This window comes from Streptopelia decaocto (genome assembly GCF_964273445.1).
Source record: "Streptopelia decaocto genome assembly, chromosome: 1".
NCBI classification, from domain to species: domain Eukaryota; kingdom Metazoa; phylum Chordata; class Aves; order Columbiformes; family Columbidae; genus Streptopelia; species Streptopelia decaocto.
In genome coordinates this window covers 49,744,681-49,816,769 of record NC_138663.1, presented here as the reverse complement: position 1 = coordinate 49,816,769, position 72,089 = coordinate 49,744,681, and the positions used below count along the sequence as shown (strand labels likewise).

The 72,089-nt window shown below is 36.5% G+C and overlaps 1 protein-coding gene across 2 annotated transcripts; it reads right to left on the bottom strand.

Moving 5' to 3' along the window:
• Positions 1-41,572: 41,572 nt before the first annotated feature.
• Positions 41,573-70,555, bottom strand: RASSF9 (Ras association domain family member 9). 2 transcript variants are annotated; one of them, XM_082051875.1, is made up of 2 exons: positions 70,392-70,555; positions 41,573-45,866 (listed from the first exon to the last, which is right to left on the bottom strand). In XM_082051875.1, exons 1-2 carry the CDS (start codon positions 70,436-70,438, stop codon positions 44,591-44,593), a joined length of 1,323 nt encoding a protein of 440 aa, XP_081908001.1. In that variant the 5' UTR covers positions 70,439-70,555; the 3' UTR covers positions 41,573-44,590. The 2 variants fall into 2 exon arrangements, with proteins under 2 accessions (XP_081908001.1, XP_081908002.1); XM_082051876.1 differs by lacking the exon at positions 70,392-70,555 and adding an exon at positions 70,030-70,196.
• Between the last annotated feature and the right edge of the window lie 1,534 nt (positions 70,556-72,089).

The window sequence follows — 72,089 nt, the reverse complement described above, 5'->3', positions numbered from 1 at the left end:
CTAATTCTGTTGTTGCCTGTATTCCAAGAGAAAATATCCAGATACGTAGAAATATAGGTGCTAGTACCAAACTAGTCGAGTAGAATGTACCATCTGAAGTCTCTTACTCAGTACAATCTATTAGGATATTCAGGATAAAAGATTTAATTTTAACTTATGTTAAATGCTTGGATTTTCTTAGAAATGTAATAGCACATAACACCACCAACCATTAACCTTTGTACATTTTAATCAAGACTAATCTCATATATATATATATATATATATATGTCTTGTCCTTCTATATATTTGCAGTGTACTAACATGAGCAGGCACATACAAGTTGCTGAAAGAGCACAGAATTCAAATGCAGTCTAACTATGGAGCACAAGTGAGATATGACCTGATAGTATGTGTAATTGTCTTTAAGAGAATTGTGAGGTTTTATTCACATAAGTGCAGAAAATAAGAAAAAGGGAAAGCTGTGCACCTCTGTTGAAAAATAAGGAGATTTTAAGAGTCCTGCCTGTTTTTCTATAGTACATTGATTGTCCTTGAAAGGAAGATACATGGTAGACCCATTCAGTGCCAAGTATTACATCAACAAGCATTTAGCAGTTTTCCCATCTCACAGTTTTATTACACTTTGATTATTAGAGTGATGTATTTTTTTCCATTTGTGTCACTTTTCTTGTAAGGAAAATAATTCATAGGTTGACCAGTTCTGGGGCACAAAGATCTGTGAGGCAGGACAGGCAATCATATTCTGCCTACTCAAATTTCCACACTGGCTTTTAGTCACTGTTTTTTTGTAACCATGTTATTTGTAATAACGAGTAAAAACATTTATAGGCATTAACCTGGGCAGTCCACAAACAGTCTTGGTTTGAAAACATAATGTAGAAAAGAAATGGGAAAAGAAACATTGGTATTCCAGTTGCCTTCTTCAGAGTACTGCAATAGGCTAGTTGAAGATCTAACAGTAATCCCAGTCCAAAACCCTGTATCTATCAGACCAGAACCACACAGTCACAGAATGGTCGAGGTTGGAAGCGACCTCTGGAAGTCACCTGGTCCTATCTCCCTGCTCAAGCAGGGCCACTTAGAGTCAGTTGCCCAGACACTTGAATATATCCAAGGAGAGAGATTCTACAACCTCCCTGCACAGCCTGTGTCAGTGCTCCATCACACCCACAGTAAAAAAATGTTTCCTAATTTTCAGATGGAACCTCGTGTGTTTCAGTTTGGGCCCATTGCCTCTCATCCTGTCACTGGGCACTACTGAAAAGAGTCTGGCTCTGTCTTCTCTGTGCTGTTCACTCAGGTATTTGTACACATTGTGAGATCATTCTTATCCTTCTCTTATCCAGGCTGGATAGTCCCAGCTCTCAGCCTTTCCTCATAGGAGGGATACTTCACTCCCCTAATCATCTTAGTGGCTCTTCACAGGACTCTTTCTAGTATGTCCGTGTCTCTCTTGTACTGGGGAGCCCAGAACTGAACACAGCACTCCAGATGTGGCCTCATCAGTACTGAATAAAGGAAAGGGATGACCTCCTTGGACATACTGACAATGCTTTGCTTAATGGAGCCTGGAATACCACTAGCCTGTGTACTGGCTCGTGTTCAACTGGATGTCCACCATGACCCCCAAGTTGTTTTCTACAAAGCTGTTTTCCTGTTGGGTAATCCCCAGCATCTTCTGGTGCATGGTGGTGTTCTTCCCAAGGTGCGAGACTTTGCAATTCACCTTGTTGAAATTCATGAGTTTCCTGTCAGCTCATTTCTCCAGCCTGTCAAGGTCCCTCTGAATGGCAGCATAACCTTCTGGTGCATCATCCCTCTGAACAGGACTTGACTCAGCATTGTCCCCTGGGGTACAGTGCTAGCTACTGGCCTCCTTCTAACCTTTGCACTACTGATCACCACCCTCTGGACCTCATAATTCAGCCAGTTTTCAGTCTACCTCACTGTCTGCTCATTCAGCCCATGCTTCATCAGCCTCTCTACGAGAATCTTATGGAAGACAGTGTTGAAAGCCTTACCGAAGTCAAGATAGACAATATCCATCACTCTCTCCCCATCTATCAAGCCAATCATTTCATTATAGGATGTAGTCAAGTTGGTCAAACATGATCTAATAATATTTCTTAATAAGTCAATCACAATTCTCTTTTAATTTATAGTGTTTAGCTCAAGTCTCAGAAGCTAAAAATTAAAATAAGAATAAAAAAGAATATACCACATAAGTTTTAAGGATAGCAATTAAGCATCCCTGCAATATAGAAAAAAAAGAAAAAACTTTTTTCTCGTTAATTACTGAAAATGAGAGAAAAGGCTTTATTAAGAAAGTACCACGACTGGAACTGGATTCTGATGTACATAAAACAGAGTTTTGATTTGTGAATTCTATCAGTACATCGGTAACCTCAAGACATAATGTCTCAAGTATTACAAGACTGGGATTTCTTTTATTGCTTTCTTGATTCCCCACAAATGATTCACCAATTGGTTCCCAGTGTTCAGCAACAGACATATTCTTAAGCTTAGATGACACTTGATATGAATGTATTATTCTTCTCTGTGCTTTCATGTCTACAGTTAAAGCAAACCTCTTTTTTTTTTTCCTATATACCATTTCAAGCCTGAGCAATCCTTTGATCAATAGTACTGCCATCTGCAGCACTATGAGTTCAAAGTATAAATTCAGTAATGGAGAAATGAAGTACAGTTGTCCTGGTAAGATTACAGACAATGAGATGGAAATGGAGAAAGGGAGATGGGTGAAAAAAAAATCTCATAGCTGTACTTAATGTTTGTGTGCTATACAGTTTTTTCCCTCTTAGTTCCTTATAAAGTATGACAGGACACTAGTCTAGTAATTAATTGTTGGATTTAGCTTGTGATGGAGAAATATACATGAATATCTTATTTCTGTTATCTGAAAAGTTTTAGATAAGAAGCAGTGAAAGCAGCATTTTATTTACAATCATTCTAACTGGTGATTTATCTACTGGGTTTTGCCACATATCATGCACATATTTTTGGAAAATGAGTCAGTCCTTGCAATTGCCCAAAATTCACTCTTTTGTTCATTCATTTCCTTCTTGTGCACTCTATGTTATTGTAACCATTTCTTTTTCAGTGTACTGTATGTTCCCTTCACCATAATTAAATCAGGAAAGTGATGATCAAGATGACTCCTACTTAGGAGAGTTGCTTTCATTTCTCAAAAACATAAAAGTAGTAGCTGTAAATGTCAGGCTACACGTATTGGAACTTATTCTGTATTTTTTATATATATTTTAAGTTGTGATAGATTTTTTTCCATAATTTCCAGAACTGTTCTGCTTGTCTTCATTACTGTACTTGACTTTGTAGCTGTTTTATACACAGGGAAGAAGCATGAGGAAAACAATTTTACCAGGAGCTTTCAAGAAAGCAAGAAATCAAGTCTGTGCCTCCAGGGTCTTGGGCCATAGTCCTTGCAACTTGCAGCACTTTCCCTCCATAATTGTTGTTCCCATTTATATATATAAAAAAATGCATTTGTCAAGATTTTTGTCTTTATGGTGAGCTTGTTATGTTATCCATTCCGAAATAGCATTATAAAAAACCACATAGTTAGCATTATTATGTATGTTCACATTAGATCATAAAAATACTCCTCAAGCAACTTTACAAGAGGTGAAGCACATATGGTATAGCTGTCCCCACACTGACATACTGTTTCAACCATTCTCTCTACTAAAAATGGAGCAGTCTTTTCCTGAGACTTCCTTCTATATCCATAAGTAAATCTTTCCAGAGTGGAACATGTTGCATTCCATAAGACTGCAAAGCAATGTTAGTTGTTTCTAACATATTTCATCTCACCTTGTAATTTAGAGGTTTCATTTCATCTCTTCTAGAAACTCTTGAAACCCTTTCATTACATAGCTGACGTTTTGAGGTCAACAGTATTCCTTTAATTTGCACAGCAGGATTGCTACTAATGGTGACCAATAAAGTCAACAGCAGTAAAAACATTTTACACCATTTTTTCAACTCAATTCAATGCCTTTTTTTTCTATTTTTTTCCATTTGAGAAGTTTTTAAAACAGTCACAGCTTATAGCAAACCTCTGTTTCCATTTATCTGCAAATAATGAAAACCTCCTCCAGCCACATCCAGCAAGGGACTTCATAATCTATTAGAATTTTGTATTTTGACCAATTAAGTCACCTCAAAGTGCTTTCTTTACCTGAAGCAAGTGCTTCAGGTATTCCCACCAGGTATTCTTAGTAGTTATTCCCTTTCAAGAAAGTTTGAAAGAAAAATAAAAACTAAATTGGTAGCAACTGCACAGGAAGATAAAATCAGCTCCAAATGCTATTGAAAGGTTCAGAGTGATAAGGGCTGGAGGCCACAAAATGGCAGATTCTCTACTAACAAGCTAAGTCCTACATATGAGGAAAGGATATTTCAAACAAACAAACAAACAAACCAACCAACCACCACCAAAAACCTAAGGGACAAACAACCAGTTGTAACTATTAGATCATAAATTAAAGTTTTCTTTTTTTTTTAATCATTTAATCTCTTTCACACTGAACTCTTCATTATTATTTTTTTCCTGAAATAAAATCTCACTTTTCTTATCTGTTACAACTATTGCAGCAGTCTTTCTCTTGAGTTTAAATTGGTCAGAGCTGAAGTTCACCAACTTCCATGGACTCAGATTTGCAATCAAGTCATGGCTGACTTGCTCTCTCTGTCTGCATAGATCTTCTTAAGACATAAAATAAGAGAAAGTTCAGCAAAATTGTGTTATCCTCTGATTGCCACAGACTAAAAGGATAACTAGAATCAGATACTGTGACTTAATTGACGTGTGATAACTTGTGCATTATTCCCACTGAGTTAGTAAAAATAAAGTTTCACTTGATGGGTCTGCAAAATCCTTTAGGTACCTTTAGGTATTTAGACTCCATTGAAACAATTTGTTTACAATACCAGCTGAGCACTTTGCTTCTGGCACTCTTTAGATTCAAAAGCTGAAGCAAAATTGTGAATTTTCAATTTTTCTTACACTAAGTGAAAAATCATGTGGTTTAGAATGAAATATGAAATACTCAGAACACAAGGCATGGGAATACAAGTTAGCACCTATCAGCTGGGATCAATAAAAACCCTCATGTGCCTTAAATCTAGAACAGTGTACAAGAGTGGTGGAGGTGTTTGAGATCTCTCTTTGTTCTCAAGAACCTCAGGCTGAAAGTTTGTCTTTCAGAACATAGTCCTTTATTACTCTTTCAAAAACTACACTGGTCATTCCTGCTTAATTCAAGGCACCTCAGCACTGTGTTTCAAGGCACGGTGTGCTGAGGTAGTGGGAGATCCAGATTCAGCAGGTATTTTTCTTATGAATGTTTCTGGCAGAAAGAAATAATGTTACATAGAATAGTCACAGCCTTTCCACTCAATGTCCCCAGCAGACAAACATATGGCCTTGTGCTTAAACTATTATTGAAAAATGGAGAGATAAATCTTTAAAATACCTCAGGCCAAAAAAATATGTTGAATTTAGCTGGTGGATACCTTCAGCACCAGTTGTTATCCTCCAATACTACAAAGATATTACGATGTTACGACATATAATATCCTCTGGCTAATGTGGATAGTCTAACTAGGCCAGTCTTTCTTCTTGTGTGGTCTAAAACCATACTGAATAAGGCACAACAAAATCCATGGATAGTTAAGATACAGGCACCCCAAGGTCAGTAATTAGATAGCTGGTGGACCGCAAAGTTCTTTGTGCTTTGTGTAGTTCTTTGTTCTAGTTTCCACCGAACAGTGACCTACTTAAATAACAAGAAAAGAATATTAGTGCAATGCAATACTTAATATGTTAAACATAAAAGATATTACAAAGGTCTTTCAATAATATATGAGACACCACCCAGCACTACCCACCTCGTAACTAGTTTACAAGCATCTTGTTCCAGAAAACACAAGCAACTCTTCCTCTTTTAACTGTCAATCAAGCAATGTTAACATATGGTCTTCTTTCATACTTAGATAATTCTGCCAACATTATCATGGACATTAGAAACCATTATTTTGGAGAAAATTCCCCTTTGCTGCTTCTATTCAATTCAAATATCTTCCACAGCATATTCATCTATCCCAGTTTCTGGCATTAGTTTGGTTGCAGCATAGCAATCATACACAACTGTACCAGTTTTTCAGCATGACTAATTATCTCGAGCAGGCAAAGACAGCCATACCAACAACACGCCCACTATTTTTTGCATAATGTGTACTTTACACTCACCAATCTGTTCACGTATAGGAGGATATTTTTTCAGCCGTTGTAACCAAGAATTTTAAAGAGGTAACAAGTAGCAAAAAAGACAGACAGTAAAAAAACAAAACAAACCAACCAACCAAAAAAAACCCCACGCTGGACAAAACTTAATTCAGCAAATGTAGTGAGTGCATCCATACAGTAATCCAGAAAGGGTAAAGACAATTTTCATGTTAATACAGTTGCGCACATCCTGACCACATCCACTTTAAGAGACACCAGCTCATGTACCACAAAACAGTATATTCCACTCCATCTACTTTAGGATGAACTAGAATTTTCACAGGTAATTTTTATAATATATGATATATAATAAAATTATAAGATATAAGATACACTACATACTACATATTATATATATAATAGATGCATATGTAAAATATACATTTTTATATATATATATAAAATATAGTTTTGATAGACTGAATAAGCACTTGGACCTCATGGAACTCATCAGAAGACATTTTCTGCCCCATGCTTGTAAATCAGCACCAAGCGATAAAAATTTCATTCAGCAGTTATACATATCCTTCTCTGGAGTAGGAACTGCACAGAAATCTGGGGAAATACAATCAGAGAGGAGTTGCTCTGTACAATGTGCCAAGGGGGAGGCCAGCATGCACCGATTGCCGCTACTCGTGACCCCAAAAGGACAGTACTTGTGTACTGATTTACAGCATATGGCTCTGCAAAAAGAAATCGGAGTCTCACAAAAGGTTTCTGAAAATCTCAGAACTTCTTTGAACTTTCCTCTTTAGATACAACTACTTTTATTTCCTCATTAAAGAAGAGGATCAGAGGGAACCTGTTCAGTGATATAATTGAATGTATATGGTGTCAATCCATGTTTAATTTGGGCAGCATTTACTCTCCTTATTGTTTTTCCTGGAATAACAGGAAGATAATTTTACCCACTCATTTACCACAATGACATTGTACCTCTTGCTTCACGTTCATCAAATTCAATCACAGAACGACAACATATTTTTAACATTTATCTCACGGTGAGGAATTTGAAATTTTGTTTGAAACATATCCTTACTTTAGCCAGCCAGCATTGCAATATGTACATAAGAAAGTGGTGATGAAAGAATAACAAATAAATAAATAAATAAATAAAATATATATATATATACTGCAGTCATCAAATATATACTGTAATTGTCTGTCTGTGGTCTGATTCTTGGAGAGGAGAGAGCAAGCTGTGCCAAGGGTGTTAGTGAGAGTCCTTATAACTCAAACCCAGGGTAGATTCACTTTTGGGAGTACAGAAACCTGTGTTTCAGCCAGGTGAGGTCAGCTTTCATTTACTGCTTGGTCAGTGCTGATGGCAACTGAGGTTACCTTTCTGGATGTGCAGATTGCGTGCAACTGGAAAACTGTAAGAGACATATTGTTTGAAAGTTGGCACAGGAAACTTACTGAGGGAGGTGACTGAGGTCTCTGTTTAAGTGTCTATTCCCTTCTGAGCTTTTGTGCTGAACAGAGATAACCATCTGTGCTCAATTGCTAGTTACGGTTTTGTAACATCAGCATCTGCTGATATAGAAAATAAGGGAATATGTGCCCGCAATAGCTGAAGCCTCATTTACCACATCAAAATTCACTTTCTAATTGTTCAGTTTTATTTTTGTCAGAGTACAGGTGTTGTCACTCCTCCTGCCACTGGAAATTATTTAGAGCAAGATTCATCTTTAGAATATTGTAATCGTTAGGTTTTTGTGCTTTAAAAAAAATATACTCTGGATTTTTATATGTAAATAAAAAGTAGAAATTCTTTCCTGCCTATCTCAAATAAATTAAAAGAAAAAAAATGCTTTATAAAGGTTGTTCTTCTGTGTAACCACATGCTCTCAATCTAAAATGATAGTTTTTAGACAAGGGAGAGATGAAAGCGAAATCTCCTGGAAGATCACAGAACATATGTCTCTCTTGTGCCAGCTGTAAAATATTAGCCCAGAATGTCTGCCTGGCTGCTACTGACAATTCTTGACAAATTTTAATGTTGCAGCATGTGAGCTATTAAGTCATAAAGAATCAGCCTCACTCGAGACTGGCACATAGCCACACACCTGCACTAAGCACAGTGTGCACACATACCATTTTGATATGACGTAGCAATTTGATATGAAGTGTTGTATTTCAGCTTGTCAAAATCCTTCTTAAACTTGAAGACAGCAGTCTGAGAGTAGTGAATGATTTGACAGAGGATCCTGGGATATATTCTCAGTGTCTGAAGTACTGAGAGCTTCTGTATTTTCTCTCGAGGGAACTTCTGTGCCACTGGAACTGCCATCAGAGCACTTGCCCGGCTGGGAAGAGTCAGCTGGAGTCTTGTGGGCTTGCTAGCTGTGGCTCATATCCAGTCATGCTGGACTAGAGATGGTTACATGAAGCATGACTCAGTTGCTTCCAGGAGCCAGAGTAATTGAAACACTATGTGAAAAAAACCTAAACTGGCTTCCATCAGACTTCTTAGCTAGAGCTTCACATGGTGGGAGAGCATATACTTTTCTTCAGGGTCCAAGCAGTCATCCAAATGTTGAACCCACACTTGTGCAATGCTGTCCATAAGCACCTGTATCCCAGTAGGCAGCGTACAGAGATATCTCCAGTGTCTCTGCACACATAGCACAGCTAATTTGAAACTGAATAAACCCTCAACTGGTAACTGAGTTTCTTTAATGAACATTCTAAAAAAAATAGAGATCAATTTTACATGAACAAGAAGCTGAAATTCAAGAAGGAATCCTAATATGACCATCTCTACAGCAAAATCACTTCCCATCATTTTTATTAGACCAAATAAACATAAAGAAAAAAATGAATAACTTTTTGTATGGAGATGCAGTTTCAGTAAAAAGACTAGAAATCAGCACAACTCCAAAAAAACAAAAAACAAACCTCCCTTCCAAAACAACATAGTTGTCTGAAATAATATCCATAAAAATGGAATTTTTTAGTAGGGGCTCAAATAGAGGACAGAATTGAAGTCCAGTTTCTTACAGTATGGCGATGGACATTCTGTTTACAGGACTATTAAATCAAAGAGTTAATACGACCACCATATGACTGGACTTAAAAGTTTCAGTGCCTAGTTTGCAGACAGTGTCCTGGGATGTCTGAGTTTCACAGATCAGTTCCTGTAGTTGTGAGGTAGGGATCTGGTCTCCACTTCCAAGTGCATACCAGGCTACTTCTGCCTCAGCAAGTAAGTCCTTGCGAAGGTGTTGATTCATTTTGGCCATGGTCCTTTCCTCAAAAAGTGCTAGAGTTAGGTTAGGTTATGGCTGGACTTGATAATTCTGATGGTCTCTTCCAACTGAAATGATTCTATGATTCTACGATTCAGAAGCTGGGTGTCTAAGCTGACAGGTATTGTGACACTCAGTACCCTAGACGGTCTGAGTCCTGCCCTACTTCAAGACATACTAGGTTGGAGACATGTGCAAAAACCTTTCCTTGCAAGTCAATAAAGAGATTCATGGAACCACAAAGTAAATAGTGGTTTTACTGTTGCTGGAAGCAAAAAGGTGGCTTTCTCTCTACTTTAAGCAAAGAGCTATTTATGGTTTGAATCTTTTGGCTAGTACATATCTCTATTGGTTAATTTACACACAATCTGCAGCCCTTGTATATTCTTGTTTAACAAAAATGCCAACATTTTATATGCCATTGAAGTGGTAAATTTGCATTGTAGGTATTATGTAAACAATCTTATCACTGGTTGAAGTATGAAAATATGACAATTGTGAAAATAATTCTTGAACATGATCTCTAGTAAAATTTAATTTTGTATAGCTTAATCCCCTTCAAATGTCCATTTGATTACCTGGCAAGGCTCAGGGATGACACCACATAATGACACCTGTCAATACATTCACTGACTTACACACAGACGCAGACCTAACTCTGACTGTCTGGAAAATTTACATTTTAATTTTTCATGTCTTATTACTCTATATCTGCCTCAAAAAAAAATCACAGTGTTTTGGTATAAACAAATTATTTTCACTAGACAAAACAAGAGAGAAATGCCAGTCAACTTACCTGGAAAAACAAGAATGAACTTTCTTAATTATATATAACAGGTCATTAAGGTACAGGTCAGGTCAGATTCTAAGCTTAATTTAAGTTCTATGTATACATGTATTTATTTATATATACATATATAAAAATAACTTTACAATTAATGAAATACTTAATGAAAAACTCTACAAATAATGAAATACTTAATGAAAAACTCTACAAATAATGAAATAGGTTGGGGTGGGTATTTCCCCAAATATTTAAAGATTATAAGAAATAGGTGTGATAATAATGAAGAAGAAGATAAATAGCAAGTGAAAATCTTTGGTAAGGTGTCAGAAAAGGAAGAAACTACTGTCTAGGAAATTGGAGTAGTAACCTAAACCATAATTTCATGAGAAGGAAGATTAATGTAAACATTAAAAAAATGACAAAATAACTGAGAATATAACAAGGAAATTAATTTTTTTTTGCATGATGGCATCAACACAGTCATGAGACACTCACTGATTAAATTAAATATTTAAATAAATTATTTAGTCAGTGTTAGAAATGCAAGAATATGGGCACTTTAAAACTTCAGTCCCAAAACAAGAGTTCAAAGAGAAGATTCGAAGTGAAAGAGCTGAATAAATTAGGTAATTGTAGCAGACTTTTCACCTTCAGATCTCTGTTTCAAATTACAACCAAAAAAGTCATTACAATCTGAAGGCTGAAATAAATTTGCTTTTCTTAGTCCATTTGTTCCAAGTGATCATTTGTTAACATCACACTTATTATTATTCTGAACACAAAGGATCAAACTGGCTTTATTCCTGGATTACTTTTTAACTGCAAGAAAATGTTTTCTCTATGACATGATATTCTTTAGCTATATGAATAGAATTCTTCACTTGAGAGTTATCATTAAATACAATCTTATGAAAAAGACTGGAGGGTTGTAATGAAAGTTCAAAAAGAATAGGACTCAATGTAGTTCAGTTTAACAAAGATAAAGATAAGACTTTCAGAGAGGAATACAATTGGTTTCAGGAGCATCTGTACAAATGATAGGATTTGGATAGCTGAAAATAATGACAAAGAAGATCATAGACACCTCAGGGAAATTTTCTGCTTTCAAAAATGCTGCAGAGAAAGGAACTGCCTATGCAATGAAAAAGAAGAATTGCCAAAGTAGTTTGGAATGTTATAGTGGTTTCCATCTCCTCTCTATCCTCAGTTTGGTTTTAGCTGGAGGTCAGCAATATTTTAAATGAAAAAAAAAAAAAGTATAGCAAAAGTGCAACAAAAGTAAACTTAAACGAAATAAAGTGTGGCATTGCTTCTTGTATATGCACAGACAGTTAAAAAAAAAAAAAAAAGAAGTTAAATTGAAGTATTTCACTCACTAAAGCAACAGGTGAAAACTATATGCAACCTTTAACTTCTTTTTGCCAGTATTCTCATTTTAGTCCCACATATTTCTGCGAAAGTTTAATGTTGTAACTTCAAGTATCATCTTAATCACCAGAAAGGTTTGGTAGTCTGAAAGTATGACTGTATTCAGTCACAGAAATTATGTATCTAGCTTTAGTGTCACATAAGAGTGCCAAAGGAACACATTTAAATTTGAGTAAGCAGAGAGTTAAGCTATGAAATCCAGAAAAATTTAAATGCATGTGAAAGGGTACTCCTGACACACAAATAGGAATTTGAATAGGAGTTAAAACAATATGGTAAGAGCATCAGACACTTCCCAATGACACTGGAAGGTCATTGAAGAACAATGGAAGGTCTGGCTGCCATATACAGACACAAAATACATAGAATTTTCAAAATATGGCACAAGAATCTTTATATATTGTTATTTACAAGATCACTACACTAAGCCTTTCCCACATGCACACTGTATTTCATGGTAAATCACCCCTAGCTTGTATATCTTTGACAAATATTATCGCAGCACATATATTTGCTGGCTTAGATCAAATGATCTGCTTATCTCCTGTGACAAACAAATGCTTCCAAATGCCTTAAACTGGGCCTCTGACAAAAGCATGCTACTCTTTGTATTTCAGGACATACATATTCTTATCCCAGCACTGGACTGTCCTTCCATGTCAGGTCTAAATATCTACACAACAGGCAACTGCAGTGCCTTTTTCTGAGAATGTGACCTCCCACAAGTCTCCCCGCTATGCCTCCTCTTGGAAGTGCAAATATAACTGTTACTCCACCAACATGTGGCTGAGTTTGTGATAAACACACCTGAGAACAACCATAAACAGAACATACAAAGTTAAGGTCAAAAGTTTTACTTTAGTTTGTGAGACAGAGACAAATGAAAAGTTTTGACTGACCTTACAGAAGAAACCATACCAAGAATCAAATGTCAAACTTCTGTTTGACAAGACGTTCAACTACACCTACAACCTAATAATAATTAGTGTATATCATTATATCTGCAGGAATTAAAGATGCTTCCAAGAATATGCTGTCTTCCTGGGGGATCAGGGGATGCTGGTTGACAGCCATCTGAATATGAGCCAGCAGCATACCTGGGTGGTCAAAAAGGTCAACAACATCCTGGCTTGTATCAGAAACAGTGGGATCAGCAGGACTAGGGAAGTAATCATCCCCCTCTACTTGGCACTGGTGCGGCTGCACCTGGAATCCTGTGTTGAGTTTTGGGCCCCCCACTACAAGAAAGACATTGAGGTGCTGGAGAGAGTTCAGAGAAGGGTGACGAAGCTGGTGAGGGGTTTGGAGCACAAGTCTGATGAGGAGCAGCTGAGTGCTGTTTAGCCTGGAGAAAAGGAGGCTGAGGGGAGAACCTATCGCTCATTAAAACTACCTGAAAGGAGGTTGTAGCGAGCTGGGTGTCAGTCTCTTCTCCCAGGTAACTAGTGATAGAATGAGAGGAAATGACCACAAGTTGTGCCAGGGGGAGACTTACGTGGCATGTTAGGAAAAGGTTTTTCACAGAAAGGGTTGGCAGGCATTGGAACAGGCTGCCCAGGAAAGTGGTTGAGTCACCATCCCTGGAGGTGTTTGAAAGGCATGTAGACGAGGTTCTTAGGGACATGGTTTAGCGACAGTTAATGGCTGGACTCAATCTTGAGGGTCTCTTCCAGCCAAAATGATTCTGTGGTTCCTTAAAGCATGGAATAGCAATAATTAGAAATATGTACCCAGCTACATGTACATTACAAGCTAAGTCTTTTATCCAAGGGATCCCAGTGCTGCAGCTGCTCGACTCAACCACATTTAAAGGACTTGCAACACCACACACAAACACACATAATCCTAGAAAAGCATGTTGAGGAAGTGGAGAAGAGATTCTTAGTATGGAGAGAAGGTTCAAACGTATACTGAGAATGCTTCAAAATCAAAGAAACCAACTTCATAAGGTTTAGGTATATCCTGAGATTAAGACCTCTTGTCTCAGATGAGAGGAAGGGCAGAAAAATTAGAGCCCCAAACAGGAAAAGAATAATTTAAAGAAATGGATCTGGGATTGTGTTCCAAATCTGAAAATGAGAAACTTTGTGAGAATACAGAAATGCTAATAGTCACCTCTGCTCCCCAGTCTAACAGAGATACCCATTTGTTATTATCAACTCCTTAAAACAGTCTGTAAATAAGAGGTTCCGAGATGTAAGGGGCCTGTGCGGTTGTAAAATCTGAGCACAGGCTGTTGAATTGGTGTTAGCATATGGACATGTACACTTGGCAGAAAATTTGTACTACTGCAAAATATGTTTTCTGACGATAATTTAGATGCCTGAAACGTGTTGAAGAATGGAGTGCAGTGCCCTTCTGTCTCATTTACCATAACCTAAAGCCTAAATCTCACCTCAGTTTTGGACTACATGCTATTTTATATTGTTCAGCAGTCCCTGGAAAGGTTGAGACTGTTATTCTACCCAATCCTTACCATACAGGTCACAGGTCCTCAGATAAAATTTTCTTTTTTTTTTTGTTTTTCCCCCTGTCTCTCAGGAAACTGAAAAAATCAAGTTTGCTGAACAGATGATGAGGTTTGCTGAGTGTTTAATATTTGGGTCTTATTTTCTAAGAATATGAACTATGGTTCTTATTTTAGGCCAGTATAAATGTTGCTTTCATTCCTTCACCTTAGGCATATTTGAACTACTACTACTGGCTAAAATAATTTAAATCGAACATTTCAAACAAAATGTAGAACTCTGGCAAAAACCCTTTTGTACTGATTTGGCTTTTCATCAAACAAAAATTAAACATTTGCAAAGACAATTACAGTGAAGCAGGAAATATTATTTTCCACTTTTTTTTTACAGGGAAACATATTTTCCCAGTCCCATTATAAATTAAAAGTTTGTAAATTCTTACAGAAGCCACAACAGCCCCAAAGTTGTCTTTCCTCCCTTAGCTGCAGTAATAAACTTAAAAGACAAGCTTAATTCAATGCTCTCCCAGAAACACTTTGGTTACTTTTGGCAAAAGAAGACAGCTTTATAAATAAGGGCTTGTAAGGAATTCTTTTTTGCTTGTAGATTTTAGTCTCGTCATTCATGACTAGTTATTGCTGTGCAAGTTTTAGTGAAGGTTAAAATTTTAACTAATTTAAATAGAAATTATTATGCTAATTTTTTATTTAGCAGTTTCCTATTCAAAAAATTACAAATGCAAATCTATGAATAGGAACAATAATTAATGATGTACATGAGCTATTATGCAAAATCACTTGCCAAACGTTTGAGCTGATCAGTTTTGGAACTTACAAGGATTCTAAAAAGTATTTGAGAAATATTTTCTTATAATTTAGTGAATATATGGAATTAAAATTGATGACCAAATGACTATAAGGACAAAGACAGTCATAATAACAGTGATACGTAATTAATTATTTGCCTTTTTTTGTTTTATTTTTGGTCAGGAGTCAGATTCCTATTTCTAGGAACAAAACCAAATCCTTCCACAAATGTATTTAAAAAGAAATCAGGAGATTTTAGCATTGCTGTGACGGAAAGTATGGTAATTTTACTGGGAAAAATTTGCATGACAAAAATACATCGTATGTTATTAACTGGTCTAAATGTTACCAGGTCTTCACAGCACCTTAGCTTTGGGGTAAAAAAGAGGGAAAAACAAAACAAAACAGTCCCTTAGTGACTTCTCTGGTATTAAAGAGAAAACACTGATAACAGAGCTGGAACAGAATTGCAACTTCTTCCTCAAAATCTTACAGTGGTCACTATATTTCCTACCCTAAATTTGTGAAAAATTCCTGTGAGGACTGGAAATGTATTTGCATCTGCCAGCAATATTTGTTAAATCATTTTTCTCACTTTTCTCGCTTTGCTTTCCACAGCCAAAGAGCAAGCTATGATAATTGTGCAACAGCTATGAACATTGAGCAACAGATGCTCAGTGCTTTGAAACAGCTTTGTGATTGGATGAGATCAAAAGGGGGACACATAATTAGTGGAACAAACATAACTTATGGAACAGAGAGAGGGAATAGATCAGGAAACAGCATGTGCAACTGATACATCCAAAAGCAAAAGGGATCAGGGAGTGATGGAGTTCCCAAAGTTTTGCCAGATATGGTAGCAGGTAAAGTTAATTATTTGTAAATAGTTAACCATATGCTGACTATATATGACATACATATGCTGAAAAAAAATGAGTAATCCAGACACCTCAGATTTCAGTTTAGTAATTCTCAATAAGAGTCTGAACCTATTTTAATCTCATTTTGTTAGTTAAATGCCTCAGGCTTTCACTCCAAATTTCCAATTAATCTAAAATACCACAAGATAGCATCAGGGTGGAAAAAGCTTGGCAGGGATCTGGTTTAACATGATATGAGCTGCACACATTAATGAGTCAGTGGCAAACATACCAGCTAGATAAAACATGCAATACTGACAGGCAGAAAAATGGAAAATAAGTAAATGAGTTGTGGATCTCCTCCTTAGTACATGATTACAAATTACTGATTTAGCTCAGAAAATGGCCAAAACAGTTTGCAAAACAGAGGAAGACAGTAGCTTTCTTGAAAATCTTATAGTCAAAGAGAGATTATGAGAAAACAAACCAACAAAGAAACAAACAAAAAAAAGCCCAAAACTCTATACATTTGACAGTTGTTTATGCAGATATAGGGTAGAGTGTAATTAATGGAAAGAAAATAAAGCTAAGAAAGGATTCAGAACAGTTGCCTTAAGAGAGTTCTAAAGGCAGAAAGAAGATGGGGGCTGAACTAGACTATACTATGCATATGGTCCATGATGAAAGAACGTGTAAAAATGAGTGTGAGAGAAGAGGAATAGAGGAGCAATAAATTTTGCAGGACAACCTCAGCATAACAATAAAAGAATATACTACATACTGTTGCAACAAACAAATAAGATGTACATAAGAACATACTGAAACCAAAACTTCAATATAATCATATGTCTCCCAATCCACTCCTTGAAACTTCCTATATGGAGCAAAACCTGTGAGTGCCTTCATTTCCCCTTTCCTCCATAACCCTCCTCCTTGCACTTCCTAGCAAATGTGGAAGATGGAGGCCACGATGGCACTGAGTGGGCCTCTCCAGAGTGAAGGCTAATACAGAGTCTGGAATGCCAAGCCCTGAAGCTTATGGTCATGGGCATCTGCAACCAATGAGAGGACAAGAAAGCCTCCTTCTGTACTTCTGGTTTAATTAGGGTAACCACAATTGCTTCTGAAATGGACAGAAGCCTGCTTCTCATAGTTGTCAGTCCTGCTTTCATGTGTGCAGTTTTTGCCCCCTGGACTGAATTAGGGACCTACATTATGGATCACTGTCCTTTTTCACAGTTTCATACTGCTCCTAGGGACATTTCTGGTTGAGATGCACCAGCTCCTCATACTTTGTGGGCTTGCTTATGTTGTCTTCAGAACCACTTCTGTTGCAGTTGAAGCTGCTTCTCCAGCAGTTTCATATAACATACATCTGGGACAGAATGCTTTCTAAAAATTACTATTTATGCATTTTTTCACAGTCCTACTTGTTGTGCAGGGAAGATGATGGGTTGCAAGGGGGGCCAGAAACTCTCCATCCAGTCAATCTCTGGATTCAAATATAGTAAACAGTATTCTTTGAAGAGCTGTGGATGGCTCCAGAAAAGCATGTCTGTAGCCATCCTTACTCTGAAATCAACAACCCACATTTTCCACTGCAGAACAGCATGCCTGGGCTGGAAGAACTCCCTTGCAAATGTTGTCAAATTAGGACTTCTAGCTTTGGAGAAAATATTTCACTTCTAACCTGGAAGTCTATCTAAACCTCCAAGGAAAGATGGGATCTTGAGGTAAGCTCCAGTGACGTGTAACTTTACAACAATCTGCACTTGAGATTTCAGCAAAAGCTGTTTGGCAAGTACAGATAAACAGGTGAAGGACAGAGTGATCTTTTCTGGGTCTTTGCAATCACCTCTAAATGGTGGTTAAGTATGTTTCAGTGCTTGAAGTGTCTTTGTAAGGAAGTCGAGATGTGTGAGAGCTACTGCACCACGTTCAACTGCCCATCTTGAGAAGTGAATTGGTCTAGTATGTAACCAGAAATGCTTCAATGTGTGAGAAACATGCAAGAGGAGCTTGGGGAACTTTTTTTTCTTCATCAATGTAATGCCAGACAAATAGCATTTCGATTGTGGCTGTTCTGGACAATAGGAAGAATTCTTGGTTCAAGCATTTACAGCACTGCTTTTACAGCCTTACCATGTAATCTGCTTCCTGCAGGAATAACGGCAGGGGTTGGCTCGGCCCAGTTTTCCTTGGCAGCCGTGGCTGCAGCAAAAGTGAGCCACAACTATGTCTTTTGGTCTTGGTTGGAGGGAAGTCAAACAGTGACATAGTTGTTGCTGTGCAGGAGCATTGCCTGGCTAGAGGTGAGTTATCAGGGAATAAAACTTGGACAGCTGCCAGTCAAAGAGCCTTTTCTTCCTGCTGACTGCAGATAGCCCTGGGAGGGAAAAGAATGGTAGGACTGCTAGAGCAGGGGGCTGGCAAAGGGTGATGACTCACATAGCCTTCTTAAAAAAGTAGCCCTTGTCCTTTCCCAAAGATCCATCCTCTGGTGGTGAAGCAGAAATCAACACTGCTAGATGCATCAGGCGAGAGGCACATGGAGGGGTTATGATGACTTCCTTGAGCAGGATGGAGGAGAAACACCTGTTGCAGTATTCATCCACATCACCTCCAGGACCACTGCAGAGAATACATTTTCAACATTGTTATATGTGGAATAAAACTTACTTTCCCACTCCAGATGGTTGAACAGTATGAGGTTCAAAGTTACAGATACTGGTCAGCGCCACACCCTCATGGACCTATCTCATGTTCATTTGTGGGTTTGGCTATCTCAGTTGACTACATAGCCCTGGATTAATTCAAGTAATTAATTTTGAAAAATGTTTTTCATATAGTATGTTTCACTTCACCAACTGCAATAAAATCTTCCATTATTTTTTCTTCTGTTTACAACGCCACAGGAATGTTCTCCTGCGTAGCTAATGGTTGCATTTGCATAACTGCAGTCTAAAAGGGGCCTCTTGAGACTTTAATAACAAGAATATGAATTAGAAGTAGGTATAATCACATTTTTTTAGTATATCCATATTTGGGGTAGTAATTTCAGATGAATTAATTTCGTCTAATAATTGTCACTTAAAGTGCCATTTTTGATATTTTTTTTACTTTCTTGTAATTCAACATGCATATAAACGACACTGTGTGGCTCTATCAAATCTTCTATGAAAAGTATACTATCTGAAATGCTCTGCTAATCTAAGATGATCTTCTACTCTTTGTAAATTAAATACAAATTTGAAATTAGTTTTAGCACATCCCAGAGAGGCAATTGAACTACTATTAAACTAATTGACTAAGCCTGAAAATCAGGCTTTTAGACAAAAGTCTTCTTTATTTTCACTGAAACGGACCAAAAAAATTAAGAATTCAAGAATTATTTAAGACTTTTATATCATCTCTGATTTAGTAATAATGTACTGATAATGAAAAACACATCATATTAGATTATAAATGGAAATTAATCAGTCAAGACACATAAAGTAATAAGTATAATCTTTCTGCTAGATTTACTTTGTTAGATCTCAGTTATTTCCACAATTTTTTATTTTAACTCCAAGAGTAAAATATCATTTATCAGGGTAAACTATAGCTGTATCTAGGAAAAGGTCATAGGACTGACTTTAAAAAAAAAAAAAGATTATTATTAATACATACATAGACCAACAAGATTCAGGACCAGGTTGCTTTTAAGTTCACCCAGACTACTTCAGTTACCCAGAAAACAAAAGGCTCAACAAGAGAGTGCAGGCTCAGGAGGTAGAATGTCCACTGCCTTGTACACAGCTGGTAACATTTTTTCTCTTTAGAATTTTCCACAAAGCAGTAAAATTCTATATCTACTATATCCATGTGCAAGGCCTAAACATGGTGCAAATTTCTAGCAAAAATGTGAACATGAATGCTGTTAATGATATCACCATTATTTTTGTGACTTTCTATGTCATAAATCAGTTAACATCCTTTCCATCAAACTGCTCTTAATTACGTAAAGCATTTCTGGAAACACTTCTGTTTTCACTTCTACAACAACTTAATCATGTCTAATGATGTGGAAGTAGAAAGGATTCATGATGATAGTTAGAAGGATGGTTACTTAGAAACACCACCACCATCTGAAAAAGATTTCAAATGAGGCTATGTCATTTTCTCTGTATGACTGTAGAAAATTATTTCAAATGGCTGAAAGTTTCCATTCTTTTCACTCAAGAAAGGAAACCAAGTGGTTTTCAGGATACATATTCACTACTGCATTTATCTGTGCAGCACATTAGTCTTATGTTAGCTAATTGTTTCCATAAGCAATATTACAGAGTTGTATTTGCCCCTTAGCACAGACATGCAAGTCCATTGCAGTATGCAAGGCTTCATGGATTTGACACTTAGCTTTCTGGGAGAATATCTTAAAATTCCTAATGCCTCATTAACCAAAATGTTCTGACAGTTGGTTTACAAGGACATTGAGACGTAGTAGGTTTCTTCTTCCCAGACTCATAAATGTTTTTGAGTCATTGCTACTTGTATCTCAGGCACTCCTATCTCTGCATATGCAGAGAAAATCTTGGATCCCCTGAAGAATGGCTCTTTGATTCTGATTTGTATATGGAATAGGTATGTTAATCGATTAAAAACTAATGTCCATAAAAACTAAGGGCTAGAGGAACATGGACAGGCAGAGGGAACACAGAAATGTCAACTAAACAAGATTTGTTAAATGATGCTAAATGGAGTTTACCAATAGTAGATAGGATTATGTCTGAAACCAAAGTCAGCTCCTGGAGAATGGCTTTTCTAGCCTGAAGGAAGGTCAGCAGCAGCAGCACAACTACCAATGGCCTTCTGTTCATCCACTTAAAACTAGCAAGTGAATGAAAACATTAACTGAATCACTGAAAGCTGATCATACAATGCTTAGAAATAATATAAGTAAGACTTTCTTTTTCCATTATGGTTCCTCCACTTGAAAGACAGAGATGGTGCAAATATGGTATGTGCTCTATATATAATTAAAAAAAAAAAAAGCCTGTAGTGTACTTCATGTTCTGCTACAAGATTAAAGTCACAGTTTAATACATAGATTAATGTCGCATGATACTCTCCTGTGTATCATTTTCCAATCAAATTTGTTGGTAAAGTATATCCAAAGCAAAGACAAGTATGTTTCAAAAAGATACATCTCCTTTTTTTTTTTAACAAAAACCTGGGCAGAATTACAGTTACATTAAAAACACCTAAAAATGTTTTTAGACATTGTTTCAACACCATTTTAGTCAAGGCAAGTCCTGAAGTACCAATCTAACTGCAGTGTAAGAAAAGGAGTAATTTAGTTTTCCAGGGCATGAAGAAGATGCATCAGGCAGTGTGAAAACCTGGTTAGATTAGGATGAAAAGAAGAAAAGTGATGTCAAAAGAGGATATAATCTGTGTTTACATTCTTGCCTCACAGTGACTTGGCTAAGAAACAAGCGCAGATCAGGTTTGGAAAGGGAAAAATAGTGTGTTTGACTGCGGCATACGTATCTTTTGCTGGTAGCAACCACTGGGAAATTTCTTCATTGAGGAACCTCTTGAGAAACCACACTGTGCTGTCCTACAAATGGTCCCTTCTACCAGGAGTGACCGGTGGTCAGAACATGTGGTCAGACCAGTGGAAATCACACCGAAGAAGTTTCTGGAAAGAAGTGTAGGTAGCCTCACTTTCACTGCCTCTACAGACTCTGTGGACAATTAGGGATGGAGCTCACAATTCAGGACTGTTCTTTATGCTTTGAAATCCTAAAGAGAGAATTTTGTGTTAGGCACAACACATGCCTAGCTGTCCACTTGAATCTGGTGTACAGATGGGGATGGTGTACAAACAATACACGTTTCAAATCTGTAAGAACAAGATATGGCAGTGTCCCCTTCTGGTACTCTTTTCTTAGACTCAGGGCTGACATTACAACCCCTATGTTCTTACAGTCAGGACCTTAGATATCAAAGAAAAGGACTGGAGTTCAAGTAAAACAAACCAAACCAACAAACAAAACCCTTAGAATTCTGGTTAAAATCTCTGCTCCCCAGGAAATTCCAAATTAGACTGTCTCCAAAGTCAAAGCTAGATGATAATCTTCTGTTTCATTTTCACATTGAGAAAGCTCCTTTTTTTTGCTGTATTCTGGAGGGGGACTAATAGCCTTTCTAAGCTTTCACTGGATATAAGAATTGCAGACAAAGCTAGTGCTCCTTCCACAAGGATTAGAAGTAAAGTTTTTGTCCTAAAATCAGTGATGCAAAGTTGAAAGTTTAATATTGCTTGCAAACAAATGGCAAGTCCTGGGGGTATCAAAACATATTTTTAGAAGAAACATATGCTAATCAAGTTATGCCCCACATAACTGAAACAGCATGATTCACAAGGGAACTTCATTAGCCCCAGAGCTGAGCAGTGTTGCAGCTCCTGGGAGTTCCAATAGAATAGGTGGGTTTTTTTGTTTTTTTGCTTTTTTTTTTTTTCCAAAAAATAGCATTCTCCTAGTTAATCCTCATGGGTTTCCAAGAATTATTTTGGTTCTGTTCTTTTCCATTACCACTTTACTGTCACAGGGAACATAGATTTCCATGTAGAAAAAGAGCAGCAGTACTTTCCTTCTGCCTAGAATGGACAGGCAGATCATTAATGCTATACAGCAGTAGACTGAATATGTCCTGTCTTCAGCAAAACAGACAAGTGGGCAACTCATCATCCAAAGGGGACTAGACAGGTAGAGTCATAAAGTGCATCTAAACTGTCAACCCAACAGAGTTACTGGAGTAAAATTAATTATTAGTTTGTAGGTGATTTGGAATATCACACCTTGATAAAATAATGCCTGCCATCACTGAACAATTATAAATAACTTTTAAAAAGTGAAAAAAGTACAGTATTGACATTCAGAATCCACTTTTAAAAGAGGAATGATTGATAATTCGTGTAATACAACAGCTGTTGTATTCCTATTAAATCATAATAACAGTTATGACTGACAATTTCAGTATAATTTTTGCCTTTTTTCCCATATAAGAGTGCATTTTTAGAAACCAAAATGTAATAGAAGGGAACAACAGCCATAAAAATTTTAGCATTGTGTCAGACTTTGTACAGCCTGTGAATCTGGTCTTGAGCAGAGAAGTCAAGGGGCAAAGGGACTGCTGTCAACTTGCAGGCTTCATTTAAAACCTAAATCAGCCTCTGTGACAGGAGCGAATTCTGACATACCAGAGCAAATTCACTCTTGGCAAAGTTTCAGAGAACAGCCTTGGGGCACCAGTGGTGATTCATTCCTGCACCTGAACTGTGAGTAAGGGCACATGAAAGCTGTTCAGGAATGACTGGGAGTAGGATGAAGTCGCTGTTGTCTTCAGTGTCCACTCTGAAATCAAATTGACTGATTGCCCATAACGCATTTACCTTTCTGAGCTCAATAAGGTCAATCTGGAGAATATTTAGAAATCCTAGCTTTCTCAAGCACACCCCTGAGCTGTAACAGAGAGAATTTGATCTGAAGGCTCTTGTTGGGGTGGGAGGCTAGTGGAGCTGGTCCCCAGCTGCTTCCTGGGCTATAGGCCAGAATCACCCAGCGTAGGAATGCTACAACTGAAGCCAGTCTGGCTTCTGGCAGCAAGAAATTATTGTGTGTCCATGAAACATTAGTCTCATTAATCCAATTCTCTTTAGCACTAACTGAAGAATTCTTCTGTTCTTAGAGAATAAGGTAGTTTTCTGTGTGTCTGTTAGGGACTTATTACAGTATGTTCTTTCCCTTTAAAATAATTAGTAAGACCTACCCAAAGTGTTTTAAGTTTCCACATGGCTGCCTCTTCTAATGCATGTGGACATTTTTCCATGAAAATAGTTTGCAACTGGAACCCAAACTGAAACGTAGTTGTCAATGTTAGGTACCCTTTTATTTTGGTTAAGGTCCAGATGCTTTGTGTTTTGCATCTTTTAAACTAAATTTGTATTGAGAGCCAAGTTACCTCTTTTTTCTTTTTATTTTCTTCCTCTCTCTCTTTTTTTTTTTTTTTTTTTTTTTTTGGCAATCCAAAGATTGCAGAATAAAACTTCTCCTGTTTATTTTGCTTACTGAGTTTAGAAAATGATAGTTTACACTTTCCATTGCTATTCATGTTAAATTGCAGTGTTGCACATATAATGTCTTATTCAGTGACTCCAAACAATTTCTCACCAACACCTATATTGACTGGTATACCATTTCATCTAGCTTTGTTTCTTGGTTAGACATACACTAAATATTCTCTATCCTTTGTCCTGGTTATTTCACTTGGAGATATTTTTGATATAACACATTACCAATAAAAATATCTCTTACCCATTCAAAATCATTTTAGGTTCCAATGATAACAAAGGAGAATGACGAGATCATTCCATTTGTACACTTACTAAAAATGTAGGACCAGGAAAGGATGCTCTCTACTTCACCTTGCATTGAAACTTGAAAAAGAACTTGCAATCACATTGCAATTTGTTAGACCTCTATGATTTGGAGAATCTTACCCAAGAATTTGGGTGTATAGAAGAGTTAGAGTTTGTAATAGGAAAATATCTTAAAACCCAAATACTTCTCAAAATGAAATTAACACAAGCTAGGGTGTTCAGAGTCAATCAACTGTTGATTGCTTTTGTCTGAGCAAAAGTTAGCTTCATGAGCTGTAGATAACAGCACTGCTGCTCTGTTTACATGTACGTTGAAATAAAGGATGAAGTTTCCTGTTATAAATTATGTAAAATCCAACCATTGTTAATTAAAGGAAGTTTCTTTCCCTGGTATCTCAGTTGAGATCTGATCAAAATATTTCAAAGAGTCACTAAGGCTGGACACAGTTTTACTGACAGTCATTTTTGGCAGATTTCCTTAGGGACTCCTGGGAAAGTTAGCCTTCAAGACGTAGTGTCTGCAAAGGCTGTAGAGCTCATGGCTGCCTTGGCACCTCATGGCTCCCTGGCTTTCGGCAGCTTCTCTGAGCCCTTTCAGCTTCCAGCTCACACAAGAGGAAAGCCAGAGAGCACCCAGGTGCCTGCACAAGGGTCACTTTCTCCTTTGGAAATGGCCACATATGCCAAGTCCTCATCTAAAACAGAACCAAACCAAAACCAAAACAAACCAACCAACTAAATAAACAAAAACAAAAACAAAAACAACCAAAACAAAAAACAAAACAAAACAAAACAAACAAAAAACCAAAACACCACAAAAAAAAACCCACCCAACCAATCAACCAACCAACCAACCAACCAACCAAAACCCCACACTATACTACCTTTTCTAGACAATGAATTATTGGCTGGGTTTTTTTTTCCATATTTGCACAGAAAATAGTATATTGCAACCCAGTATTAGGAAGGTGCTACCACTGTTTAGACAGCAGTAGGTTTCTTGATGATCACTCTCAGCCTGTGCTTTACGGGTTTGCCTGTCTGATGAGTCTGCATGTACCTTGTTATACATAGATGGCTATCAATTAGAAAAACTGTTTGAAAATGTAGGTCTGTCTTATCATCTTGTAGGCCTCGCCTTTCAGAGGCACAGGTATTGAAACTGAAAGCAGTTGGGTGTGTAAACACTCAGTAGCTAGCCTGAACAGTGTTTCAGGACCTAACTTCCATCAGTTTAAGTCCCTACCCAATTTCAGGGTCTGGACTATAAACACTTGACTTTTTTTTCCACTACTGTCTTAAAAGTCTTGGTTACATGACCTCACTGTTAGATACAAATTCCCTTCATTTCCTGTCCTCACAAGAAATAAATACTCTGTATTTTTAATAGGTTTTTCTATGTGCAGTAATTTACTAGAGGATTTATATTAGTTTCTACCTTGTGAAAATTCTATATGTGCCATGCTAGGCCTGCTTTTACCTCCAAGCAAGTTAATTTTAGAACCCTGGTTGGCTTCATTAGGTGATAGAGCAGTCCTATAGTAAGGTTTATGTATAGCAGGCCACAGAGAAGAATCTCCCTACAGTATCTATGACAGATCATGTCTGCCTAAAGTCACTGCAACAACTGTCCTGCAAATTAACAGCAGGATGCTGGAATGTGAGATACATTTGTATAAGTTTGCATGTATTTATGTTACTGTGTTTTGATATTAGTGATGTTTCCTCATTGTTTTGCTGTATAATTGTACAATATTGTATAATATGATATAATTAAGGATGTCTCACTTACAATTGCCATGAGAATTAATTGTACAGCTTTACCTGTCACTTGGAAAGGCTTTCTGTAAAAGATATAAGAAGCATTTATGTTTCCCCTGTATGCTATACTGCAGTGAATAGCAATATCTATTTCCATTTTGAATCACTTAATCAGAAGACAATGTTAGCCTGGCAACATAAAAGCATAAGAAAAACACGCCTCTTGCTATGCAGGAAAAGATACATGCAGAATTGTAACAATACGAGAAGATAATGATGGCTGGGAAAAAGCTTCAGGGCAAAAGAAATGAGTGGAGAGAGGATCAGCTTATAGAAATGAAATGGCATGGGTCTAGGGCTTTTTTTTGATCCATTCCATTTAATTCTATCACAGAAGCAAATGACGACTGGAAAATCTTCCCAAAAAACCTACTGCTGTCTAAACAGTGGTAGCACTGTTGGGAACGGTGTTGAAAGTGAGCACTTTTGAATTTCAATAGGGCCTCTCCAAAGAGGAGAATAACAGCCCTGTACATTGTGTAACTTTGGACCAGATACCTTATGAGGCAAGCTACTACACAGCTAGGAAAATAATCTGCAGCCTATTACAGAACAAGAGAGCAACTGTTTGTGGGAATATGAAAGTAGTGGCAATGAAAAACAGAACAGAGAAAACAGTCCATTGAAAAAGTAACAAGGAAATTTACATATATTAAAAAAATATGTGAAAATGTCAGAAATCAGCTGGTCAATTTATAGAAAGTAGGAAGCAATTCAATTTGTACCCTGATACCTGAGAAAGTGGAACAAGAAAATCAGTTAACAATTTGTCTAATATAATTAGGTCAACTTAACTTGGCAACAATTTCATCTGGCAGAAAGACAGGAACCAATATTGTGTTGAGGAGGGATCTGGAGGTGATTGTGTTATGATTAATGAGAAACTGAGACACTACAACAAGCAGCAAATGCTTTGGACTCCGTTCTGATTTTATTTACACCAATATGAATAAAGCTAACCCTGCTAATGGGTTTTCCAGTGCAAAAGTCAGATCACAAACAAGTCATTCAAACTGCAAGACATACCTGGAAGAGATCACAGTGAGTAGTAAAGAAAATTACTTCTTCATGTAAATTATGTTGCTCAGAAGAGTCACTATGGAATTTGGAATAGAAAATAAAGGTAGTTTGTTATTCCCAAAGATCATCACAGAAACTGAATTTCCTATCAGGAAAAAAAAAAAAAAAAAAAAAAAGTTGTTAGATACTATTTATACTGTTTCCATGCCTACATAATTTATTTCTCATGGTGACATTAATTACAGCATGTTAACTTACATACATCAAAAAATGCTATCTGAGGTAAACGTGTAGAAGCAAAATGAAGAGTTTGGATTTTTTTTTTTTAAATTGGAAAGTTCCAGACCAGCCTAAACTGGTGTGGCTTACAGGCTGATTTACTAGGTAATACAGCACAAACTTCACAGATAGCACAGCTGGACATCTCATCACTATATTAAAAAAAGAGGAAATTTTGACTGTTATTGTTCATGGTCTCTGAGTTACAGTTGGTGAAATAGGATGTGTACAGAGGATTGTAGGTCTTGAGGGGTTTCTCCTCAAAAGAAGACTCTGCATCTACATAATCCATGAGACTCGCACAGCCCTGCTTTCATTTTTTTGAACTTTGAACAGCCGGTGCATCACAACCTTGAAACAAGTTGCCACTGTCTTTTTTTTCCAGCTTCTTCAATAATTTTCCTCACTTTATTTTTCTTTTTTTTTTTTTCTGTGAGGTTTTGTATCCTGACCATATCGCCAAAGGCTACTAGACTCTAACCTGTATGAGAATTTCAAAAGCATTGTACTCCATAGGAAAATCATGAAAGAATCCTTCGTGTTCTTTGGAACAACAAATGAAAACAAAGGCAAAAAATCATGTTCCTCTCTCCCATGCGACTTTGAACACATGCTCAAAATGCTTACAAACTGAAATGCTGCTACCCAATACAGCCACAACAAAGAACAATACTTTTTAAAGTGTAGTGGAAAGCCATTTAAAGTGTAATATGCAGAAACATCAGTTTATCAATTTTCTTCATTGTCCATTGCTTTGGAAGTCCAGCACATGTTACCACATTATTCAGTGAGAAATTTCAAACAGAAATTTCACAAATTCACTGGATACATTCATAAAATACAAGTGAAAGTAGTATGCAAATATAGCAGAATACATATAGAATGCAAATAATATATTCATATTCACTGTAACTAGTGGTACATTCTCATTTTTAATTGCTATCCAATCCATATAAGCACTTTAAGCATGTACTTACTTGCCTACTATATTACAAAGTTTAAACATTAATGGTCTCATTGGGACTTTTACTATTTACTTCAAAGGGAACCACTTTTGGATTTATACAGATTTGGCCAGTAGCACTGCTTATTATTAAAGACCTTTTATGTTGCAAAAAACTTTGCCAGACTTTAACCATTTAGGCTGAAATTCCATATGCTTCATAGCTGCCTCAGGCTAAATTCTTCTGGAAAACTCCAAATGAAACAATTCAGTTCTTTTTAAGAGGTACGAATGACTAGGCAAGAAGACTGGTACAAGGAAACCAGGGAATATGAGTGGGACTGAGAATATCTGGAAGAGGAAACTTGGACTGTCAGTGGCAGAAGTAATCTAGGACTACAAGGAAAATCTGGACCACTTTTTCCAGTGAGAACCCAGTGTCTAATCGAGGGGCATCTTGAGGACTCAATGAAATGTAAATGAAATAAATGGAAACCAGGACTTTGAACTTGTACCTGTCACTGAGGGCTGTATGTTAATGGCATGAGTTAAGTGCTAAAGAACTCTTGTTAAACATACGATATTAATGGAAATGCCTGACCTTAAGCTCTTTCTGCTTCAGCTTCTCCTTTTCTGAGAGTGGCTTATGACAAGAAATTTGTGAGTCTTTGTGAATATTTTCTTCCTTTGATTCCATGGATGCTTCCCACAGTGAAATCCAGGAGGGAATTAATAAGTCTTCTTAATGTCTGAATTGTGTGCAATGCACAGAGCAGAAGGCCACACAGGGAGCAAGGAGAGAATAATACCTGAAATAGTGATCCATTATGTGATAGAAACGTTTCCTGCACTGCATAAAGGAGGGTCCTGATGAAAAATATCATATGTTAATGTGATTGGTGCCTGCATATCATAATTCATGAAGTCAAAGGAAGTGAATTCATTTTCTGGAAGGAAACTATCCTGATATTTGAGTGCTTGATATTGCAGTTAAATTATTTGTTTTTAAATTAGTTTTCTTGGATAGTATATTTTGAAATAAAAGGTATGCCTCTATAATCTGCATGTAGAAATATCACAAACATGAAAAAATAGGAAGCTATTTAAAGAGCCCAAATTTTAATGATTTATGAACTATTTCCATTATACAAAAGGAAATGTCACTTTTGAAGTTACAAAGCTTTCTCTATATAAAGTACTTGCATGTTGACAGAGGAAAAAAGGCAACACTGTAGGGGTTGGGTTTTGTTTTCATATGAATGCTATAAACTATCATTTAACATATGTTCATTGTTAGAGTACATAAAATTACTTTTTTAAAAAATTACCTTTGATGTTTGAAATCCTGAGTTTCTTTACAGACTTTTTTCTTATTTTATATAATCCCCAAGAAGCTATTGTTCTATTTGCTGTTAACTGTGTCTCTGGATTAGAAAGCAATAGTCTTCCAGAAAGAAGACAAAGTTAACATGGTCAGATGAAATGAAATTGCTGTTGCATGTTATATTAAATTGCTGCTGCATGTCATATTAAATTGCTGCTGCATGTCATATTAAAATTCAGATATTCTGATTTTTACCTTTTTTTTTTCCTCATTCCTCCTCCACAATGTACACCTACACATAATTTTTGCTCATCTGAAAACATTGCTTATGAACCCATCCCCACATTCCTGTGGGTCAAATGGTTTTCCCAGTACATATCTACAAAAGGGCTCAGCTCTCTTAGCAGAGACTTCAACAACATGGCTTTTGTGTTCAGATAGTATATGAGAAGGAAAGTTTTCAAAACATATCCCCTCGAGTCACTGCTTAATAGAGGCAAGTCACAGTCACAAATGGCAATGATCCTAACACTAGTCATTTTGTCTCTTACTTTCGCTTTGAACATGTTTCAAGATATGATCCTATGGTGATAACAAAAGCAATGAGATTCTATTATTTTTGATAGTGATAGCAGACCATATATGATTTGTTGCCACAGCAGGAAACTCCTGACTATGCCCCAGATGAAGTCTCATACAACAGAAAATTCAAAGTGAATCCTAGATGTTATTCCTAACTCATACACACAGCATGTCCTTTGTAGTGTGAAACTAAGCAGTTCCACAAATATAATACGGAGGCTGTTGCATAACTTCTGCACACTTGGCAAACCCTTGCTATTGTTTTTGAAAAATGACTATTGATAAACACTGACAATTTTTGTGCAATAGCACCTTTGGCATGAGGAAGCAATGATCTACTGGAAAGCTGATGGTTGCTTTATTTCATACTTAATTGATACTCAGTGCATGGCTTTCCTGCTGCCCATGATCAGCCATTGTTCAGGTATTAGACTCCATGCACAGAAAAATGCCAGCTTGAACCATAGAAAGAAACCAAGCAAGAGAGTGACTTTTCCTCCACTCAACCAGGGGTTCTGCCAGCTACATAACACAGAAGCTTCACTCAGTTTCCCAGCCTCTTGTGAGCTGGGGGAGCCCATTCTTAAAGAAAGAAGTCCATGTGCAACAGATTTATTCTCCTTTTCTCTCCCACATCCTCAGGCTAGCAAGACAGCATGGAGAGAATTTCACTGCTTGTGCACCTTCCATCGTCTCTCCTTCCCATTTCTTCATTGTAGTTCAAACTCCAATTCCAACCAAAAAGTCCAACAGAAGCATGCTCTGCTGGATGTCTGGATTATAACTGATTCAGATTTTGTAGCATAGACCTTTGCACAGTATCTTGTTATTAAACAATTTACTTCTACAAGATGAGATGAGGATGTCTAAAATTAGTAACAACTGAAGAGGCTGGGCAGATTTTAAACTAAGAGTATTTTTCATGATCTTATCTGTTTTACTTTTCTCCCTTGTGTAATGTTTTTTTCTTAGAAATCTGCATTGCCATAACTAGTTTTCAATAGTTATTCCTGGATCAGTTTTATCTCTAGCACTTCCTCCCTTTGATGTATTTATAAAATACCTTATGTTCCCAAATTCTTTTGCCTGGCAGCAATAATTTGCTATGAATGACTTCACTGTCAATGTTCCTGCAAAATTTTACACTTCTAAGTCACATGCAAATTTTCTGACATTTATTATAAAAACCTAACAGACTATGCAAAAACAAGGAACTCATTATTAAAAAAAAAAAAAGTAACCAGAGAGTTTTCCATTTGTAACAAGAGGTCCATAGCACAGGCCCATGAATGACCCAATGTCATAAATTACTTGTTCTGGACTACTAGCATTCTAAATTGGGAGACCATTGTGTTGCATCCTGCACAAACATGTGTTGCTTTCATACAGAACAACAGAGAAATTGCTTCTTGATGCCTGTAGTATCATATAGCTTTCATTATGACTCTGGCTGCTGTATCATCCCAGAAATTGCTTTAGATGCAGCATAATTTTTGCTGAAGATTCATCCCTGCTTATTTGAGAACTAAGTGTACCAGGTTCCCAGTCAGATCACTATTTCCACCTTGATAAAATTTGAGCAAGTCTTCCTTTTTTTTTTTTTCAGTGCCTCATGGCTTTTGCAGGCCTCATGGTACAGTTTTCAAGTACATCTGGGCTTTGAGAGACTCTCAAAGCAGCAATTCCAGATCTTCTTTTGTTGTTTACTTGTCTGTTCCCAAGAATATTGTATCATTTGCCAAGTTAGGTGAGGAAAGGTATATTTAACTTATTGTTGAGGAAAGTCATGGAACTCCATGTGAAATAGCTATTCCTTTAAGAAATAAATTGAGCTTAAATTGCAGATGTTCTTATTCTTTCACATGTAATTTGCTGCTCAGCATGGGTGTGTATATTCAGAGATTCACACAGTTCTGCAGGGAAGCAGGCTGTTTTCAAATAACATTATTTAATAAAAGGCTATTCGAAAAATTTCTTTCCAGAGGCTGCTATTGAAAAAAAACACATTTGCACCAAGAGTCTATCAACTTTGTTATATAGTAAATTATCCAATTCCCATCACAACAAATGGAGTGCAGTAATTAGATGATGTCTCATATAGGACCATATTAATTTCATTAGCTGGTGCCTTTGCTGAAACTATAGCTGAAGAATGCACAGAAGCATTTCTACTTATGGTGATTTCACACCTTAAATGAGATCCTTCATCTTACTTTTGTCAATCAGGGTAAATGCAATTATTCTGAAAATTTCTTATAATGAACTGCTATTGTATTGAGTACTTTGTGTGTGAGACCCTGAACAATACGTGATGAATTGTGGTTCAGTGCCCAGGCATAAACACAAGTTGTATATGAAGAAGTGTTTACTAAAACCTGCTGTCGCCATGAAGTTCTTCTGATAATTTAAAGATGGATAGACTCTGCTAACCTCTGCTTCTTGAGCTCAGGGAAACTCATACTTTGATGAAAAAGCTTTTGGTTTGTTTGCTTCACTTTGCCTTTTTTGACTAAAATACTTTTTCTTTTCAATACAGATATTAGAAGTGTCAGTAGAGAACCAAGAAAGTAAGATCAGGTATTGGTACTAAGTGAATTTCAGTCAGATCACTACTGGTGAAATAACTTTCATAAAATGCTTTGCAGGCCTTGAGTGAGGAATACCACATAGGACAGTGTATTTTTGTTAAAAATATTGAAAGACAGACTGATCCTTCTCAATCTGTTCCTTTTATTGTCTAACTTGCATTGTCATGGTCCATCGGGCATCTTAAAGCATGACTTTTTTTTTGGGGGGTGTTAAAATTTAATGCTTTTGTGAAGGGACTTTATCAAACACCCCAGTTTTCACATCCTTTATCACTTTTTCAAGTTTTCAACTATACCCAGCCATTAGGTCCGATATCTTATCTATTAAGTGTTCTGATCCACCACTTTTCTTATCAAGGATCAGTTTTCAGATGCTATTCTTCTCAAATACACCTTCAGTTCCTTTCCAGCCATGACCAGCTTGTGATGTAGACATAGTTGGAATGAAAGGGAGAAGGGATGGAAGAACATTTTTTCCTACAGTTTTCTGGGGTGTGATGATCTGAAAGGTTCACTGTGTATAAACTTCCAGAAACATTCTGAAAAAGATGAACAACTCTTTTTCCCTTACTGGCACAAGGTTCTTTTTATCCATGTAAGCTCAAGAGACCAGATCAATAGTTTGTAATTTAAAAGGGTATATGTCAATGCAAATCCCTTTGACACCGTGTTCTCATGTTTTTGACATTTGTTCCAAGCCCATGCAATGTACCTCTTATTCCATGCTTACAAACAACTGAGTTACCAAGATATGTAACTGGCAGTGCAAGCCCAACATAATTACAGCATTTCTGTTCATGCAATTGATGATTTACAGTGAATATGTAAAGAGAAAAAATGCAGAAGTCACTTTGCAGCTATAGTTTTATATTATAGCAACAGGTCAAAGCAACTTCACTGTGATTACATGACAGAAAGTTTGAATAGACTAAACCAGCTCAGATTTTGACCCTAATAAAATAAGACCAAGTCTCATTTTCATAATTTTACTTTGTACACTCGCATACAGCAGAACTGTCCCAAGCCTAGACTGAAATAGTGAATGGAAAATTAAGAATTAAAGCTGAAATCGTTTGAAAATGTACAATTCATCTTAAAAAGGATGTGGCATGCAGTCAAAAGTTAAAGCAGAAGACAGACTTAATATCTTTGGGCTATGGTATTTCCCTTTCCCATCTTTTGCACTGTTGAAGAAAAGAATCAGAAATTGCTTCCCCTCTTTTATTTTATATGGCAAACTATTTTCTCTTTTCTTTCATCCATTCTCCCCACCTCTTCACTTGTCAGATGTTGCACACAAAGTACTCCCATTCTTTGGGCTCTGTAGTAGTACTACAGTTTCAACATCAGGAAGAAGGAAAGATTTAATGTGTGCCAGGGCTTTTTTGGTCTAGTTCCTTAGGACATTTCTGTTTCTCTTCTTCCACTCAAGTGCTCCATGATGTGAGACAGGATGGCAGAAACTAGATAGGAGGGCAAGTCTTAAGTATTAGTAGCATGATAGATCCACACCTAATTCTATTTATTCTATTTATTCCCTGGCTCTGACAGAAACTTGAAAACTTTTAATGACTCAGTAAAGACACTATTTCTTTGTCTGCTTAGACAGTCATTGCACAGGCAGGTAAATCTCTACATGGCTTGACATGAGAGATATACACTGTGGAAGCATAGGCAATACTTCTTTCAGCTGTCAGAAGGGAAAGAGAACTCCCAGCTTGCTTGTTTTGTGTATGAAATTTTCAGTTAGGCTCTGACTACAACATAATTCCAGAACAAGCAGAGTTGCCCATTCTGAAAACAGTGGTGCTTTATAATAAGGAAAATATTTTAGATCATTGTATCCAACCTTCTCTTTCCCTTCACCATTTTCTGACAAGGTGTGGGGGGTTTTGTGTGTGTTTTTGTTTGTTTGTTGTTTGTTTGTTTGTTTTTTCTGAGCAGCCGTAAATTTTAAAGGCAGATTTTAAGACATAAGGATCATCTGGTTTGACCTTTTCCTAACACAGGCCATAAAATTTCCCCAATAATTCTTGTAGTGGAACATATCATCTTCACCTAAAATGTAAGTGAATACTGTCAAGCCCAATAACTTGTGGTTTACTAGAGCATAAAAACATCCTGTCTCAATTTAAGGAACCCTGGAGATGATGAATTTCCTTCTCCTTTGGCAATGGATGATTACTATCACTGCAGAACAGTTGTTTCTAATTTTCATTTTGAACCAGAAACAAATACAGGGCTGCCATATGATATGGGTGGGTATGGCCTGAGAGTTTGTCACACCCACAACAAGGGACAAAATATTCTACTTTATATCTGTGTATATGTCCTTGCTCTGCTAACCTTTTATAGCTATGTTTTAAGGGTTTTATGTTATGATTGGTTCTAGTTCAACTCTTACTCTACTTTTATCTGATTTCATGCTAAACCACACTTAAATTCATTCCTCTCTCAGGCTCACAAAAGCTGTCCCAGACCACAGAAAAGAGTAAGCGGGAATTATCTGGTATGTCACAGGATGTAACAGACAGTGGATTGTGTGATGATGGTGCTTTTTACTCATATAAGATTATGTGTTAGGAGAAAAACTATGGCAGCATGATTCAGTTGTAAGATTCAGAATTACCGGCCTTGTGAGCCAAGCAGCTGCCAAGCATAAACGCACCGACTTCTGCATAAATCATGCTGGGAACTCAACTACCAGATGCAGCTGGTCATCTCTACAGCCTGCCTGACTGCATCAGGCACATAGGATCATGGAGTAGGAGAGTGTCAGCATAGGGAATGTCAGAAATACTAGTGCTGTAAGAGGAAAACTTGAAAATGGAGGAAGATATATATATATATATATATATATATACACACACATAAGTCATAACAAGTCATAACAGTGTATTTACATACCCTTTTGACTTAAAAAAAAAAAAAAAAAAAAAAAGAAAAAAGAAAGAAAGAAAAATAAGAGAACAAAAAACCCCAGCCTCTCCCACAAGGAAATTCTACAAATAGAGTTTCCTTATGCTCTTTGTGTGCTGAGGATTTTCTACTCTCAGTGCCAATCTATACTGTAATTGGCAAAATCACATATTTGCTTTATAAATACTTTTTAAAAAGTATTGATAAAAATAGTGTAGTAGCTGCACTAACAAACCAAAGTGTCTAAAGCTGCGTGGACTGATTATGGGTCAAAAAGTTATTTGGGGAGAGTCATTGTCTAAAATGAAGGAAAAGCAAATCTTAATGAACAAAGTACAGACACAAACAAACTGTAAGATTATTATTTAAGAACATAAAAGATTAGTTAATCTAGTAGTGTATAAAAAATTGCCCAAACACACTATGTTTAAAAAAGTAAAATGAAGTCATATAGAGAATTCTATTAAAAATTGGAAAACTATCAGGGAATCACAACAAACTGTTGTACTTTTATGCAGAAATATAAGGATATTTACTTTTAGAAAACAGATGAGAGTGTTCTTTCCTTGTTTTATTCCCTTGAGTTTACTAATAGCATTAATTTGAACTACTCCATCACTCATTCAATATAAAAAAGAGTGTAACATATTTCTGAGGAAAATCTTATACTTTTTGTGTACAGTTTAGGGAAGAGTCCAGTGATGGAATCAAAGCAATTTCTCAGATGGCAGATATCAGGATATTTTGATGGAGGCTTTTCTTACATACAACTCTGAGGTTCTGTTGTTGCTCAGTAAATTCAAGTATTAATAATTTTTTCAGGCAAAACTCTGCTTTAAACCTACAATTTTACCAACACGAGAATTGCAAGACATTATCAAGACCTCCTGACCAGGAATTTAGCTTAAAGATCATAAAAATGTGTTGGTTTTGAACTATCTTCTTGTGTTTGAGCAAAAATTACGTGTGGATCATTTTTTAGGCAATCTGCAAAGCCAGAACAGGAAGTTTGTTCCCCTTCCCTCTCCTAGTAAAAACAGAGTCTCACCTAATCACAAAATTAAAAAAAAAAAATAGCTTATCAGGAAACTATAGTTCATAAAGCATTCTCTTGCCATCTTCACTGAGATGTAGTTGTAGAACACCTGGGTTATAACACATGCTATGAGATGGATTTGCTTCCACTCCAAAGTCATATACAAACAAATTCCCCTTCCTGAATCTCGTGGAACTTTACAGCAATGAAACAGTTACAGAAGCACAGGACTTGGCCTTTCTCTAAATGCCTGTGTTGCATAGCTCAAATATTGACTTAACCACAAACACTCTCAGTCTGTAATTTTAGACATCAAAACCAAATATACGAAATATGTCTCGGAAAAGAATACTGAGAGAAACTATAGTACGCAAGTGGCTAATCTGTATAGAAAGGAATAGTACCTTTTTTTTTTTCAAAATACTAGAGCTAAAATTTATTCATATCATTCCACTTTTGCAAAAAAAGAGAAATTAAAAGGCCTAAAATCTGCTTGTTAATACAAAATCCTTCCCAAAGAAAGGGTGGGGGGTCAAATTCACAGAACAAAATTGTTTACATAGTAAAATAATCATCCAGATGGCAAAAATAAGCAACCCTGATAACTGCAAATGTTAAGAGGAAAATTATGCCTGTTAGGGTCATCATCAGTAACAGTTTCATAACAACTATTTCAAGCTCTCAGCTTTAAGTATGCCAGAACAGTTTAGTGAACATTAGCTAATCCGTGTATTGCTAATCTATCCTTCTAGAAATGTGTGACTGTGTAATGCAGTCCTGGGTTTATGATTGACCTGGCCCTGTTTGACACGAAAATACCAGAAAAGAAATAGCAGTTCAGAATTCTTTTTCATATAACTCCTCTGCTGTCAGAATTTAGTGCAACTGTAAATAATGTAGGAAATATTTAAATCATGATATTCCTATATTACATAAAAACATCTTCTGAGCCATTTAAATTTTTCCATACATAAAGAAGAGTAAAAAGAAAGGGCAATTTACTATATGCAAACTATTAAGAGGTTAATCAACTTGGTGAACTGAAATTTAAGCAGTAACCTCCTTCTACAGGAAAGTATGTATATCTGTTTTATGAATATTTAAGCAAAATAAACTATGAAGCAGAAGCTACTTAATCTGCAGTTTAAAACAAATCCTTGTACTCAGAAATAAGAATCACAGAAACATACTATTAGAATACCAAGTTGGAAGGGAAATACAGTTGATCTGAAGCAAAATAGGAATGAACATAAAATAGAAGAATATGATCTTTGATGTTGGAAGAAATTCTGAATAAAATGTGATCTAACCACTCAAAAAAGTGCTGATATGAACATAATAGAAGTTGCATGGAACTGTAAATACACTATTTAGATAAACTATGGAGCCAAATCAGAATCTGGGAAAACGGTCAAATAAGCTTTACATTCTCACAGTCTGTGGCAATCTGTAAAAGAATTAAAATTACCATAAACAGTGTATATTTTTTCTGTCGCTATAGTATAATACAAAAAAGTCCACATTACTTCTAGGTCAGGAATGACAAAAGCTCTAAATCGAAAGGTTCCTCTGTATGCCTAACAAAAACTCTGAATACAGATAGAAAGGAATTAAGAGGTTATTCATCATGCAAATAACTCTCACTTTCTCCCTGTAATCTGTAACAGAGTTGCTGACGTAGTACCCTCAGGAATGCACTGGTAAAGTGCTCATACTTTTGTGTTTTGTAGACTCCCTTGGTGCTTTCCATTGTGGAACAACACAAATTTTTTATCAAAGCAAGTAACTGCATTACTTTCTCCATGGTTAATATTATTTGATCTATCCAAACTTGATACTGTGTAGGATTAAATTGAACTTCTAGCTGACATGAACTTTTTGTAGTAGTTGGGCTTTTTACTTTATCTTATTTGGATCTTACCAAGATGATCCCTGTATTTTTCTTGACAAAATAACTCCTCAGAAAGAATTATTCTTTCCTGAAAAATCTATGTCAGTGGACGGATTGAACATCACAAGTTAAGTTTTCAAATATTCAGGTGAACTATAATCTCAACCAACAAGCTAGTCAAGTGAAATATGCATATAGTCATTGCATAAGCAAACACTTGCATTTACATGCTCTAAATTTCCCCACCCTTATGTGGGATTCATCTGACAAAGCTAGAAGTCAACAGTTCTTACTGTACATATTTTTGAATATTGAATGATAATTTAGTTTTTGAATGAGTTATTGATATGAAAATCCTCAAATTCTACATGAATAAGACAGAAAGCTAGTTTGAATTCCAGTCAGATTTGAAGTTTGGGATTTTTTTTTACACCTGAAAAATGAATGTATCATAAAATGTAAGCACTTATTTCACAATTCAGGAAAATATAATGCAGGAAAAGTGAAATACTGCCCAAACATAGATGTAGGTTCTTATTAAGGAATGTTCCCTGAATTAAACCTGAAGGCTTGTGAACCATAACAAACAGTCTCTATTGAAATTAGTGTCTGGATTCAAGTCAGACTTGATCTGTCAGAGATGCAAGGAAATCACAGATTTGATTCCAGAAGAACAGTCTGTAATCATCCATCTGAAAAGCTATATAAGACATATTAACTAATTATTAGAATCTGTAAAGTTTTAGAAAGAATATATTGATGTCTGTATTTTATGTCCTAGCAGTCCTCTCTTTGAAAGAAAATAATTTCAGTCATGACCAGTTTTGTTTCAGAAAGGACTATGAGATTTTGACACAGTATAATATATTCTGAGTTGCTTGTTAAATTAAGAACAAAAAAACAAACAAAAAGCTCAGGAAAAAAAAAAAAACAACACAAAAAAAACCCCACAACAACAACAACAGACTTTTGAATGAGACTATTACATTTTCCAAAACACAATGTCACAAAGACAATAAAATATTTCCAAAACACATTTAACAACAATTTAAACACATTTGAGGAAAATATTAATGGTTTTAATATATGAAAAAAATATTATATTAGGAACACTGGAAACTTAGTCCATTTGTTTTGAAGTATGTTTATGTTGTCAGATGAAGGCCTGATAAAGAAAACAGTTTATTTTTGAAGTTATAAAATGCTAAACAACCTGATTGTCTTAAATTCTGCAGTAAAATACCCAGAAGAATAAACATCACAGCTCTAGGAAAAGAAAAATATTACGTGTCTAATCATTATGAGCATACTACTGTTGGAATAAAACAGTCATTTGTTCAAGATAACTAAACTGGTGAAACAGGAAGGGATGGTCTAAGGTGGGTTTAGAAAAAAACCCTTTGGATTAGAGACTTCTGTTCTTAAGTGGATGTTCCTCTTGCACAGTTAATGAAAATGAAACATATTTTTTATTATGAACCCAGTGTTTCATGAGATAAAAATAATAACTTCGGGGTTTTTTGTTTGTTTGATTTTGGTTTTTATCAGAATGAACAGTCACAAAAATACTAAAAGTATAACAAGAAATGTTGACATATTATTAAATAAAATATAATACGTTTCAAACAGAAAATAATTCTAAATACTATTTGCTTGAAGTTAGGTATCAGTACTTTGCTGAATTAGGTGCATGGATCTAAATCTTCATCCAAAGCAATTAACACAATTAGACAATCAGAGATAGAAATGATATGATTTCGTAATAATTATTTGTTTAATTACATCTATTTATGTCTTTACACAGTTGGAAATATGCAGAAACTAACAAATTATGATTCTGGGTATGTAGGAAAATGTAAAGCCTATTAATTTTAGCAGACGAAATCTGCAAGTTGAAGCTCTCTATGAATTTCAATCTGTCAGCATCATATAATTGAATATTCTGTGTTAGCAATATGTATATATGTATGAAGCACAAGACAGCCAGTAAAGCAATCCCTAAATGCACAATCCAAAGACAAATATATAATCTATAATTTTGAAGGGATAAAAGTTCTTGGGACTGCTCAGTTTTGTAGGGGAAAAAAAAAAAGCAATAATTCTGTAATTACATAGTAATTTTTAAGAACATAAATGGATGGTAAATACTGTAAATTTATACATAATAAAATGATAATTATGTTTTATATTTGAAAGAATCATCAAGGAACTGAAATAGCTAATTAAATTGACTCATCTGCTTTCATCAAATTTGTAAAAGTACATAATAAAGTCAGGCAGAAACATGAGACTGGGGTATACACTGTGTTCCCTGGAAACTTTGAGTTATATTGGTTATAAATATATATGTGAAACTATTTAAGTATGCAGGATCCAAAGACTTTGGCTTAGGCAAGTCCATTCATTTCAGAACTGTTAGCCTGGATGACAGTCACTGAAGATATCTGCCTAGATATCCCACCCCAAAACAGTCATGATACAAGCCGAGTCTGGCTCCTACTCACCATTATATTCCTCTTACTTTGAAGAAACAACTGTCTTTCTATCAAAAAACCCTTGTGCGGATGAGTGTAATGGACTGGATTTCCTTTCATTTCACCTTGACATTTCACATTTCCACTCCCTGAGTAGAATTTTTCTCTCATCTTACGTAGGACTTCTTTCATCTTCCTCTTTGTTGGTAAGTATAACATAGTCCATGGAAAATTTTATAAAATAAAACAAAAAAGTGAAGGTGGACAGGGAACCGGCTTAAGAGAATGACATGAAATGAGTCAAAATGTTTTATTGTGCATTTCCTTGTGGGAATTAAAAAAACAAATCATACATAGTTGAGAAAAAAGAAGAATGGTCAAGTAAGGTTCATAAAGTATAGTTACAGCATTGTAAAACAGACATAACAAGCATATGAAAAGTGTAGAGGTAGATAAACAGCAAAGAGTGCAGAGAGTCTTTAATCATCTTGTACCTTTATCTAAATTCTGAAAGAAACAAGTAGGTTTGTGATCTCAAACTATAAGCTTCAAATATAAGATTCAAAACACAGGATTTTTTAATATTATTTTATTTTTTAAGAAATACTCTCTCCCAACCTATTTTTCCTAATTTCTTCTTAAAATACAGTAATACTCTTAAGATCTACACATTGCAAGGGATGTACAATCAAGCATGTAGTGTGGATAAAGATCAGCTCTGATAACCAGTAAAAGTTTCTATGGTTGAAATAAATCTCATAGAATATGAGTGGAAATTCTTTCCCCCACTGATCTTGTATAACACTTGCCTGCACAGGTGTGAACATTATTCTGTTTGAGTTCTTTATCCCTTAAGTATTTATATTAAAAAATTGCTCATTAGAAAAAACTGCTAGCTAAATTCACAAGAAATCATAGACTACATCAGCCTACTCTCAACATTAAGAGCTCTGTGCGTACTACTTGTCAGAGTGATGCCACAGAGTTCAAATGATGCTGAGTTGCGTTAATAAATTATTACAAAGATCACACATTTGATACATCATTGTGTTTCCATCAGGAGCTGAGTCTAAATATGACAAACTACTATTGAAGTATTCAAATAACATCATATGACAAAAAACAACACAACACAAAATATATTAAGGCAACTAGCACACTTTCCCAGAAAAACAAAAACAAACAAAACAAAACAAAACAACACCACCCTATTTATAATATCAAGGATCAAAAACACTTAAAAAAAACTTTTAAAAAAGACAAAATTTTAGAAAAGGGTTTTCTTTTTGCCTTTTTCCTTTTTTTTTTTTTTTTTTTTTTTTTTTTTTTTTTTTTTTCCCTATATCAAATATGTGCTAATCAGGAATTCTGGCACTTTGGTCATTTTAGAAAACAGATAGTTGACAGACATTTAAGAGAAGAAAAATACAGAAAGAGAAAGCAGTGAATCTGAAAGTATTTTACATTTATACTTTCTAGGTCCTGTCCATTCATTTGCTTTGTAGGCTTTTAATTCCAGGATATGCTTGAATTTTACTAGAGCTACACTTCTTTTAGAAACATTGTAACTACTTCTCCATTCAAGTCCCTTAATCATGAGTGTTAAACAGCTGGATCTGCAAAATATAAACATGGCAACCCAGAAAATACTCAGGTGTGGAGGGGTTTTGATAGATAAAGATCTGTTGCTGAATTAGTCAGGCTCAAAGGAATCTCAAGGCCACTTCAAGAAGCTGAGAACAGAATCTGCTGTGAGAAAGAGGGGCGTTCCTCAATCAGTGGGGTCCTGGTGTGGCGTGAATCATCGGACGTATCATCAGTGAGACTCCAGTGCATGGACAGCCCATGATACTCATTTAGCGAATCCATGCTTGGAGCATGGACGCGTGATTAGAATATAGTTGCATATATAAGGAGGCTTGTTTCTGTAATAAATGGCTTTAGCATGATTCACATTGAATCGAATTGTTTGCTGAGTCCTTTATCGCTCCAACACTCAGGTACTCTGTTCGCAGAGTCTCTAGCTCAGAATTAGAAATCTTGTTTGGTAACTGAAGAGAAACCTTAGTTATATACCTTTGCTCTGGATTAATAGCAATGTGCTGGAGAAGGATTTGAGATAAAACTACTACATCCTAAGTGAAATCACTTGACTTAATCACATAGTTGTAAATTCTTGTGTTATGCATCCTTTTTTTTTCCTGGGGTCCAATATTTAATTAGCTACATATAAAAAGTGGATCAGCTTTAGCTGTATCCCAAAGTCCCCATCGAGGATTTACAGGTCCATATCCCTGTTCCATAACAGAGTGAGATGCAATTTGACAGCCTACCTGCTACATGAAAATGGTAACTACCTGGCTATTGAGAAACAGTGCCCAGCCAGAGCCAAAAATGTCCGGTTCCTGCCCATCCCTTCTGTTATGCTTTATTTGGTAGTCATGATCTGAGAAGGTCTAAGACATTGGATCCAACTGCTGAAATAGGCAGGAGAAAGCCTTGCTGAAAATGCCCCTGGGGTTGGGTGTGAGCTTGGGATTTGATCGGCTGGCACAAGCAGGATGTAGGCAGTTCTGACATGCCCACTGGCAGAAACTACATGGACTTAAGCATCACTGGAACAACTACAGGGTAACAACAGATAAGTAGGGGCTTTAAGGATCTTAGAAGCAATTAAATGCTGCTGAAAAAGAATGGGAATTAAAAACCTACGTGTGTAAGATAATTTTTAAAACAGGACTTAGGTGGTTTTGAAAATATAATCCTGATAACTTAAAACTATATTTAAATATACAGCATAAATGCAATTGCATTTTTTTTGTCCTACAATATAATAAAAACTATTTTTAACAGATTACATGCTCGATTACGTGCTCGATTATATATTCCTTTACATCAGCTTCATAGCAGGGAAACTCCATCTGAATAAAGTTAATGTAACAGAGCAGAAAATCAAGCTCTCTGTTTAGTTTGGTCTAATCTCTAATTCACATTCCTAAAAAGTCAGAGATGCAGAAGTGGACCCAAAGATTAGGGGATATCAAATCTCCAGACTTTTGGTGCAAGCCAGTCCAAATCCTCATGTTTCACTGAGTATCAATAATACAAGGTCTGAATAGTCTATCCTGATTTAGCAAAGCCAACAGCTTGCACCTATTAGTTAACTCATGAGACTGCCCATGCATTTAAGCACAAATATACTATTAAGCGCATAAATAGACACTGTTTACTTTGCTACAGAAGTGCCACAGTTTTAACATCTTGAAGAGCTGAAATCTCAAGACAACAAGGTTTATTGATTCTTATAAATATTCTCCAAAATATGATTTTTCATGAATGTGTGACTGTTTTCAACTATGTTGACAACAGTACCATGTCTCCTGAAGTTATTTCAGAGTCCTGACTGTGTGTAGAGCTAATTCCAGTGTCAGAGTCTGTATCATTTATGTCCAGATTAGTCACTCTATGAACAAAGTCAGGAGCAGCAATGCTGTTACTGGAGATGCCACTGCCCTTGGATGGCTCTTCATCTGATGGAAGCCTAGCTTCAATGCTGTCTTTAACATGTAGTAAATTAAATTCTTCTGTAAGAAGTTCATATTCTTTTTCCTTCTTTTGAAGCAGTGAGTCCCTGTATGTAAGTTCTTTCTGAACACAGCTCAAGTATGAGTTAATTCTCAGACCATCTTTCATACTTTTTTCCAGCTCATATTTTACACTTTCCAAATTTGAGTTTTCTGGTTCAGCATTGGCAGCTCCTTCTGTGCAAACATCATCTCCATTTTTTTCTGTGCATATACCATGTACCTCTCTTTCAATTTCAGCACACAGCTTCTCTATTAATTGTTTGTGATGTTTCAGTCTCTCTTCAACCTGTAAAATTCCCTCACTTTTACTCAAATAGTCATGCACGTCTTTTTGATCATCTGGCCTAATCCCTTGCTGCTCAGCCTCACTTGGATTGATCATTAAATAGGACTCCTGCACATAATTTTCTCCATCATTGGCTACACGATCAAGATGGAATTTCGCTTCACATTTTTCAATTTCCATATCTAGTTCCTTCATTCTAAGGACTTGTTGATGAATGGTATGATCTTGAGAAATGATCAGATGAATAAGCGTCTCCATATTATCTCTCTCTTGCTGAACACTGTCTTGTTTAAGCTTGGCCAGTTTCCGGAAAGTCTTCCTGACAATTTTCTTTTGCTTGTCTATTGGCAACATCTTCATGTAATTCGCTGGACTGAGGTCCCACTGTTTTTCTATATTTTGTACTACCTTAGCTTCAGCAGTCTTCCACAATGGAAATGAGAGGAAAGCATCTGACTTCACCAACACAAAGTGCAAATTAGACTGCTCTTCCCCCCAGGCCTTCCAAAGTCTCAGAATCTTTGTCAAGGGAGGAAGGACTCGCTCTGAGCCTCTCCATTTTTCTACAATGCAGTAATCACTTGGTTTTCCAAAAAGGACCTTTTTCTCTCCAAATGTTGCCTGATGCTCCTCAAGCAGTGCTTGAATCACTTCTGTGCAAGTTGTGCGCTTTGTCAGGCCACATACAATCTTCTCTTCCTGGCAAACCCAAACCACAATCTCTCTTTCATTTGAAGCCATGTCTTTGTTGGGAGATCTGGAAAACAGGAAGAGACCAACTATAAATTACATATCAATGTCACAGACTGTATGAATAATAACTATAATTCTGATACAACTACCACTTTTAAAAATCCCCGTATTTCTGTACAAGACAATATACTTGTTACATGAAGAAATACCTTTGGATTAAGTAACACACATACACACCCATTTCAGCTACTGCTTTAATATTATTACTACTTCAGTTGACCGTGAATCTCACATAAAAAGTTTTTTATCAAATTTAGTTTTTTTTTATGCACAGTAAATCTGTATTAACAATAAGTGATAAAGTTTGGCAGTCTGCATTACATTTCCAGACTGTCCTAGGATAACATAACTTTCAAATCTGCATATCTGTTCTCATCACACATTGCGCAAACATTTGTCATCTCTTAATATCAGCAAGGGAAGAATCATACTTCCAAATATGCACTGAACATAGAAGGACTGAGAAAAGATGATTGAACACTGTCTAAGTTAAAAGAACTTGATGATAAGATAAATCTATAGCTCTTTTGCCACACCTGCACCCACACAAGCATAAACACCATTGTTTTCGACTGTGATTTTTCACTTAAAAGTCTCAAGAAATTTGTTGCTTTTTCTGAAGTACCAAGTAGCTTGAGTTCCAGTGAGTTGTGAGAGAATACCAACTATGACTGAATATATATAATGGTCTGTATTTTATAACCTTTGTAATGATACAGAAATTCAAAAAATGTAAACAGTTTTAATTTTTTAAAAATGTATTTATGAATTCCCGTGCATGTGGTATTAACCTGACATTAGCAGCTGGTACCTCCTTATGCATCGCACTACCTAACTTCAGATGTCTAAGATTTCATTATGGCTACTATAGCCATCTAATCAACATAATCTGTGGAACCTACAGAGTGATTCAGCTGACCCAATACAGAAGTTCACTTTACAGTTAAGTTTGTCCCCATCTGAGTAGCCCTGGATGGCCATAGGCCTATATTGGCAGGGTGGCCTTGTGGAACCTGTCCAGGATATTCCTGTTCTCTGGCCTCCACATGCATAATTTGCTACTTGCCCAGACCTGATGATCTGGCCTCTTGCCTAAAAGGATAAAATATAAACTCCCCGGGCAAAAATGCATTTCTTTGGATTTTCTAGTATCACTTCCAGTTCATTTGAATGAATGAGATTTAACCCAGTCTGACAGAGAAAGCTTGAAAATGACAATTTGGACAATATTCTAATGGCTCAATATCACATTTGTTTCTATCTGGGACTACTTATTTGTAGTACTTTTCTAGCCTTTTAAGATGTAGTAGAAATGGAGTTTTACTTAACTAGGGTTGGACTCTATGATTATTAAAGTGATCCAACTTGTTTTTTTTTTTTTTTTTTTTACCTGTTTTTTTTTTTTTTTTTTTTTTTAAATTACTACACACCACAAGAGACAAACAGCAGGCCAATAAATTGAACTATAATTGACTCAGCTCTAGGTGCCACTCTGACCAGGAGGCAATCATCATCCTTAAAAGACGGGAGACTGTAAATGAATACTATAAAACCTTCAAGAAGGAGTTTATGAGTATCATCGCACAGGAGAGCTCTTTCTAACTGCATTGCTCCAGGTCTTGGAACATTCCTCTTTAAAATTTGTGTTTTGGTAGATTAGTCTGAGTAATGACATCATTTTGCTGCTTCAATAGCTCCCTCTTACAGGCCAGCATTTTATACTTTTAAAACTGGTGTTGAAAAGATTAATAATATTTTCACAGACTACTTCCCAAAACAGGACATCTTTGTCACACACAGAAAATAGCAAAATGGCACAAAGAAACAGAATATTAAAGTTTAAATGGGCGGGAGTGAAAGACAATAGCATATTAAATGGCATTACCCTTAAGTCAGTATCTGCAGGGTTTTTTACTTTTACAAAATACAGGATGCTATAGAAATTTTTTTGTCTGTTGACAGATTGATAGTTAAATGGAACTTACATAAATAGACAATCGAAAGGTAAGTCAGCTGTGACTGTCAAATAACCCAGTGTTTGTTTTACACTACAGACATAAAAAGAAAAAAAAAAACAACACATAAACTAGAGTTGCATTGTGTGTTAAGCATAAAATTACGCAAAATGAATTATGAAAAATCTAATATCTCAAACAATGTCCACTACTGATACATAAATAATTGACCTAGAAATAAAAGTATATTATCAGTCATTGAATTTCAACTTATAAAAGGACAGAAAAGCAAAAATTAACCAGGCATAAAAAACATAAGAAATACTAGTGTGGGACTGTAAGGAAGTAACCTCAGAGCATGTCTTTGCTGTTGCTTTTGTAACCAATAATTACATTTCAGAGAATAAGTTATCTCAGTCTTTTAGCATTCTTCTGAGAGTCTTACACAATTTGTTTTCACATTGAAACTCTTCCTGTTGTTTTCTTTTTCTTGTTTTTTTTTTTTGTTGATTGCCATATTGTCTCCTAGTCACTGTTTTTAACATGTAACAGATTATAAGAGCTAAGCAGAAGCTTACTGTCTCTCTTCCTCCTGGCCCCTTTAAAGCTTTCCTATGAACACAGCTTATGATATTAGTAAATGTTCAAAGTAATTTGAAAACCCCATAGTTGCCCCATAGTATTGGTGCACTGAGTTAAGCAAGCTCTTGATGGAAATACATTGTTTATTGTAAAGTCATACCTACAGGATCTCTGCAAACAATATGGATATAAAATCACATTTAAAAAATACTGTTTTCAATAATTTTCTAGCTGTTTATCACCCCCTATTATTTTTTCAGCTACGATGCACCTGTTTACTAAGACTTTACATTGAGATTTTTGGGGAACGATTTTTCTTTACCTTGTCTATAGCATAATTAATACACTGAAGTCTGAAACTAGTAGTACCATTGCAGGAATGGATAATGGATGCACATGTAGGTATACAAAGAACTCAAGTAGCTTATACATGAAAATACATACACATATATGTATGTATAACTTATGTAACATACACCTTGTAATTATATTGCCACCTTTAACAGAAAAGAAGAAATGTAATTCTTGGATCAAACCAGAACTGTAAAGTGCAAATTCTTTCATTATTTTTCCCATGTGTTTGTCACAACATACATTATCTTCATTTTTATTCAGTAACCTCACCGAATTTTTGATCTTTCTTTTTAATAAAAAAGAATTGAGTCATTTATAATCTTACAGTGCCATGGAATACTAATGTCATGTAAAAAAATCAAAAGTGTTCTTTATTATCTACCACTATATGGTAAACTGATGTGGCCCACCATGGACCTTTTAGGTAAAATTTATCCTCTAATTCTAAATCATAGTTAATTCAGATAGTACCAAACAAAAATGAAGCTTCAGCATGTCAGTCACAGCATAACAATTATGAAAGACTTGCTTTCAGGATGCAAGACGATGGTAAAAGGAATCATGTTTCATTAAGCTGTGCTTTCCTCATAGAAACTGGAGAGCAGATTCTGCATATATGAATTGGAATTTGTCCCCCTTAGGCACCTGGAAGTTAATATTTTAGTATAAATTCACCATCAAAGTTCCTCCTTGTCATGGGAGGAGAGTAGACCTCCAAGGAGAAAGTCATCACACAACCTGAACTATCTATGTTCATTGGGATGAATCTTCAAATGAAGCTATTTCTTTCTTTCATTAACTAGAAGAGTGGCCACCTTCACTAAATAGCTCATTTCCAGGTAGCTAAATACAGGTAATGGTAATCTAATCAGATTCTGTTTTATTGTCTGGTAGATATGTAACAGGAATGGTTCAGACAGCAGTAGATTTAATAAAGATAACTAAACATGGGACCTATGTATTTTGACTTCATACCTTAGATTAGATGCTCACTATTCCGTTTCCTGTTCAATTTATTACTATCATTCATAAGGAAATCCATAAAGTAATTTCAATACTAAGGAAGATCTAATTGAATTTGTAATTCCTCATCTTAAATAAATGTTGGTCATTGACAGTGATTTTTTTCCTGCAATTTAATACTAAAAATGACAATATTCAGCAACAAGATCTGCTTTTAAATGGCCATTTTAATGAAGAGGCAAACTACTTCTATTTACTGATTCCTTGGCCTTGACATCTTGCAGTTTTGTAAAGAAAGCAAAAGAACTGTCATTTTCAATAACATATCAATTAATGAGTCTCTAATACCTAAGGTGTTTATCCAGTTTGAATGTTTGACTTTCTTGAAAAATAATTTCAGTAGTAACTTATTAAAAACTAGCTAGACAACTCCTTCATTTTTTCAAAAGTTTAAAGCTTTCAGTTCTGGCTTGAATTCTGTTTCTTTGAACTGATCACTGCAATATTCTATTTATCCATCTATGGTTTTAAAGCCTTGATGATAATGAAAACATGCAGGTCTACCTTTTTTGTGAAGTTGCTTGTTGCTCAGGAACAGATTAGAATTTAAGTTTAAGAATGGTCAAAATTACATTTCCAATCACTTCTGTCTGTTTGTTTTTATCGCTAGTTTTATGCCTTCTACTCTTTGCTTCTCTTCATGATGACCCAAAAAAACATTTTAATCACTTTATAGACCTCACACAAAGTCTTGATTGTGCCAGCACAAGCTGATTGTTGCATGTCAGATATAGACTTCATTAATTTATTATGCAGGCCTAAGGGAAGAAAGGTAATACATTCCAGCAATGCACAGACAAAACAAAAACAAGTACTTATGTTTCACAAAGTCAAAATATGAGATAGCTTAAATGCTGGAAGCAGCACTTCTGATATCCACTAGCTTTAGGGGATGTCAGGCACAAAAATATAAATACCAAACACGTAATTCTTTGTCTTCCTGAAAATTTTAACTTCCTAAGCATGCAATATATAGTGTTACAACCAATCACTTCAATCAAATAAAAAGATCCTCCTACTTTTTAGAATTTCATCTATACATCTACAAGATGTTACATTTTCCTTGCTAATTGCAGCAAACATTCTGTTGGGACTAGATCACGTAGATATTATATTATTAGCAGATTAATATAGTGTTTCTGAAATATCATTGACTTTCAAACAACATTTTGTCTCTGTTGAGAAAAAACACAGATAAAACTCTCATCTCCCTTAAGTGTAATAAAATCTTTGTAGATTTTCACAGAAAAATAAAATGGAATTCCTTTCTCAACATTCCCATATTTCTTGATTTACTCTCCCCAAGGAACTAATCAAACACAGTAACTGAAAAATACCTAGATAATGGCTAGAAGTTTCATAACAAAGACATTTTTGTCAACCCTTACTAGCACTATTGTGTACCGCTTTGTTTAAGTCAGCATGACCAATTGAACCAATATGAAGTCAACACAACTATTAATGTTTCTGTGTTCAGAAAGGGATTAAAAACTTTAGATTGTGTTCATGATCAAAAATTATATTAATCGTCTCCTCCCAGTGACTGAAATAATTTATACAGAGTAAAAAATCTGCAGGTGAAAATAAATGGCACACAAAGCAATATATCAATCCTTTGTTTGAAAATGCATACAACTTAATAGCTTACTAGTTTGACATAAAGATTTTATGCTGGAAAGCCATTTGTGTGAAATAGCTTAGTCATTTTTTCACCAATTTATTGGGGAAATCATATTTTATAATCTTAATTTTCAGAAGCGGAAGAGATTTTACCTATATATTAATTAGATTGCTGTTAAATAGTTTTTATATAGCTGTATCTGTTAGAGAGTACAAGTGTTTGTGGGTTGGAATATTCTTGTACTTCTTAGTGTAACATCACCTTTTTTTCTTTCATCATTGCATTTGCAAATGGCACATAGTCTGTAATTAATTATGTTTTATGTCAGAAGAGTGCTTCTAGTTTTGTGCTAGCAGATGATATAACTAATTTATTCAATTTTAATGTAGAAAATGAATCAAATTTTCTACTTTTGAGATATTTTATTCTCTTCATCTGTTATTTGTTTGTTTGTTTTGATGCTGTGCTTGCATAAATACATTTCAGCATACATAGGACCCAGAAAGCCACCCATCACAGCTATAATTTGCAATGCAAAAGAAAGGAAACAGAACAGTAACTTATAAACAGCCTCCTATTGACAGCATAAACCCTTTCAATAGCACGTTTGAACATATAGTCTAATCTGCAGCACATCAGATGATAATTGTGGTTTATGATTGACCAGCTGCCATGACGGGGTCCTCAGTTGACCGCAGCTCTCAGGTAGATAGGCTGTTGCCATGACCTCCCCAGAGGAAGGCCAAACTGCCCCTAAACTTCTAAGAAACAAACACTGACATTATGTCAAGATACCACCCAGAACAATTCGCTTCTTCAGTAGAGAAACCAAAAGCAAGAAAACAGAGAAAAAAAACAAAACAAAACAAAACAAAACTTTAAGAGACGACTCTCCTGCTGTCTACTGTACCCTTGCAGTGAAGGCCTTGCCTAGAGCTTCAGTGTCTGCCATCTCAGTGCTTTCCTGGAGTCCATTAAGAGAGATGAAACTCCGAGGCAGAAGCCGGCAGGGTCTGTGCTGCCTGCAGCTCCCAGCAGGCTGGCCCTTTCTCAGGCTGCTCACTCACAGCTCCTCACTGAGACCTTCATCTGCTTCCTACCAAGGTGCATAGTGCCCCAGCCATGCACACTCAGTTGCTGAGCCACTTTCGTTTGAAAATGGTGTGACACAATGGCATAAAAGATCCTAGGAAAACAAGAGACGTCTGCCACAAAAGCATTTAATAATCTAGTGTTTTCAAGGGGGATGGTCTTTAAACATATTGCTGGGGCACGCTAATCTGCACGCTTGGATTTCGGCAAATATGTATTTGTGCTATGGTCTTCTCTTTGTTCTGCACCCATAAATGTGTTGGTTTGGTGTGTTTTTTTTTTTCATGTGCAAAGGCCCAGACAGCACATGCCTTGTTTAAGCACAGAGATAATAACCTCTGTGTCTCTGTGTCTCAGATCCAAGACATAACTACTTATCAAGTAAATCTGATGACTTTTAATTATATTTACTTGCTGGAAACAAGGAGAGGACAAAATTACAGGTACATGTGCTTGATACAAACAATCTGCATTTGTAGCATAGGACGCACGGTCCATGTCATTTGAGACCTTCTGATACTGATTTACATGTCAGGGTATATAGGGCTGATTAATTTATCAGTCAGCACATTCCATTTAGAAATGATAATATAATATTGCTTTTATTACTTATTTTTAAAAATCTTAGCATGTTACCATATATACATATACATATATATATATATATAAGCATATATGAGAGTGGGAGAACATTCTCAAAAGAAAAGATCAAAACATTCTGGCTCTGTGGGATTTTTATCTGTGAAATTTGGAAAAATGTAAAGCTATTGGTGCCATGTGTTGCAGCCCTTGTTTGGAAGAAACTCTAACTTAATGTGATCCAAATGGATTTTTGACAGTGAGTTTAAACATTAAAGCTATAAAGAATACACAGCTCATATGAAAGCTGAGGTCAGAAGTATTTCAACCTTTCAGGCACAAATGGATCATATTAAAAGTTCACACCAAGTTTATTCAAACTATCCACATTTAATCCATCTTTTTTTCTCAATGTTCTGTCACCTTCTGTAAAGTTATTCAGAAAGCAATAAAGGCCAAATCTCTTACTCAGTATGCCTCCTGCCTAAGCAGATTACATGCTCTGAGTTTCCTAAGGGCAGCAATGAGGAAGTATCTTCGCTCTCACCACCCACTGAAGCTGGAATTACTCCAAAGCCTTAGGGTTCAAGACAGCCTACTAACGGCATTCCCATTCCCCTTCACCTATGCCTAAAATACAATATTAATGGAATCACAGTTAATGTCCATATCATACAGGAGATAGAAATTCCATATATGATGTGTCAGAAACTTGGTCCTTCTTCCATTCTGCATCACATGAAAGTCAGGGTAATGTCTAGCTAAAAAGTACCATGGCAAGGGAAGACTCGTACTTTAATAGGAATAAAACGCCTCGACATAGGTAAGCAGAGTAGTCCTGATACTGCAGGAAGACTTCTAAAGAACACCACAGAACTTGTGAAAACAAAACAATTATTTCAAAACAAATAACTTAAATTTCTCTCAGCCATCTGGTTCTGCATCCGTTTAATGTCGCTCTATAATAAAGCTTCCTCCTTTAAAGAAATGTACTTAGGCACTCATTAAAAATAAAAAAAAAAAATTAGACATCTAAATGTTCATGTGACATTTTTCAAACATACACATATACACAGTGGTTTGGTTGTTCTAATTGAAATATTTCAAATATTTGAAAAAAGAAAACAATTTAAACAAAGGCTATGTTAACTAGCTATGTACAACATGTTTCCCCTAGTCTGTGTTCTTGATGTAATTCCTTTTTAAATGAATAAATTTTTAACTCAGCAAGACTCCCATACTGTCAGGAAGCCTTTATGAAACATTTTAATTAGCAGCAGCTGTTGACAATTATGTCCTATATCAATTATCATTTGTGCACTTAAAAATATAACTAGTTTCTTAATCCCTTTTGCAGAGGAATATCATCACCTCAGTTAGCTACTGTACAATATTGCATATATTATAACTCAACAATGACCTATGGTGAAAATTTTTGTACATCCAACCATTTTACACTTTATTAGTGCTCTATGACATATTTCAGTAAAATATTTTAATTGGAATGCGATAGTGCTATTCTGTCGTAGAAGAAATAACATTAAAAGTATATCAGTTTTAGAATAAAAAAACTCTATTATAATTATTTTATGGTAAATAAGTCATTCACACCAGGTTTTTGTTGACTTAAAATGTCAGACTTAAGTAAAAATCCCATGGGAAATTGTGTGTTTCATTCTAATAATGGTACTGCTTGCACACAGGTGCCTGAACAGGGTCCAATATTTAAGAAAAAAACAAAAAACACAAACCAACAAATGGCACTACTTAAAACAGATATAAAAGAAATAAAATTATACAACAAGAAGAACCAAGGAGGACTGACAGTAATAATTCCATCATCTGATAAGTAGATAGACAGCAGAGTTTATACTAGGTAGAAAATATTCCAAGAAATTGCACTAACACAGAATGTTGCACTTCTAGAAAGAAATGAAAGACATTGTAAGAGGAATTATACATTTTGCTCCGTAGATAAGAGTGATAGTTATGGCTGATTATCCTGAACATCCTCCCGCCACCCCTTCATTTAATAATGACATAACTCTCTGTCATTGCTGCAGTGGCAGATACTGTTTTGCAAAATCTCATTGGCAAAGTTCTAGTGTAGATTTTCAGCAGAGGTGACCAAAAGGTTACCAAGTCCTATCCTTCAATTATTACGTCTGCCCTGTACCATGCTTATGCTCCCAACCACTTAACCTACAAGCAAATGCAAAGGCTGCAGTCTCCATTCAGATGAAGTCTGCATCTGCCCCTGCCCTTTTCTCCTGTCTTACCTCTGAAATTACTTCTCTCCCCCTAAGGGTATACATTCTCTATGAACTACATCTACACTTTAAATCTGCCTTCCTGTCAGACAAATCATCATTTCTCCCCTGTATATTCAAAGTCAAAAGGTTGGTAAGTGGATATTAGTCAAAAAAATGGTTGGAATTGTGATGAGTAACATCAGCAAGTGTGCTGTATACACAAAATGACATGACAGGTAACATGTTCACTGTTTCAGGTCTATGTTTTTGGTGGCCTGAAACTGTGGAGGTTTGAGAACAGAGGAGAGCTAGCTGTCCACCAAAATATTTTCCAAGATGAGCAACAATAACATTAACAATTTGCTTTACTAGGAAAACATGCTTTGATGTGTATATTGCAACTGCTACCAAGGAAGCAGCTGTGACACAGGAACGGAAGATCCAGGAAAAACTCCAGAGCCAAAACAAACACTGGCATATTCATCGGTAATAATTATTTAGACCCTGATGGGGACAATGCAAAGATGGGCATTTTCAAATTCCTCAGTGTTAGTAAGCAAGATTCAAAATTTAGGAATATCAACATTGCAAATGCTACATCTTGGTTTTGTGCAGTGGGTAGTTCTCACTAGTTGATAAATGAAGATGTCCCTGCTGTTTTACATCTACCAAAATAATTTTGCTACATTGCAAAAATATAATTCTCTATTTTGTTTCAGTGTCTAAGTGCCTATTCAAGCATTGATTAAACCATACAAGCTTTATGGGGCTCCTATTAATAATGTAGAGAATGTGTCTAAAATTCCATCACTTTAAATAATACATAAGAACTAGAAAAATGTATACCTCATTTAGAACACATGCTTCTAAATGACAAAGTCAGAGCTGCTATTACAGCTAACAGATTTTTTTTTATCTGCTTCTTCATTACAACTTTTATTACTGCCTTTTAGAAGCTGCCTAGTTGTTTACAAGCTTTTGACATCAAAGAAGCATGGGGAATTCCAAGGGTTAAAAGCAGGAGTTTTGTGGTTGTTGCTATTCCATGAAGTTCTGTTTAGCTTCTGTTGAAAGGCAAACATATACTATTGCCCTCCCTTGGGTTTGTTGACATCTTGCTCAGTGAAGAAATAAACAGAAAGCATTCTGAGGCTGGGTCTGGACTGCCAAAACATGAACAAAGCACACTATAGGGAGACCAGTGACAATAAGGTAAGCTGAATAAAGGAGTAAGATCAAGACAAGGAAATAATAAGATTTTGTGCCAGCTTTCCAGTACTCCCTGGGCAAAAGGAGGCTGGGATGGTTACCTTCTTATGAACACTTATACACACTGCATGGCTCAAACAGCTCAGTGTACTTCTCTACTCCTGCTAGCACCATGTGAGGCAGATGCTAACCTCATTCACAAAGGAAAGAAAGAAACTCCAGATGGACCAGGTTTCTTTTCACCAGTCCTCAAGCTGAGGTCAGGCTCAGCAAAGCATCTCTGCTTTCTCTCATAGTCTTTTCCTGATGGCTACCTACTTTAACTGCTTCTGTAGCTGCTGTAGCAGCAGCCTGTGGCAAGTTTCAGAGTCTGGACACTCTACTTCTTGATTCTGAAAAAGAACATTGTAGGAATCACTATTTTTAACTTCTTTTTTTTAAAAAACCCTAACACTCTGCAGACCCATCCCCAAATTATACAAAATTATTTGCAAAATAACTATCCTAGGAAAGTTATTGCCCTAAATAATATTTTATTGCTGTATCTAATCTTATAGATTAGCAATTGTATTATTTAAATTATCTTGAAGTAATTTAGGCAATTTGATGTCTCCCTGACATTCCTATCTCCTTGCACGTGCCAGCTCTGCTAGTTCAACCAAAGGATTTCCACCTGGATAAACTGGCAGGAAAAAAAAAAAAAATATATATATATATATAAATAAAAAAGACACTTGTTTTGTTTGGTTTGGTTTTGGTTTTTTTTTGAGTAGTGCTCCTTGCATTGGGTTCCATGGTGTCAGGTGAATATTACCAGTGCAAAGAAAACAGCAAAGTGACCAGGAGCCTGGAAAGGGGACTTGGGACTGCCCTTTGTGCAACAACAAGCCTTTAGATATGTTCAGCCACCTCACCAAACTTCACTCTTTCTTAACGTATTGGCATCCAGTGATTTTTCAAAATATTGGGGTTTTGTATCATAAAACCTGCTTTGAGTATCTTTTTACAGTTTGCCAGGAGTAAGAAAGGCAGGATTTGGTTTAATTTTCTTCTGTATTTACTTCAAGAAATTTTGCAGAGAGCGAACCATTCCAATTTGAAATGATACTCTATGATCTTCCCAGTTTCATTTGCTTTCATTAAGTTATATTGAAGATGTCATCTCAAATGAGGTTCTATCAAGACCTAATTTACAATCAATTTTTTTTCCTAATTTCGCCCTCAAACTTTCTAAAAGATAATTCAATGACAAATGTGTTCTATTACTTACAGTATCTGAAGAGCTGAAAGGAAAAGAAGATGAGATGTTGAAGTGGACCCTTATAAAAATCTTCACCCTGAAGAGCTAAATTAAGTACAAGAGATGTAATTATGCTAACAAGCAGAGTGGACATAAATTTTGAAAAAAGAAATCTGAAGCATTTCACTGTGAATTGACAATCTGAGAGATTTATGCAGCTTGTGCTTTCAAGTAATTTTCTAAATTTGCTTATCAATGAATGCTTCAATACATAGTTAGTCAGACACAGGCTGATTTGGCTTCTGAAATATCACCACATCCTCTCTGAAGAAGCTACTGAACAAATGAAATAAATTGTTAACCAGCTGTGCTCTGCCCTAGCCATGGTTATGCTAAAGAAGGCACAGGAGCTTGCAAAACTAGTTCCAGCCAGCTGAGCAATAGAGGTAGGGAAGGTAAGAAGGAAGGAATTGCTGTCTGGAAGCAAGATTAATGCTGGATCACAAAGATCAAGAGTGATGGAAAATCCACTGGACTGATGTAAAAAAGAAAGAGTAGGCAAGAAAGAGAAACAGAGAAGGGTATTCCGTAGCGCACACACACACAATACTTTCAGGTGTGAGAAGATAAAGGAAACTGACTGCAGATGTTCCCTGATTCAGATAAAAAGCCATGTGAATCCTAAAATATTTGAATTATCATGATTTAAGCCCCAAAACTGTTCTAGAACAGGGATAATGAGTACAGATAATGAGTTTCCAGCTGGGGCCACCTGAAGAGGCTCATAGCCTTCTCAGTTGCCCATCACAACCCTCTCACTGGAGCTGAGCTGCTTGTCTGACCTCCAAACCATATGAGTCATGATGAAATAGATCATAAAGATAAAGGCCTTGTTAAGCCATCTAAGATAACCCACCTGAATGTGATTGAACAGTTTAGGGAGAAATCATTCACAAATTTGATGCAGCTGAAAAGATGGTAACCCTGATAGAGGATTTGTGATGAACAGTGAGAGCAGGTGTGGTCCAAAAACCTGCATTGTGCTCAGTTGAAGCCAAACAAGGCTTCAAAGAGGTGTCTGTGGCCAAAGACCAAGGCAGGCCCAAGAAATGATTGGGTTAGTTTTGCGAGACACATCTATGGCAGGATAGCAATTATGCCAAGAGGGCTGTGACACCAGAAAGGCACTGCAAACTACTTGTTGTCTTCAGTTCACAGAAAGTCAGACTGACTCAACATTCAAATTAATCCAATGTTTTTTTATTTCACACATCCAAATGTCTTTGCAGGTGGGGATCCTTTCAACATATGAGCAATTCAGATGACTTCATAGCTCAGGGAGGATAAAAAGGCAGTTTACTTCTAACAGGGAACTTCATAAGCTCAATGGATACTGTGGTGACAGCTGAATGAAGGCATTCTTCCTTCTGCCATGCGAACAACTCTGTGATGTTTGGAGAAATATACATATTTATCATTCTTCTATGGCATGTTCACATTCTGTTTGTCACTTCTGACTTTTAAAGAACTCTTGTACACACCCAGTTTTGTAATATGTAGATGAATATGTATGCAATCTACAGAAGTGGCTATTTTGGCACATATTGTTTATATATATAATGATTTGGGGGTTGTAATATGTTTTATTGTATGTTGGATGTAGATGATACAGGGTAGATCTATAATAAGATATGTGAAAGTATATCTCATGAGCTATACATATTCATTACATGATCACATACAACACAAACTGTCATATCTGCATTTATATACTGAATATATGCTTACCATGCACAAATGCTTTAGCATTAAAAAATATGCTTAAGTTGCAGTCAAGTACTCAAAAATTCCGAACATTGGTGTTAATATTTTCCATGCTACTTAGTTCAACAAAAATGAATTAGATTAAGCATATCCATAGCAAGATGAATTCTTTCCATTACATCGAACCCCTGCCTTGCTTGAATGTATTCAAGAGACAATATTCAGTTTTGCTAGAGCCACAGAAGATACTTAAGCATTGCAGACAATGACTGTTACAACTTTCAGGTGTCTTCCCCACTGCTGAAATTCAGAATTCCCTCTTGGACACCTAAACTTCCACAAAAAAGTACTATGGAAGAGTTCAACTCCTAAAAATGGGGTTTGCTGACACCAGCAAGTTCAGCAGGAACTGACCTATAGTAGTCAGAAACATGAACAAAAGAGCAGGTCTTAGGTACTGTTAGACTAGATTTAGATGTTCACTGCATAAAAAATACAACATGAGTTAGAACAGTAACCAAAAGACTGATTCCCTTTTCCCACTGAAGCCTTCCAACACAACCCTTGTCTTTCTCTGGGTTACTATAAAAAAATGGAACAGCTTCAAAAGGAAATATTGTTTTTCAATTTAAAATAACTTGACAGAACTGTCCTGACAAATACATGTTGAGGATGCATCTCACAGGGGTGTTCTGGCCATCAGGATATCTGGCTACACTTTCTCTGTTGTTGCACATGCTCTGAACAGGGCTATTAGATGGGATCTTATGGTTGAAAAAGCCAAAAGATGGCCTTTTTCTTAATTTTGGTAGAGTGTGAGGGAGGCACGTAACTGCAGGGTTTTCAAGACCACTGTGAGACATGATGGGAGTATAGGTAACTGGTGAGTGCTGCCAATCAAAATGCTACTACCTCAGGATTTAATCATAATTTTGTGAACATCAGAAGTTCTTAAAGCTTATCTTAGGTGACTACCATGACATCTAGGTACCAAAGTTTCCTTCATAAATCCAGCCCTTATTACTTATATTTGTTCAATATGTGTCCATTTTATATCTTCTCTCCCATGTATAGTACTACCCCTTAAAGAAGACACTTTTTTTTATTTAATCTTTTGCCATATATATTTTATCACCAGATATGCAATTGCTTCACAAGCTGAGGAAACAGAACTTCCTTTTACAAACCAAAGTTCAAAAAGATTTATGCCAATGTTATCCTCTTCTTTAAGTTCTTATCCTGGCTAACTGAATTCATATCTATAGAGATGTCCAAAGCAGGGTACCCATAAACATCCTTTGCTCAGCCCTTGTGCAAAACAGGTTACAGGACACTGTATTAGCAAATAAGGAACATGCACTGAGTAACTATGGTTTATGTGACTTGCCCAACATCACGTAGGAATTTTGTGGCAGGGGCAGGGAAGACATCCACGCCATTAGGATGGTTCTAGCTTAATCATATATTATCCACCTGTAATTCACCTCTCCATTCACTATTCCCTTTTTAATTTATAAAATGAATGGTACAAAAGATGGTTAATTAGATGGTCTACAAAGTCTGAGCATGCTCCATGAAGACCTTCCCTTTGAAAGTGATCGGGGTGGAGCTCATGTAATCTACCTTAAGCTATTTAAAATGTAGATGTGTTGTCAAAGATAATTTTCTGACCTTACTCTGTAATCAGTGGCATAAGATAGGCACCTCCAAAAGGGTGACTAATCCCATACTGAAAACCTGTCTAAGGCTGAATGAATTGCCCTCTGGAAGTGTTTAGATGTACCCATTAACTACAAAGAGTACTGAGATGACTAGATACCTAAATTTTCAATAGCTCAAGTTGAGTAAAATGAAGCTTGACTTTTGTGTTTTACTGCGTACCTCAATCTTATGAAGAGTCTGAGTGTCAGTAAAAGTAAGAACTCTGACCATCCACAACTGCAGTTCCATACAGCTCAGATCTTTGCCTGACACCTGTAGTGGCCTTCATAGGTAAACAAAGATGATTAGATGCCTGCCTAGACCTTAAACTACCAAAAGTCTGGGAAAATGCAGTAAAGTCAATATCAATCCGAAACTTTTGTTAGAAAACTGGCTTTGTACAGAGCTTTTCGGTAAAACAGGATGCTAACAACAAAGTAGCCCTGAGAGATATAGGCAATAATCAAGTTAAACAAGTATAGTAAGTGCCTTAGCAATCAGTGCAGAGGAAGTCTGTCAACAGGTAACGTCCAAGTGAAACAAGAGTTCAGAACACCAATTCACCAATTATGAAGCCAACAGAAACAAAAGCACATGAAAGTCAGAGTATGATCCTGGATTTATAAATATCACTAAGCCACTCTTTGATTAGTGAGCAGAATCTGATAACTTCATATGACAAATGAGACATACTTTATGTCATCAAAACAGTGCCCCAACTGATGCCCTGAGAAATTTTGTGGTTTAAGAGTGCTTTCACAATGGAAACTGTGTTCTGTAGAAATAACCCTTTTGAATACAGAGGAGGTTGGGGAAAGCAAACTAAGGTGTTCCACACGGATGAAGGAATCTATTAACACAGAGCAAATTACAGGTTCAAGATCCAAGGGCAGACTCTCTTAAAAATTAGTCTTCGCTCAACTACCTTATTCCACTGAGGCCATGCATCCTTACAAGTTAAAGTAAACTTATTTATACCTGACCAAAACAAAACTTGGTCTAATAGATTATTACATTTTTATAAATCTGATTTTGTCCCCAAAGGAGAGAGTGTTATGTTTTTATATATTTAAGCTTTGTTAGTTTTGTATTATTAAAAGGAGAACAAAATAAATATCTTATGCTTTTCAAGGTGGCTGATTTTATTTGCTGTTATGATGGGAATGTCACAACTCAAAATTCTTTATATCAATGAATGCAAACAGGGGTGGCAAATTAAAAAAGAAAATCACATTGACAGTTTTGACCCTCAAAATCAAAATGTATTTATTAATTTCATTCACAGCAAATACCTAGCTCTGTATAAAGATATTTTCCTCTCATCATTACACTGTAGCTGACTAAAAAATATAGGGAGAAAAACAAACAAACAAACAAACAAAAAAGAAAAAAAAACCAACCCCAAAACAAAACAACAAAGTCCCAACCCAGGAAAACAGAGATTTACATCACCTCCAAGATTACAACATGAGAAACAAGTCAGAAGCCTGGCTTCTTCTAATGCTAATGCTCAAAAATGTATGTCTAGCAACCATCCAAACTACAAATGAAATGGTTCAAATTGGCAGGTGCAAACATGTACTCAGGCAGACAGGTGAGAGAGTGAAATAGGAAAAAGTGAGTGAAAGATAAACATGTATTTAAATAAAGTGTATTTGAGAGGTGTGCCAAACTTGCACTGGAAAAATTTTCTTTCACATTTAGTGTTTTTTATTACTCTCCAAATGATATCAGGACTTAGGTATCATAGCATTAAAAATATAGTTACATAACAGCCTTATTATCATTATCAGTGAAAAACTTCAAACCTTCCTTTCTGGTTTTTGGTTTCAAAAGTTAACTTTCTTCCCTTATGTTCACCACACAAAAACACCTAAAAAATCTGTTAAAGACACACGTGATATTTTTTAACTTACTTTCTTTCTCTGACGTTACAACCCTCCTCAGAAACCATGTTTAACATTATGAAATGTTTCAGACCGTTGAAAATTCCTCAGTGAATCATGTGAAATCAAACCTCAACAAACCGCAGTATATTCTCATTTCTCTGTGTGGCAGCCAGCTCTAGTGGACTGTACAAGAATTAGAAACAAGCAACTCCCAGATTTTATTCATACCTTTCCCACTAACTGGCTATCGCACTCTGCACTTCTGTAGATTTTACACTGTCTAGTCATGCCCTATTTATTTTCCTGAGGCATGTTATATTATCACCCATATTACAGCTAAGGAAAAGTAAGTATGCTTATCAGTTGTCTGAGGTCACAAACAAGTTGGTATCATTATCACTATTACAACACATGAACCTTAAATGCATTTCTGGATAGGTCGAGACAGGATAAAGTGACTAGTGGATGGTTCTGATGCTTTTTCAAGGCAAGTTCCAGTAAGGTGCTAAAAAACGTTTCTTTTGGGCAAGGCTCCCCAAAAAATGTACCTTCCAAAATCACTAATTAGCTCTTGCATTTTATACTGATGTTTAACACATATGCATGAGAAATTATTTATGAAAAATTCTCATTTTTATTGCAAGAATTTTGCAAGTCCATGGAAAATTGACAACCCTTGAAGGTAAAATGCCATCACTGGAATTTGCATGAGAACTATACCAAACTCAGTTCTAAGTAATTTTTTTCTGCTGAGAGATGTAAGCATGGAATAGTTGATTGAAACACAGACCAGACACAAACTAATCTGATAGAAATTTTCAGAGAACTCTGCATGGCATTTGTCTGTAACAGAGTATCTTACATACCTGAAAATTACACTGAGCTGTATTTGTTTAGAACCATAGAATGTCCTGAGTTGGAAGGGACCCACAACGATCATCGAGTCCAACTCCTATCCCTGCATATGACAACCCCACAGTTCACACACCATGTGTCTGAGGGCATTGTCCAGTCTCTTCTTGAACACTGTCAGGCTTGGGGCCATGACTGCCTCACTGGGTAGCCTGTTCCAGTGCTCCACCAGCCTCTGGGTGAAGAACATTTTCCTAATGTCCAATATGAAGTGCCTACATTCCTTAGAGGATGGTTCTGGCCCTTGTTGCATAAGTAAATTTTCTATTTTGCCATCTAATTCCATTTGGCTGATCACTCTTTCTGCTCATCCTGAAACCATTTGTCTCTTATCTGTTGTGTCTTATGTGATATTGTGTAACTGCTAGCATGATAACACTGCAGAAGAAGACAGAAAGTCACCATGTTGAGACTATCATAACAAGTAAGAGAAACAACAGAAGTGACAATAACAGCTCGGTCACCTATGCAGACAGCTGGGTACCAACATGTCCAACATTTAGTTCTAGGCTTCACTTAGTGTGTGTTGTTAAACAAAAACTTTATCTTGCATCATCCATTCTGTCACCATTAATAAGGATTTATCTACATACTAAATATAGAAGTTGGATGAACTAATTAAGGCTTGTACAGCATGTGTGATGGTAATGCTTGCAAATAATAATGTTTAAGAACATTCTTTTAAGTTGTTATTATTCATCATATAAAACAAACAAACAAACAAAATAATATATTCTGAGTGTAAGGGTGTACCTTTGCAGGCTGATCAGGAGGTACCCCTCTGTGATTATCACTGACTTTTAAAAAAGTCCCCATCTCTGAAAACTTATATCTCTCTATAGAAATCATTACACATTTAGTAACATGTGTAAGTCTTTTCTCTGCACGTAAAATGCTGTTTTTTCATCAGTAAAACAGGGAATCAACATTAACTAGCAAGATTTTTCTTCCACAATACTAAAAAAGTCTGAAGTGTATCTTCTCAGCCTGACTCTACATTGTATTAGTGGTTTAGAGTAACTTCAACGTAACCTGAGCACCGCTATTTCCTTAGATGGTGTAGTATTACACACATCTATTACTTATTTTATTTACTCCTTTGGAATGAAATTGATGTATGCCCTCCTGGAAGAGTAGATAATTAACTCTTTAGAAATAAGGTTAGTGTTTTGTTAGATGAAAAGCTCTTCCTGAAAATGAAGTGAACAAATATGTACAAAGATTATTAGAAAATGTATGCAACCATTTTGACCCCTGAGACAAAGCTAACAAGCCAGACCAGAAAATAAATTATAGTGTATGATCTCTGGCTCAAAAAGAAACTCCTTCTTTGATAGTTCACTAATACATCTCACAGTCAAAGAAAAGCAAAAATAAAGAGAATATGTTCCACCATTACTGAACAAGCACCATCTTTTCAATCTAAAAATTTAACACAGATAGCAACACTATTTCTAAATAAGCTCTTATCTACCCACTCCAACATACATACCAAATGCCTAGTAGTCTTGAATCAAAAGGACCTTTATAGCTTCATATAGACTTTCCTCCAGGTATGCTCATCCAAGAGGAGAAGTATTGGACAACTCACATGATCCCATGAGACTCACAATATGGGTCATACACAGTTCATTCAGATAAGCAGCTGATCTCCAAGAGCTTTTCCAGTCCAAACCTAAATGCTGAGTATTTGCAGTTTTGCTTCGGCAAGGCTTTAAATGCACAGCAGTGTACTCAACCGTAGAGTAGTAGAGATGTTCAGAGTAATACTCAGATCAGTGTGCTAACTAGGTATGATGAGAAACTACTGGAGGGAGGGAGGAAGGGAGGGAACATGGTAATGAAAAGTCAGTATCAGATAGATGTAGTCTCTAATCTAATTCATTAACCTGGGCTTGTAATATAAAAACTGAGAGAATAATTGAATGTTTCTCTCACTGGGGAGGGGCCTCTGACTGTCAGGACAGGAAGAACTCTCTCTATATCTGTACAAATTAATGCGTATACATGGTCTTTCTTTCCACCTGTGAACCAGGGATGAGCTGATGAAAAAGAAGCAGACATAAAGAGTAGGCAAAGAAAATCATTGCTTCCTATACAGAAACACTCTGCTAACTGCTGTGGCACTGAGACATGGACAGTAAATGGAGGGGAGTCAAAAAAAAAAGGAAACGCAAAAAACATAAATACAATTAAATAATAATATATTTGTAACACAACTGTTTCATCATCAATCAGCACTCTGCGTTCAGATGTGTTGTATTTCAACAGAGCATACAAATGATTGTGGTAAACTTAGAAACAACATGAATTACTCTGACAAAAAATATTTCTCAAATTATTTGTGACTAACAGGACAGCCCGACAGCACCAAGGACAACTATGTGAAGAAGACAGACTCTCTGTATCTTCTTCCTTTCAGATTGCTACTTCCCTGGTTACAACTTGCATGGAACAGTTGATAAGTTTGGGTAAGGTTTATGTGAAAAACCCCAGGAAGTGGCCTCAATGAAAGAGAAATAGCAATGAAGTCAGCTTCGTTAATGTGAGATCGCTGGGCAGATAAGACAATGACAGATGCAGATATCCTTGAAATGACGAGTAGATTTTGAAGTATTTAAATGAACCAGAAGACCGAATGTCAGAAGGGACCAAATCTAGCACGAGCAGAGAAGTCCTAAACTTGCAGAAAATCAAAGGGGTGTAGATTCCTGTTCTACCTAGTAACCAGGAAATTTTATACAATGTGGAACCCCAGTACATAAAAACTGCAAGTATATATACTCCGTATTTGTTGTTCATATTTGGATAGAGAGTTGTTTTGTCTCTGTGCAGTGCAATGTGTTAGATCAATACTAGACCTTATCTGCAAGGAACTGAGCGCCCTTTCTCTTTCTTTGGCTGAGCATTTCCTCATATTAACACACATCCAAAGTGTGATGTCAGCTGAGCATTCCTCACACTTCCAGAGAACAGCATCTTTAAGAGATATGAATAAAAATATATCCCCTTGAGTTTATTCATGTTGCAGAGACTTAGTCTTTCAGGAAACTGTCCCTTTTCCTTTATTGCCTTAGAGGGTACAGCTTGTCCCTGCTGAGCACATTCGGATTTGTAGCAGGGTGGGGCATGGCCTTGCTACCTTTTGGATGCATTGTTCTCCAGGGGACACCCTGACAAGCACATACACGCTCTAGGAAATACAATTATTTCTGCTTGTCACAGGAGGTCAAAGAATAGTATAAAAACTCCTCATAACTCTTGAAAAAGATATTGAGATATCACTCTCTTTCTGGCCAATAAAAATATGTTTGGGCCACGTTCCTAGTGGCTGCTTCTCTGAAATCAAATCAGGGCTTACAATGAACCAATGGTTACGCAGGTCTTGTGCTGTCTCTCTGCATGAGCAAGATTTCAGCAGCCCAAGAGAGCAATACCTGCTGAAGATCTTTCAATTACTAGAAGCAGTTCAGTAATAGAGTTTGTTTTCCAGAGGTTTAATGTCAGCTTCTTTTTCTGAAGGCTCATGGCACCCCAGCCAAAATCCCCCACCTCTCACTCGAATACCTCATGCAGACAGATACAGTTAGAATAGCATCTTTGTATAAACTCTGAGGTCTTAGGGGTAGAGACTGACATTTTGTGATCTGGATGTGAAGAGTCTACTATAAAACAGGGCCTTAATCTGGGACCTCTGGGCAATGCTACAAGACAAGCACTAATTATAGAGGTATCCTCTTTTTATCTGTGTGAATGACTATAATGCCTTCATTTTCCTTCTGGCTGTTCTTCCAGCTACCTTAGCTTTATGCCTTCCTCCTGCAAACATAGATTTTATTCCTCATTTGCTTATCTGATAACTCTCAAGAGTTATATTTGCATGTAGTTAATGGTCATTAAATAACTTCCAGTGGAAAAGCAAAATGTGAAGACAGGGAAGGAGAGTGCTTGCTCCTCCTGTACTCCACCTTTATGCAATACTTTTTCTGTTTCAAAACTGAGTTTCTCAAAGAGAAACACTAGACCTAATAAACAAAGCAGCTGATTAAATATATACATGTACGTTTGTCCCTTTTTGGTTCCACTTTACAGGTAGGCAAACTAAAACAGGGTAATGAGCTACAAGTTCTGACTCCTCAGCTACTGCTCTAAACACAGTCAAGGATTTTAAACTCACATGACTTCCTTTTCAAGGTTTCAAATTAATTAACAAAGATACAATTATAATGAAAAAAAAAAGTTATTACATAGTTCTTCAAACATACTACAAGACCCTTTTACTAACTGCATAAGCAGAATTTAATTCTCAAAATTCAATATCAAAAGCTAATGTTAAATACACAGAAAGTAAAATATCTGAATATATTATAATGCATCTTAAGAATTCTGTAGTTTGCTTTGTTCTTGACGATCCCCCCATCTCCATTTCTGTAGTCACAAGACTTCCAGCCCCTTCTTACTGTCACAATATGTTTCTGCCATTAAAGGTATTAATTTATTTTTTTGGTGGGGTGGGGTCATGAGAGGAGGGAGAGAGGGTGAAATGAAAGTGCTAGATGTTCACAGTAATGGCTCCTTTGGTATTTTAATTTTTATTGGCTATTTAAAGCTTTGGATTATGACTTGCTTTTCCCGAGGAATAAAATTTCACATCAGCAAGCACAGTGAGATTGATTGCAATTAGTATGAAACATCCAAAAGAGAAACAGTTTCAATATTGAATGGAGTGAAACTTGTGCTTTGTGATTTAATACAGCTATTCAGGTAACTGATGGCAGTAGCAAAGCTTCTATTTTAACAGTAATAAATTTACAGCTCTATGTAGAAGTAACTTCATGTAAAAGTTCATGCTCATCTTTCTAGATCTTCTGAACATAAAATGGCCACATGAGAAGTACATCAAAGTTTTTGTTTCCAGATATGTTAGCAAAACACGTTGCTTAACCAGTAACCTACAGCATTAACAACTCTAAAATAGTATCCTATTTTTTTAAACCTTGACTGTAACTGTCTTTCCAATTTCTCTTCCATAGAATTTGCTAAATTAATATTTTCACACAATCCCAACAAATGCAGTTCCTCCAGAATAACTTTCAGTATATCAAATGGGAAACCCCCAAAAAAAAAAATCTGGACATTTTTACTTGACCTTTTTGGGGAATCCCTCTGAAAAAGATTTTCCCTTGCATTTCCTTAAATACGAAGTAAACTTCAGTGGAAATCACCAGTAAAAGTGTGGAAGAGATTACAAATTATTTTTGAGTTTCTCACTGAGCCAAAATTTCAGTGATCTGCTTCAAGTTCAGTCTCAGCTAGTTGGGTTCAGCCACTGTAAATTCCATAGTGTACAAGCAAATTTGCTACACTCCAAGCAAATTTACTCTTAAAAAAACCAAAAAAACAAAAAACAAAAAAACAAAAAACAAACAAACAAAAACAAACTAATGCCATCCTAGCACTTAAAATTATTACATAACTCTTTTTCTTTTTACAGCTGGTGTGCATGGCATGTGGAAGCATGCATGACATGAGGGGCAAAGTCCCCACAAAGAAACTTTGCAGGGGCCAACCAGGGGACCACCGCTGCCACCCTGAACATATTTCTAGGAAAAAACAAAACCAAAACACTCAAGTTCAGCTGAAGCTAAAGCCTAACCAAAAAAAAAGCATCCCCTTCTGCCCACGCTGGAAGATCGGTGCTCTCCTACCTGCCAGGTTAATAGCCAGCAGACGAGGTAAGGAACAGGATCGACCCTAAGTGCTTGCAGGCTGCGGCTCTCCCTCCCAAATAAACGGGGGGAAAGCAGAGGGGCCCGGAGGGGCCCGGCCCGGCGCGGCTCGGTCCGCCGCAGCCCCTATGAGAACCTCGGGGAGTTTTTCCCCAGCGCGGGTGAGGGGCTCCAGGTGCCCCCCGGCCGTCGGCACGGGCCGCCGCAGGCAGGACCCGCACACGGGGGCCACCAGCTTTTCGTCCCAGCCCCGGCCGAGTCTTACCTTGTTAACACGGGGAATTTCCAATGTTCGCCTCGGTTTAGACGGGGCAGGTTCAAAGTCAGGGGGAGTTATCTTCCCCTCACTGAAAATATTGCCCAGGAGTCATAAGAGCCAGATCGAAGAAGTGAGAGCCAGGTCCAGAGGGGCAAGGGAGGGGGAGAAGCGCCCCTTCCCGCCGCACACGCCGACCCTCTCCCTCCTCCCCGAATCCCACTCGCAGGTGAGCCCCGAAGTTACAGCTCCTGGGAGCAGCATGGGTCCAGAGCAACACATCCTTCCTCCAGAACCAAAAAAAAAAAAAGTATAAAAGACATCCATCCCGTATCGCCCTCCCTTTTCCTCCACGTACCCACGCACTTTACCTGTTTTTATGCCGGGTTTTTAATAAATTCCTTCCAAAGGGAGCCATGATTCCAGAGGCAAAAGCATAACATCAGCGATCCCCAAACAATTCGAGGGTGTTCCCTTCTCCCCTATTTTTTCCCTGACCGCCTTCCAGCTTGTTAATAGTCACTGAGCGTAGCGATGAGCTGGAAGTTGTGCAATTTACTGCTAACTTTGAACTCCGGCTCGTTGCTGCTGCTGCACCTTTGGAGTCCTGCCCAGCTGCAAACTTGAAGGAGGCGTTTTAGGAGCAGGAAAAAGAAAGGAGGGGAGAAATACGCACTTGCTCCTGTGATGTGAAGTTATGCACAAAACTTGCTAAACTTTCAGTCTCGTCACCCTCAGGGCATCAGCCAGCAAATGGGGAAGAAAGGGGTTTTGCTCTGGTGGGGAACTTTGTAAAAACACACAACAAAAGGGCTGAAAACTTTTCCCGGCAGGCTCCAGCTACTTTAGGTCAAGTCGTTCAACTAAACACCAGCATTAATGAAGGGCAAGCAACAGTTGCCACACCAGTTCTCAGTGCATAATAACCTGCCTTTGCAGTACCTCTTTACAAGGTGTTGAACAAGTAATGGGAAGATGAAGGGAAAAATCAGACCGCTGTAGCCCCTCTGCCCTCCCTGGATTTGTAAGTAAATCAGCTATTTGCATTAAAGCCTCCACAGACTAAAAGCACCTCCGAAAACCTCTTAAGCATGGCCTAGCAGAGTGAGGCAGCAACACGAAAATCTCACTTGGTGCTGCAATGTTGCAGGACCTTTTTTTTTGTTATTATTTTAAGCTGGCTTCAACAGAAAGGAAATGAACACACACCACAGTTCCTGTTTGCTGGAACCCTGTGGGAATGAGAGATTCAGAGTAAAGCTTCAGAAGGAAAAACTTTTTAAAGCTTCAGAAGGATTTTTTTAATTTTTTTTTTTTTTTTTTTAATCCTCCCCTATGCTCCAAGGTGGACCTGAGCAAAGGAAAGTGGACCCATTGCACCCCAAAAGGCTGATGCTGGTGGGTCAATGTTCAGGAGCAGATGGGAGAAGTCCCTAGCGTGGCCCTCACCCACACTACCCCTCTATTTAGTTATTTCAACAGGTACATATTGGATGAAAAACACTTCTTTTTTTCTTTTTTTCTTTTTTTTTTGTTGCTTTTGTTGTTCGTTTGTTTGTTTCTCACATATTATAGGCCAAATTCTTTATGTGGCCACCTAAAGGTGCAGCACAATAAGGAACTGTTTTATTAACCAGGAGGGATGATTAAATACAAGTTTACTAGAGTAAGGACTTATCTGAAAAAAAGGCTTTTTCTTTTTCTGAAATTCCCTTTTTGTCCCTTAGTCAAGATAGTCACAGCAGCCTGAAGAAACCAAAGCAAAGGCCCATTCCATGGGTTACCTATTACTGGCAGCTCTGGGAATACCCCACATATTTTCAGTTCAGTCCCACGCCTCTAAATTCTCTGAGCTGTAACTACAAAGAGAGAGACCGGAGCCTCTTAAAAGCCTTGTTTGGGTAATCATCCAAATAACACAAAAATAGGGAAGCTGAAATGAAACAAGTTTCAGATTTCTTATCCTGATGCCAGGGGATATTTTAAGCAGTCTGATTTTGACATTATGAACATAAACCCAAACATGTTAAGACCATAGAATTCTTTCCTTTTGCTTTGAATCAGTTTAA

Excerpts from the sequence above, each read along its gene's own strand:
- RASSF9 (XM_082051875.1), bottom strand. The coding sequence starts at position 70,438 with ATGGCTCCCTTTGGAAGGAATTTATTAAAAACCCGGCATAAAAACAG. Across the intron at positions 45,867-70,391 it reads AAAACCCGGCATAAAAACAG|ATCTCCCAACAAAGACATGG; the intron begins GTAAAGTGCGTG and ends CCTGTTTTCCAG.